The sequence below is a fragment of the Oncorhynchus clarkii genome, chromosome 3 (genome assembly GCF_045791955.1).
Source record: "Oncorhynchus clarkii lewisi isolate Uvic-CL-2024 chromosome 3, UVic_Ocla_1.0, whole genome shotgun sequence".
Taxonomy (NCBI): Eukaryota; Metazoa; Chordata; class Actinopteri; order Salmoniformes; family Salmonidae; genus Oncorhynchus; species Oncorhynchus clarkii.
Genome location: NC_092149.1, coordinates 31,325,979 through 31,398,067, shown reverse-complemented (window position 1 = coordinate 31,398,067; position 72,089 = coordinate 31,325,979). Strand labels below are relative to the sequence as shown.

The 72,089-nt window shown below is 42.5% G+C and overlaps 3 protein-coding genes across 3 annotated transcripts in view; 1 reads left to right on the top strand and 2 right to left on the bottom strand.

Annotated features, from left to right (window-relative positions):
- Positions 1-6,215, top strand: part of LOC139405912 (serine/threonine-protein kinase Nek8-like) — a 6,996-nt gene extending 781 nt beyond the window's left edge. The window contains exons 2-5 of the mRNA XM_071148357.1: positions 4,015-4,160; positions 4,324-4,462; positions 4,665-4,772; positions 4,943-6,215. Of these exons, the coding sequence (XP_071004458.1) occupies positions 4,015-4,160; positions 4,324-4,462; positions 4,665-4,772; positions 4,943-5,908 (1,359 nt within the window). The 3' untranslated portion in view covers positions 5,909-6,215. The remainder of the gene's footprint in view (positions 1-4,014; positions 4,161-4,323; positions 4,463-4,664; positions 4,773-4,942) is intronic.
- A 12,847-nt stretch (positions 6,216-19,062) lies between these two features.
- LOC139393159 (beta-1,4-galactosyltransferase 3-like) lies at positions 19,063-45,838 on the bottom strand. The gene is made up of 7 exons (XM_071141557.1): positions 45,650-45,838; positions 28,316-29,674; positions 26,735-26,970; positions 23,304-23,491; positions 22,956-23,078; positions 22,660-22,764; positions 19,063-22,443 (listed from the first exon to the last, which is right to left on the bottom strand). Exons 2-7 carry the CDS (start codon positions 28,599-28,601, stop codon positions 22,182-22,184), a joined length of 1,200 nt encoding a protein of 399 aa, XP_070997658.1. The 5' UTR covers positions 28,602-29,674; positions 45,650-45,838; the 3' UTR covers positions 19,063-22,181.
- Positions 45,839-51,225: 5,387 nt separating this feature from the next.
- On the bottom strand, positions 51,226-62,993 carry LOC139393153 (26S proteasome regulatory subunit 6B). Its single transcript, XM_071141544.1, has 10 exons — positions 62,906-62,993; positions 62,018-62,116; positions 60,692-60,878; positions 58,460-58,606; positions 55,690-55,893; positions 55,350-55,517; positions 52,557-52,633; positions 52,219-52,387; positions 51,805-51,860; positions 51,226-51,607 (listed from the first exon to the last, which is right to left on the bottom strand). The coding sequence occupies exons 1-10, from the start codon at positions 62,939-62,941 to the stop codon at positions 51,494-51,496; spliced, it is 1,257 nt and encodes a 418-aa protein (XP_070997645.1). The 5' UTR covers positions 62,942-62,993; the 3' UTR covers positions 51,226-51,493.
- Positions 62,994-72,089: the final 9,096 nt, after the last annotated feature.

Sequence of the window (72,089 nt, the reverse complement as noted above, 5' to 3'; positions counted from 1 at the left end):
TGTTTCCAAAGTTGGAGCTGATTTGGAGAAAACCTCAAACACAACTTTTAGAACAGCATTACAATATTAGAACAATTGATTTAAGAGTTTGCAATTTGGGAATGTTGTTTTGGGGGTGCTCTAAATTACCCTTTATATTTGCGTTTCTGGCATTTAGAAATAGGTTCTACACTGCCTTTAAGATTATATTAACTGCATTTGATTAACTTCCCATGTATAACAATCATGAAGTTTGCTTTTGTAAAATAGAACAAATGAGATTTTGCGTGTTATATCAATATCCAATGAAATCCCAGGATTTGATGCCATTCCAATCACTTTGTTCAAGCCATTATTATGAGCCGTCTTCCCCTCAGTAGCCTCCACTGAATGAAATAGATGTAATGTAAAGAGGATTGCAAAAGTTGTTGCTCCATTCTAGAGGTGTCAACTTAATTTACCAAATGTGGCCATTTCTGTAAAGCCAATGTCAAGAAAGCTGCATATTAATGGGAAGAAATGGCATTTTCATATTCTGCATACTTACAGTGCCTTGCGAAAGTATTCGGCCCCCTTGAACTTTGCGACCTTTTGCCACATTTCAGGCTTCAAACATAAAGATATAAAACTGTATTTTTTTGTGAAGAATCAACAACAAGTGGGACACAATCATGAAGTGGAACGACATTTATTGGATATTTCAAACTTTTTTAACCAATCAAAAACTGAAAAATTGGGCGTGCAAAATTATTCAGCCCCCTTAAGTTAATAGTTTGTAGCGCCACCTTTTGCTGCGATTACAGCTGTAAGTCGCTTGGGGTATGTCTCTATCAGTTTTGCACATCGAGAGACTGAAATTTTTTCCCATTCCTCCTTGCAAAACAGCTCGAGCTCAGTGAGGTTGGATGGAGAGCATTTGTGAACAGCAGTTTTCAGTTCTTTCCACAGATTCTCGATTGGATTCAGGTCTGGACTTTGACTTGGCCATTCTAACACCTGGATATGTTTATTTTTGAACCATTCCATTGTAGATTTTGCTTTATGTTTTGGATCATTGTCTTGTTGGAAGACAAATCTCCGTCCCAGTCTCAGGTCTTTTGCAGACTCCATCAGGTTCTTCCAGAATGGTCCTGTATTTGGCTCCATCCATCTTCCCATCAATTTTAACCATCTTCCCTGTCCCTGCTGAAGAAAAGCAGGCCCAAACCATGATGCTGCCACCACCATGTTTGACAGTGTGTTCAGGGTGATGAGCTGTGTTGCTTTTACGCCAAACATAACGTTTTGCATTGTTGCCAAAAAGTTCAATTTTGGTTTCATCTGACCAGAGCACCTTCTTCCACATGTTTGGTGTGTCTCCCAGGTGGCTTGTGGCAAACTTTAAACAACACTTTTTATGGATATCTTTAAGAAATGGCTTTCTTCTTGCCACTTTTCCATAAAGGCCAGATTTGTGCAATATACGACTGATTGTTGTCCTATGGACAGAGTCTCCCACCTTAGCTGTAGATCTCTGCAGTTCATCCAGAGTGATCATGGGCCTCTTGGCTGCATCTCTGATCAGTCTTCTCCTTGTATGAGCTGAAAGTTTAGAGGGACGGCCAGGTCTTGGTAGATTTGCAGTGGTCTGATACTCCTTCCATTTCAATATTATCGCTTGCACAGTGCTCCTTGGGATGTTTAAAGCTTGGGAAATCTTTTTGTATCCAAATCCGGCTTTAAACTTCTTCACAACAGTATCTCGGACCTGCCTGGTGTGTTCCTTGTTCTTCATGATGCTCTCTGCGCTTTTAACGGACCTCTGAGACTATCACAGTGCAGGTGCATTTATACGGAGACTTGATTACACACAGGTGGATTGTATTTATCATCATTAGTCATTTAGGTCAACATTGGATCATTCAGAGATCCTCACTGAACTTCTGGAGAGAGTTTGCTGCACTGAAAGTTAAGGGGCTGAATAATTTTGCACGCCCAATTTTTCAGTTTTTGATTTGTTAAAAAAGTTTGAAATATCCAATAAATGTCGTTCCACTTCATGATTGTGTCCCACTTGTTGTTGATTCTTCACAAAAAAATACAGTTTTATATCTTTATGTTTGAAGCCTGAAATGTGGCAAAAGGTCGCAAAGTTCAAGGGGGCCGAATACTTTCACAAGGCACTGTACATGCTCAAAGTTTAACAATTCCATCTTTGTTTGAATAGCATACGCTCTGAATATATTACTGTAATGTGTTGTCATTCCCAACATCAAATCTTTTAAAATCATTGCAGTGTTGGAAACAGAAGTAGGGGCCACATTATATATGATGGCAGGCCACAAATGGTCACTGAAAGGTACACAACATGATCAAAAGCATTTCTAAAAACATTTAGTCATTATGGGGTATTGTGTTTTGGCCCTGAAGGGACTGTGTATATATACACTACATGACCAAAAGTATGTGGACACCTGCTTGTCGAACATCTCATTCCAAAATCATAGGCATTATCATGGAGTTGGTCCCCCTTTTGCTGCTGTAACAGCCTCCTCTCTTCTGGAAAGGCTTTCCACTAGATGTTGGAACATTTCTGAGGGGACTTCCATTCAGCCACAAGAGCATTAGTTAGGCCTGGCTCGCAGTCGGCGTTCTAATTCTTCCAAAGGTGTTTCATGGGGTTGAGGTCAAGGCTCTGTGCAGGCCAGTTCCCACCCTTCTTGACAAATAATTTATGTATGGACCTCGCTTTGTGCGCTTGGGCATTGTCTTGCTGAAACAAGAACGGTTGAAACAAAGTTGGAAGCACAGAATTGTCTAGAATGTCATTGTATGCGGAAGTGTTAAGATTTCCCTTCACTGGAACTAAGGGGACTAGAACCATGAAAAACAGCCCCAGAGCTTATTATCCAATGGTGGCGAGGCTTCTGTGTGGCTGCTTGTCCCATGGAAACCCATTTCATGAAGCTTCCGACGAACATTTGTTCTTGTGCTGACGTTGCTTCCAAAGGAAGTTTGGAACTAGGTAGTGAGTATTGCAACCGAGGACAGACAATTTTTTTACGTGCTACCCACTTCAGCACTCGGCGGGCCCGTTCTGTGAGCTTGTGTGGCCTACCACTTTGTGGCGGAGCCATTGTTGCTCCTAGACGTTTCACTTCACAATATCAGCATTTACAGTTGACCGAGGCAGCTCTAGCAAGTCAGGAAAGAGAGTGCAAAGTTGTCATCAAGGCAATATATTTAGATTTTTTTTAACACTTTTTTGGTTACTACATGATTCCATATGTGTTATTTCATAGTTTTGATGTCTTCGCTATTATTCTACAATGTAGAAAATATTAAAAATAAAGAAACCCTTGAATAAGTAGGTGTGTTCAAACTTTTGACTGGTACTGTATATGACAATGAATGTCATAACACAGCATGTGACTTTTATGTTTCTGTGTAGAGTTTGACAACCTTTGACTGTGCTGGCATAAATAGGCTACATTGCTATCAGGGATTTGGGAATGCCTCAGTTAGAGATGGTTGGAATGGATTAGAATACCAGTTTAGATTTTCATCAGAATATCCGCCTTACTATGTGAGAAACTGTCAGTAGAATTCCTTTGTTCTACAGTTGCAGCTCTGTTTTCTTTAGTTTGTAGTCAACAGACACACCCTTCTCACCCACTTCATTATCGTCTTCTGTTTTGAATTCTCTCTTTGTAACTTTGAGAGAAGTAACTGTAGGGTGTACATACTGGTACTTACCGTAACAATAGTACTATAACAAATGTTATGCAGAGGTGAATGCTTTAGTCCACTGGTTCTCACTCCTGGTCCTGGGGACCCAAAGGAGTGCACATTTTAGTTTTTTCCCTATCCCTACACAGCTGAATCAAATGATTAACTCATCAAAAGGCTTTGATGATTTGAATCAGGTGTGTAGTGTTAGGGCAAAATCCAAAATGTGCACTCCTTTGGGTCCCCAGGACCAGGATTGAGAACCACTGCTTTAGTCATTTCTATTGGATCTTGACCCCACTGCCCACTCCCCACCAAACCCCCTAGATGGCGTATTCCACCAGCACTCTTGCTGCTGGCTGCTTTGGGAAGATCTACAGGGAGAAGTACAATGACACCTGGGCTGCAATCAAGAAGGTGCCACAACACTTAATCAATAGGAGAGACCTGGAGAGAGAGTGTCAAGTATACAAGTGAGTATGACAGACAATGTGCTATCATGGTATGTTGCTAAATGGTGATGTTATCAGAGATGGTGTTGATGAGGGTGCTGATGATGGTCACGTGCTTAGTTGTGCCCTCATAACCATTTATCCCCATTGTATTTCACACTCTCTCTGTGACCTGGGACTCCAGTAAGGCAATTCATCCTAACATAGTGAAGCTTCTGGGTAATCCAACACTCAAGGACTCTAAGTGGATCATCCCCATGGAGTTCATCTTTGGAGAAGAACTGGAGACAACCATCTTCAAATCACAAAAATCTCAAATCCAGGTAGGCCTATGGATCCCACTGCTCCCACCAAACATGCATACGACGGTGTTGATGAAAGTTCACATAGCAAATATCTGAAATATCTGATAAAGAAGTATCTAGCCCTACAGGATTTTCAGGGGGGCCTTCCCAACATTATTAAAACATTTCTATGTGCAAGTTAGCTCATCAGTTGATATTCAAAGCCTTTCTTCCCCCACAGTTGACTCCATCTATAAAGGCCACCATCATCACAGGCATGTGTGAAGGACTACTTTATCTACACAGCAAAGATATTGTCCATCAGGACCTCAAGCCTGACAACATCATGGTGAGAAAGGCAATAAAGTTGTTTTTGTTATTCTGATGTTCTTCTTTAATGATGCAAGACTTTAGAAGCAGTTGTTCATCTGTTGTTTATCACTATCACGTTATCACTGTAAATAAATAGACTAGAAATAAAACAATATTTCTCAACCCCTCTCAAATGATCTCTTCCAGGTAGAGCATGATTCTCACAGAGCTGTGATCATTGATATGGGACTGGCCAAATTCTTCTGCAATGGCCTAAATTCTGCTATGGATACGGGCAACGAGGCCTACTCTCCCCCTGAGGTCCTGCAGAGGCGGGGCCAGCGAGATCAGCGCTCGGACGTGTGGGCTATGGGTAAAATCATTGCCGAACTCTGTGCCAGAGTCAGGCTGCACACCCCCAGCGTCTGTCCAACTAAGATCCAGGAGACCCTCAGTCTCCAAGGCCAGCAGTACTGTAACGCTGTCTGTAGGATGGTGCAGAGAGACCCCACAATGCGAGCCACCATGGCTGGAATCATGCCGGAGATACAAAGGGCAGGGGTAGATGGCGGTGGCGGCAACACCGGGAGGCAGAAAAGAGGACATCTTCTGACACCCTTTCCTCACACTCAGGTAAAAAATGCATTGCCACGTCCTCAAGCTCCTGTACATCGTTCACCATCTCCATCGAGATTTGAGCGCAGTGCTTTACCAATGCCTGAGGTCAAGACAGTAGTGCCAGCTCCTGTGCAAGCGCCTTCTCCATCGAGATGGGAGCATACAGCATTGCCAAAGACTGATTTGAAGTTTGAGCTCAAGACAACACTGAGACCACAACCCACACAGCAGTCACTTTCCCTATCAAGATGGGAGCGGGCAGCCTTGCCAAAGACTGAGGTCAAGAATTCACCATCTCCCCTTTCAAAGGTAGACGAGGGTAATGCTCTGTTTCCATCAGGCATAACTCAATCCAGTCAAGATGTCATGAAACAGCTTCTCTACAAAGAGGCATCGAGGGGTCTCCCATGCCCACTCCCCACGACGGGCAAGGTGCGAATCCGCCGCTATGAGCAAAGGAATGGGGAAGTGGAGACTTGGGAGCAAAAGGAAGTAGAGACTGAAGGAGGGAGGATAGTCAAGTTTGAGGATGTGATGTTTAACAACAAGACGTAAGAAGGTTATTGAGAGGTTGTGAAGTAGTTGGGAGTTGATTTGACTGTGCTTCTCCAGAGCGCGGGCCACTCCCCTTCCGTCCAATAATGTAAAAGTCTGACATGTTTCTGAAAAAGGTGAAAGACTGTATTTGGGACAGGGGATAAACTAATGGAATAATTCTAATGTCCAGTGAAACTATACTATGTAACAATACATTTACACATTTTCTTACTACGGTAGACTAAATGTGTATATACTGTATGAATATATATATATATATCAACAACAATAAAAGTTGTATTGCACTGTTAAGAAGGAAACCTAAGGCTGAGTAAGGATTCATGAATGATGTTTGAAGGACTATATCACTTTACAGTATTGCTACAATAACTATCTGTGAATGTTTTTGAAATCTCATCCCTCTTGCAAATCAGTTGTATCTTTAGCTTGATATACATTTGACTGTATCATCTAAGACAAGAAGATCTTACATTTAGCTTACACTTAGGACTTAGTCATTTTTCACAAATAGATGCTGTGTTATATCCTCTTTACAACAACAAAGTGTACAAAATGGCCTCTCTTCAAGACTTTGTCAACCAGAGCTGTGTTCAGCTACAGACAGGGTATCCCACTCACAGTTCATCCACTTCATCCCGTCAGAAGGAACTTCAACACAGATGTTTGAGTAATCATTTTTTTTGTATTAATCACCTTATTAAGGCCAATCTGGACTGTGCAGACTTCATTGAGAGAGGAGAAACTAAATCAGAAATCCAGTATCACATTGTCCTTGACCTTGTTACATTTTCAGTGCACTGCGGGGAGCTCTATCTTCTGGAGCAGTCGACCTGGAAAATATATCCACATCACAATGAAGTGAAAGTCTAGTTACACATCAACTGAAGCAAACTAAAGAGCACACATACAGACATGATAATACAGTATCATGATTTGATAAGCCGCTGCATGAACTTTTAGGTACATGGTGCATATCAGTGGCGGTCGTGCCGTTTTAGATCAGGGAAGACATTTTTATTTCTATTACAGCATATTGAATGACTGTCATTCATATTCCATTCACCCAGCTCAATGTAACATCGATAGGTTTAGGCTACTACATGATACTGAAAAATTCCCTATAGCCATCATGAGGTTGCTACAACCGAGCCTACGAAAAAAGTTTACAATGTAGGTGTAAGGGTTTTCGTCCTCCTCTTCTGAGGAGGAGTAGCGAGAATGATCGGAGGACCAATGCGCAGCGTGGTAAGTGTCCATATTGTTTATTTGAAAGACAAACTGAACACTAAAATACAAAAACAATAAACGTGAACAAAACCGAAACAGTACCGTGTAGCTATAATGAGAACTGTGCTGACACCAGCAACTAACATAGACACGGAAACAATCGCCCACAAAACCCAACACAAAACAGGCTACGTAAATATGGTTCCCAATCAGTGACTAACACCTGCCTCTGATTGAGAACCATATCAAGCCAAACATAGAAATAGACAAACTAGACATACAACATAGAATGCCCACTCAGATCACGTCCTGACCAACACTAAAACAAAGAAAACACAAAAGAATGTGACAGTACCCCCACCCCCCCCAAGGTGCAGACTCCGGCCACAAAACCTGAACCTATAGGGGAGGGTCTGGGTGGGCGTCTGTCCGTGGTGGCGGCTCTGGCGCAGGACGTGGACCCCACTCCACCATAGTCTTTGTCCGCTTTAGTCTCCTCCTAGGAACGGCGACCCTCGCCGCCGACCTAGGATTGGCAACCCTACTAAAGGGCCCTACTGGACTAAACAAACTCCTCCGGACTGAGGGGCGGCTCTGGAAAAGGCGGGAGACTCTAGCGGCTCTGGACAGGCGGGAGACTCTAGCGGCTCTGGACAGGCGGGAGACTCTAGCGGCTCTGGACAGGCGGGAGACTCTAGCGGCTCTGGACAGGCGGGAGACTCTAGCGGCTCTGGACAGGCGGGAGACTCTAGCGGCTCTGGACAGGCGGGAGACTCTAGCGGCTCTGGACAGGCGGGAGACTAACGGCTCTGGACTGAGGGGCTCTGGTGCCTCTGGACTGAGGGGCTCTGGTGCCTCTGGACTGAGGGGCTCTGACGCCTCTGGACTGAGGGGCTCTGGCGCCTCTGGACTGAGGGGCTCTGGCGCCTCTGGACTGAGGGGCGGAGGCTCTGGCTCCTCTGGACTGAGGGGCGGAGGCTCTGGCTCCTCTGGACTGAGGGGCGGAGGCTCTGGCTCCTCTGGACTGAGGGGCGGAGGCTTTGGAGCCTCTGGACTGGCGGGAGACTCTAGCAGCGCTGGATAGGCGGGAGCACCTGTAGCCAAAGGACGGAGAGACAGCCTGGTGCGGGGTGCCGGCACTGGTGGTACCGGGCTAGGGACACGCACCTCAGGGTGAGTGCGAGGAGCAGGAACAGGACACACCGGGTTGTGAAGGTGTACTGGAGACCTGGTGTGTATAGCCAGCATCAAATCTTCCGGAACTCTAACACAAGTTTCAGGCTAAGTACGAGGAACTGACACAGGTGGCATCGGACAGCTAACACGCTCCTCAGGGCGAATGCCGTGCATACTACGCCAAACCAACAGCTCTTTCTCCCTTCACTCTCCTCCAATTCCATCAACAACTCCTCGAATGTCTCATCATCTCCCATCCGTTCACTCTCCTCCAATCTGTCCAATAACTCCTCTTCGCCGACAGCTCCAAGTTCCCCCCCCCCAATACATTTTTTGGGGCTGCCTCTCGGGCTTCCTTGCCAGTCGCGTTCCCTCGTATCGTTGGCTCCTCTCTCCGGCTGCCTCTGCTCTCCTCAATGCGATCCCTACCAGCCAGGATCTCGTCCCATGTGTAGCAACCATTGCCATCCTTAACATCATCCCATGTCCAGGAATCTTGACAATTCTGCTGCTGCTGCTGCCGCTACCTCTTCTGCTGCCATTGCCTCTCTGCTGCTGCTGCTGCTGCTGTTTCTGCTGCTTCTTCTGCTGCTGTTGCTGCTGCCTCTTCTGCTGCTTCTTCTGCTGCCGCTGCTGCTGGTTTCTGCTGCTGCACCTTGGGGCGGCGACACTCCCCTGGCTTTGCCCAGGGTCCTCTCCCGTCGAGGATTTCCTCCCACGTCCAGGAGTCTTGTGTCTTCGGCCGCTGTTGCTGCTGCTGTTTACTACGCCGCTTGGTCCTTGGTTGGTGGGTGATTCTGTAAGGGTTTTCGTCCTCCTCTTCTGAGGAGGAGTAGCGAGAAGGATCGGAGGACCAATGCGCAGCGTGGTAAGTGTCCATATTGTTTATTTGAAAGACATAAACTGAACACTAAAATACAAAAACAATAAACGTGAACAAAACTGTAACAGTACCGTGTAGCTATAATGAGAACTGTGCTGACACCAGCAACTAACATAGACACGGAAACAATCGCCCACAAAACCCAACACAAAACAGGCTACCTAAATATGGTTCCCAATCAGAGACAATGACTAACACCAGCCTCTGATTGAGAACCATATCAGGCCAAACATAGAAATAGACAAACTAGACATACAACATAGAATGCCCACTCAGATCACGTCCTGACCAACACTAAAACAAAGAAAACACAAAATAACTATGGTCAGAACGTGACAGTAGGTGCACACAGTTTAGCCATAGCCAGCTAGCTAACATAGCATTCCTCTCAAACACTAGTGTTAAACTAGCTAGCTGTATTCACTAGCTAAAGAGAGTGAAAGTGAGAAAAATATATACTCTCTCTCTCTCTTGCTTTTCCTTCATTCAAATAATTTTGTTAACTTTTCACCTATTGTCTCTGAGTCAACTACTCACCACATTTTATGCACTGCAGTGCTAGCTAGCTGTAGCTTATGTTTTCAGTACCATATTCATTCTCTGATCCTTTGATTGGGTGGACATGTCAGTTTATGCTGCAAGAGCTCTGATAGGTTGGAGAACGTCCTCCGGAAGTTGTCATAATTACTGTGTACATCTTTTGAAGGGGGTAAAAACCAGGAGCCTCCTAAGTTTTGTATTGAAGTCAATATACAGAGGACAACGGAAACTAGCTATCCTCCGGCTACACCATGGTGCTACCCCAGAGAGTGCTGTTGAGGCTACTAAGTACAGTACCAGTCAAAAGTTTGGACACACCTACTAATTCCAGGACTATGAAATAACACATATGGAATCATGTAGTATCCAAAAAAGTGTTAAACAAATCAAAATGTATTTTTATATTTGAGATTCTTCAAATAGTCACCCTTTGCCTTGATGACAGCTTTGCACACTCTTGGCATTCTCTCAACCAGCTTCATGAGGTAGTCACCTGGAATACATTTAAATTATGGCAAGAACAGCTCAAATAAACAAAGAGAACCAACAGTCCATCATTACTTTAAGACATAAAGGTCAGTGAATACTGAACATTTGAAAGTTTATTCAAGTGCAGTCGCAAAAACCATCAAGTGCTATGATAAAACTGGCTCTCATGAGGACTGCCACAGGAATGGAAGCCTCAGAGTTACCTCTGCTGCAGAGGATATGGGGATCTACAAAGTAGATGTCCTAACCAACTTGCCAAAACTATATTGTGTTAACAAGAAATTTGTGGAGTGGTTGAAAAACGAGTTTTAATGACTCCAACCTAAGTTTATGTAATCTTCCGACTTTAACTGTATATCTGGTTGGGTGAAATGTTGGGTTGTCTGAATTACAGTTGTACAGAACCTTTGGGAAGAATTAAACTTGGTTAAAGCTTCTCTAACATCCGTGAGTTATTTACTCTGAAAAATAAGAACCTAACACCTGCAATCCATGGCTTCTGGTTGGGATATGTACATGCTGTTACTGTGGGGATGACGTCGTCAATGCACGTATTAATCAAGCCGGTGACTGATGTGGTAAACTCCTCAATGTTATTGGTTGAATCCTGGAATATATTCCAGTCTGTGCTAGCGAAACAATCCTGTAATTTAACATCTGCTTCATCTGACCACATGAAAATGCCACTCTGAAATGTGCCGTTTTGTCACACAACACAATGTCACAGATGTCTCAAGGATTGAGGGAGTGCGCAATTGGCATGCTGACTGCAGGAATGTCCACCAGAGCTGTTGTCAGAGAATTTAGCCCTTACACAGCCTGGAGGTGTGTTGGGTCAGAGATGACAGAGAACTTTACTGATGTCAACTATACTAAACAAAAATATAAATGCAACATGCAACAATAAAATATTTTACTGAGTTAAAGTTGATATAAGAAAATCAGTCCATTTAAATAAATTCAATAGGCCCTAATCTATTGATTTCACATGACTGGGCAGGGGTGCAACCATAGGTGGGTCTGAGAGGGCATAGGCCTACCCTTGCAGACATAAATACTCCTCAGCACCCCGCCGCCCTCAGACGATCCCACAGGTCAAGAAGCCGAATGTGTGGAGGTCCTGTGTGGTTGGTCTGCGGTGCGAACGATTTATGACATTATTTTGTTGCCAACGTTTTATTTAGTCTTCTAGGGCAAAACATAATGACAGAACAGAAGATGCATGTATATAATTATAGACAAGTTGACAAACAAATAGCCTAACAAAATGTAAGAAATTATTAGCAGAAACATATCTCAATCAGGCAAAAATAATACTACGCCCCCTGTCAAAAAAATCTTTGGCTGTCTCTGACTGTAGCCTACAGCGCATTTTCTATATTAGCAGGTCAGCGTCTTGTGCGGGCCTCAGATTTTAACTTTATCATATGTAGTTGCGAATGGGTTATTAGCAATTGGTGGCAAGTGCAGGTGAACAAACAGCTGACCCACGCACCACTAATGTGTGTATATGTGAGGGCCTCTAGTCCAGCAGCAGGAGCCACCCCCACCACTCACTACTGTAGGCATTGATATGAGGTTATGTTGAAGAGTGAAAACAATGAGAGAAGCACTGGTCCCAACATACATAACATGTTGTGTACGGTCACTGTAGGGATGATGTCATCGACACACTTATTAATGAACCTGGTGACTGATGTGGTGTACTCCTCAATGTTGTCGTATGAATCCCGGAACATATTCCAGTTTGTGCTAGCGAAATAGTCCTATAGCTTAGCATCAGCTTCGGACAAATCTGGGTTTGATGGATGCCAGAAAATGTTACCTGCCCCAATGCATATTGACAAATGTACAGTTTGGTGTAGGAGGAATAATGGGCTGAGGCTGTTTTTCATGGTTCGGGCTACACCTCTTAGTTTAAGTGAAGGGAATTCTTTACGCTTCAGCATAAAATTACATTCTAGACGATTCTGTGCTTCCAACTTTATGGCAACAGTTTGGTAAAGGCACATTCCTGTTTCAGCATGACAATGCCCACGTACACAAAGCGAGTTCCATACAGAGATGGTTTGTCGAGATCAGTTTGGAAGAACTTGACTGGCCTGCACAGAGCCCTGACCTCAACCCCATTGAACACCTTGGGGATGAATTGAACGCAGACTGCCAGCCAGGCCGAATTGCCCAACATCAGTGCCCGACCTCACTAATGCTCTTGTGGTTGAATGGAAGCAAGTCCCCGCAGCAATGTTCCAACATCTAGTGGAAAGCCTTCCCAGATGAGTGGAGGATGCTAAAGCAGCAAAGGGGGGACCAGCTCCATATTAATGCCCATGATTATGGAATGAGAAACATGTTTTTAGAAATGTTAGCAAATTGATTGAAAATTAAATACAGAAATATCTCAATTACATAATGATTCACGCCCCTCTGTAGAAGCACCATTGGAGGCGATTACAGCTGTGTCATTAGGAGGAGGGCTTCACGATGTTTGCACACCTGGATTGTACAGTATTTTACCATTATTGTTATTTTTAAATCTTCAATACTATAATAAAAGCAAACTGTAGTATATACTACCGTAATGAATGTGGTATTTTTGCGGATTGTAGTATACTGTAGTATATACTGGACTATTTTTCAGACATTGTAATATTTACTGTACTGTTTTTGTTTTATTATCTTTGACATGCAGTGCCTTCGGAAAGTATTCAGACCCCTTGACTTTTTCCACATTTTGTTACGTTACAGCCTTACACTAAAGTTGATTAAATAGTTGTTTTCCCTCATCAATCTACACAGAATACCCCATAATGAGAAAGCAAAAACAGGTTTTTAGAAATGTTTGCACATTTATGAGAAAGAAAACCTGAAATATCACATTTACATAAGTATTCAGATCGTTTACTCAATACTCAGTACCTTTGGCAGCGATTACAGCCTTCTTGGGTATGACGCTACAAACTTGGCACACCTGTATTTGGGGAGTTTCTCCCATTCTGTAGATCCTCTCAAGCTCTGTCAGGTTGGATGGAGAGCATTGCTGCACAGCTATTTTCAGGTTTCTCCAGAGACGTTTGGTCGTGTTCAAATCCAGGCTCTGGCTGGGCCACTCATGGACATTCAGAGACATGTCCCGAAGCCACACCTGCGATGTCTTGGCTGTGTGCTTAGGGTCGCTGTCCTGTTGGAAGGTGAACCTTTGCCCCAGTCTGAGGTTCTGAGAGCTCTGGAGAAGGTTTTCATCAAGGATCTCTCTGTACTTTGCTCCGTTAATTTTTTCCTCTACCCTGACTATTCTCCCAGTCCCTGCTGCTGAAAAACATCCCCACAGCATGATGCTGCCACCACCATGCTTCCCCGTAGGGATAGTGCCACGTTTTCTCCAGATGTGACGCTTGGCATTGTGAGTGCAAAATTGCAAGATTATGTTATAATACCTTTATTGCATCAAATGGTTGTTTTATGCAACAGAGTAGAGGGTTCTTATAACTCTATTGTGTCTGTGTGAACTGAAAGTGGGCCTCTGGGAGATAACACAGACAGGAGATTTACGGTGCCTATGGAGATACCGCATTCCAGAGCATGAGTTAATGTTTCTGTTTTACAAGGTACCAGGGAGAGATGACTCCAGGGCTAGACCTTGGTCTCTACACAATGAGATACTGTCTGCTGTGAATTATAAGTATCTTTCATACAAAATTTTACCTTGTGACCCATTCCATACATCTGTTGTTTGTCATGAACATCCAGGAGGACGGACTTTGCTATAAAATACTGTGGCTCAAATCCACTTGTTTAGTTCTCAGTGATCACCTCCAGAGGTGATTACCGACCAGCTCCATTACTGCAGTAATTAAATAATAAAGTTAGATTGTTTTGAAGAAATCTAAAAGTCTCTCCTTGTGATTATAAAAATTCCTCCACAGCATTCAGGCCAAAGAGTTCAATCTTGGTTTCATTAGACTAGAGAATCGTGTTCTCATAGTCTGAGTGTCTTTGGGTGCCTTTTGGCAAACTCCAAGCGGGCTGTCATGTGCCTTTTACTGAGGAGTGGCTTCCGTCTGGCCACTCTACCATAAAGGTCTAATTGGTGGAGTGACTGCAAAGATTGTTGTCCTTCTGAAAGGTTGTCTCATCTCCACAGAGGAACTCTAGAGCTCTGTCAGAGTGAATATCGGGTCCTTGGTCACTGCCCTGACCAATGCCCTTCTCCCCCAATTCCTCAGTTTGGCCAGGCGGCCAGCTCTAGGAAGAGTCTTTCTTGGTGGTTCCAAACTTCTTCCATTTAAGAATGATGGATGCCACTGTGTTCTTGGGGACCATCAATGCTGCAGACGTTTTTTGGTACGCTTCCCCAGATCTGTGCCTCGACACAATCCTGTCTCTGAGCTCTATGGACAAATTCTTCAACCTCATGACTTGTTTTTTGCTCTGACATGCACTGTCAACTGTGGGACCTTACATAGACAGACGAGTGCCTTTCCAAATCATGTCCAATCAATTTAATTTACCACATGTGGACTCCAATCAAGTTGTGGAAACATCTCAAGGATGATCACTGGAAACAGGATGCACCTGAGCTCAATATCGAGTCGCATAGCAAAGGGTCTGAATTCTACCGTAAATAATGTCTGTTTTAATATTTAATACCTTTGTAAAAATGTCAAGAAAGTGTTTTTGCTTTTTCATTATGGGGTATTGTGTGTACATTGCTGAGGGAGAATTAAAAAAATATCAATTTTAGAATAATGCTGCGACGTAACAAAATGTGGAAAAAGTCAAGGCAATAAACTCAGCGAAAAAAGAAAAGTCCTCTCAGTGTCAACTGCGTTTATTTTCAGCAAACTTAACATGTGTAAATATTTGTAAGAACATACGATTCAACAACTGAGACATAAACTGAACAAGTTCCACAGACATGTGACTAACAGAAATGGAATAATGTGTCCCTGAACAAAGGGAGGGGGGGTCAAAATCAAAAGTTAGTCAGTACCTGGTGTGGCCACCAGCTGCATTAAATACTGAAGTGCATCTCCTCCTCATGGACTTCACCAGATTTGCCAGTTCTTGCTGTGAGATGATACCCGACTCGTCCACCTGCAAAGTCCCGGACATTTCTGGGGGGAATGGCCCTAGCCCTCACCCTCCGAATCAACAGGTCCCAGAAGAGCTCAATGGGATTGAGATCCGGGCTCTTCGCTGGTCATGGCAGAACACTGACATTCCTGTCTTGCAAGAAATCACGCACAGAACGAGCAGTATGGCTGGTGGCATTGTCATGCATTGTCATGCTGGAGGGTCAGGATGAGCCTGCAGGAAGGGTACCACATGAGGGAGGAGGATGTCTTCCCTGCAACGCACAGCGTTGAGATTGCCTGCAATGACAACAAGCTCAGTCCGATGATGCTGTGACACACCACCCCAGACCATGACAGACCCTCTACCTCCAAATTGATCCCGCTCCAGAGTACAGGCTTTGGTGTAACGCTCATTCCTTCGATGATAAACGTGAATCCGACCATCACCCCTTGTGAGACAAAACCGTGACTCGTCAGTGAAGAGCACTTTTTGCCAGTCCTGTCTGGTCCAGCGACGGTGGGTTTGTGCCCATAGGCGACGTTGTTGCCAGTGATGTCTGGTGAGGACCTGCCTTACAACAGGCCTACAAGCCCTCAGTCCAGCCTCTCTCAGCCTATTGCGGACAGTCTGAGCACTGATGGAGGGATTGTGCGTTCCTGGTGTAACTCGGGCAGTTGTTGTTGCCAACCTGTACCTGTCCCGCAGGTGTTATGTTCGGATGTACTGATCCTGTGCAGGTGTTGTTACACTTGGTCTGCCACTGAGAGGACGATCAGCTGTCCGTCCTGTCTCCCTGTAGCGCTGTCTTAGGCGTCTCACAGTACGGACATTGCAATGTATTGCCCTGGCCAAATCTGCAGTCCTGATGCCTCCTTGCAGCATGCCTAAGGCACGTTCATGCAGATGAGCAGGGACCCTGGGCATATTTCTTTTGATTTCTGAGTCAGTAGAAAGGCCTCTTTAGTGTGCTAAGTTTTCATAACTGTGATCTTATTTGCCTACCGTCTGTAAGCTGTTAGTGTCTTAATGACTGTTCCACAGGTGCATGTTCATTAATTGTTTACGGTTCATGGGAAACAGTGTTTAAACACTTTACAATGAAGATCTGTGAAGTTATTACGATTTTTACGAATGATCTTTGAAAGACAGTGTCCAGAAAATGGGACGTAACTTTTATTGCTGAGTTTAGTAAAATATAACTTTTTCTATAATCTAGATAGGTAGGACTGGGGTCTGAATAGATTGTTTAGCATGTCTGCTCTTTTCTATAAACGGTAGGAACACAATATATGATCTATACTTGGCATGTTGGTTTCTCACTTATGGGTGGAGCAAATTGTGATATGGGGCAGGATAATTGGCAGTATATATGCAAATGAAATACTGTAGTTAAAAAAGTGAAAGTGTAGTGTTTTTGCAGACTGTAGTGTTTTTGCAGACATTGCTGTATAATTGAATACAGTGCTTTTGTAGTAAGTACTGTAGTATTTACTATAGTATTCTACAGTACACTACAGCATTCTATAGTATGTACTTCACATGAATGAGGGATACTACAGTGTGTAGTATAGTATTTTACAGTATACTACAGTTTTATAGAATTCGATAGTAAGTATTGTGGTCTTCTATAGCAAAATGTAGTATTTTTTCATGTGGGTCTCTTGGTAAAAACTATGGTCTGCAGCGTTTCATGAGGTATTCTAACTCAGGCAAGCAAAAACTTGAGACTTCTATAACAACAGCTGGTTTACAACCTCTTATGTTAACAGAGACACTACCCATCCTCCGGTCATCTTAATCGGCTCTGCTGTCCGGTCTTGACGATGAAAAACCAGCGAGATGTATATTGTCCATGTCCTCGTTCAGCCACGACTCTGAGAAATATAGGATATTACCGTTTTTCAGGTCCCGTTGATAAACTCAAAATGAGCTCATCCAGTTTGTTATCCAGTGACTGTACATTTGCCAACAGAAAAGGGAAGGGATGTTACTGTTAGTTTCAATTTGTTTCACATGACTTATGGCCTGTTGCGCCTTTGTTTGGTCCTGCTCGTTTTACTAGATGCTCATTGATCTTGATCGATCTTGATTAATCATTGATCATTTTACTCTAGCGTCTCATTGAGGTCAAGACGATTGGTGAAAGGTCATTCATCATCTTGGAGAAGGATGAAGGAACATTATTACATATTCATGCCATACGATAATCAATTAATCTATTTCAATTTTTAGCAGTTTTTTGTTGATCGAGCCACATTGTGTGTGCGTGCTTGAGTGTGTGCATTCAATCCACTGTGCACCCATTCAGTCATTACAGATCCCTGACCAGAAGCAGACCTTTTCCCTATGAATGGATAGCTAACTAGATGGGAAACACCACCTTCCTGGAGCTATGACCATATCGTGTACATATCCATATAATCCTTTCAGATCTAAAAGAGTTGTCTAGGGGTGGGAACAGACGGTGAGAATCTCAAACCAACCCCTTGCTCCAATGGCACCCCTCTTCTACATTAGAACATATCCACCACTGCTCACTGATAGGATAAGTATTGACAAGTGGCAGAAGCTAAGGATTGGCTTGAACAGAGAGATTCTGAGCCGCCCTTTGTTTCAGTACCCATGACCATCTAGGTATTAGGTTATATTATAGGAGAAAAAAAGTGTGGCTACTGTTTTTGAAAGTGGCAGGACAGGGTATATAACCTGGATATATGCAACGCTGTTCAGTTAGAGCAGAACGAGGTGACGACTAAAGGAGGGAGGGTAGTGAAGTTTTAGGATGTGATGTTTAACAAGTAATAAGAAGGTTATGGAGTGTTTGTGAAATAGTTGATTTGACTGCTTCTCCAGAGGGTGGGCCACTCCCCTTTACATCCTTCATTGGAAAAGTCTGACATGTTTATGGAGAGGGAATATTATATTTGGGAGACGGGATTAACGAATGGAATAAGTCTAAATGTCCAGTAAAACTACATCTATAACTATAACGTATCTAACAGTGACAATTTCCCACTACAGTAAATCTATTTTTTTTAAAAACTAAATCAACAATAAATGTTTTCTTTCATTGGTAAGAAGGAAACCTTCGAGTGAGTTAAGGTTGAGTAAGGATTTAGGGATGATCTTGAAAGTATCATCACTTCTTCTAATGCTACATGTTACAGTATGGCTACAATGTTGCACATCTGGTTAGGTGCAAGTTCACAGAGGCAATTGGAGTCAAAAAAGTATCGGTTCTGGGAATCTTATTCCTCTTGTAAATCAGTTGCATCTTTAGGACTGTATCATACATTTGACTCTGTACATCAGGGCTCTCCAACCCTGTTCCTGGAGAGCTACCTTCCTGTAGATTTTCGCTCCAACCCTTTTCCCGATTCTACTAATTAGCTAGTTGATAAGCTGAAAATCAGGTTAGTTACAACTTGGGTTGGAGTGAAAACCTACAGAAGGGTAGCTCTCCAGGAACAGGGTTGGAGAGCCCTGGTGTACCTAGTAAAAAGCATTTGTTTTGTATCATTTATGACAAGAAGCTGTTCATTATACTGTAGATTGTGTTCTATCCTCTTTACAACTAGCCTGGCTGACGCAACTCACGTGACTACACAGCAAAAAGCTGTGACCAAGAGCTGTCAGCCAGACTACTTTACAATAGTGTAAAAAAATGGCCTCTTGCAAGACTGCCAACCAGAGCTGTGTTCAGCTACAGAAAGGGTATCCCACACAATTCATCCAGTCAGAAGGAACTTCACAGGTGTTTGACTAATCTTTTTGTTTATTAATCATTGTATAAGGCCACTCTGGACTGTGCAGACTTCATTGATAGAGGAATTAAAAATCAGAAATACAGTATCACATTGTCCTTGTTACATTTTCAATGCCCTGCGGTGAGCTCCATCTTCTGGCGCCGTCACCCTGGACAGCGTATCCACATCATAATGGAGTGAAAGTCAAGCTATACATCAACTGAAACAAACTGCAGAGCACAAATAGACATGATAATGCAATAGCATGATATATAATAAACCACTACATGAAGTGTTAAAGGGTACATATAGCATACGTCTTATGAATCACTACACAAGCATACACTTCAGCATGCTTCTAGAAACTCAAATGTGAATTCATGTCAGTGGTCTGGGTGTGGTTTTCTGTACATTCCACTCATCTAATACAGGGTCTGTGTGTCATGCATAATCAGGCTTCATATGGAGTAGAAAAGGTCAAGAGATTCATAGATCAGATAGTAGAACACACAAAAACCTCAGCATACCTGGAGTAAGTGGAATCCTATCTATACCCATGTGCTGGCGTTTGCATGCTGACAACTATCAGGCGTCCAATGCTTTCTCTCGAAGCCATCTTTGGTTTCAGCCAAGAGGCCTGAGTCCTCTATGTAATGTACACACAGAGGTTCAATTCCCAGTAGGGATCTAGTGTAAACAATCATATTGGTCAGGGGGTCCAGACAGCATGCAAAGAGGAAAGTCAGGGAACAAGCCATGCAGTGAGGAGTACATTGCACTGGGGAATTCTAGGGGTGACAGATTTTAGATAGCACAAAATAAAAAAAGTAATATGTTGAAAGAATGGCCAGTGGAGAAATGCTGTAAATGCTAACCCAGTATACCTATATCAATCTTTAAATCAGTGCTTCAGCAGAAACAGTACAACCAATGAGTCTACTACAACCAGTCAACTGGCACTAGTATCCACATCACTTACCAGTGCCTGATTCCGTTTATAGACCTAATTAATTATAGTGGTTTCTGGTCATCCATGGACAAAGTTCCTGGTTTTCAGCTCTCCTGGTTTTCAAACCATTCAGCCAATTTAGAGTATGGAGATGGATCCCAGGTCTCTGACTATGGAGAGCCTACTAGGACTTGAATCCCTCAGTTTTAAGCTACATTGACAATCATAGGAAACCAACATAAAAGCTCCATAAGGTAACAAACAATAAGATAAAAGACAATGACAAACCACCATTCTGATGTGAATATAGCCAGCCCACCTGAAGGCAGTGCATTGATCATGTCACCCACACCTATTCTATTTGACAAGGCAAAATGCAACCCCACGTCAATGCAATCTAGAGATTGAAGGAGATAACTGGAGAAAATACACATTCTGATTGTAGTGACAAGATGAAACCCAACCATACCAAAAAGATGTGCCAGAACTGTGAACATACTGTGAGAAAATCCTTCAATAATCAGCCTGATATTCAGGGCCTGTATTGTGCATGTGCCTCAGACTAGGTGTTCTGATATAGGATCATTGTTGCCTTTTTCATAATGAATTTGATATGAAGACGGAGGACCTGATCCTAGATCAGCACTCCTACTCAGATGCTTTATGAAGACGGGCCCAGGGAGTGACTACCACGCTAATTGCAAACAGCACTTACCCCTGTCAATATTCAGGGTAGCAGCTTCACTTCGTATAATATTAAACTGTAAAACCAGTTACATATGGGTCGTTCTGAAATTAGTGCCTTTTGTGTCCCTTTGCTATATTAAGTAGAATTTAAATATTAAAACCCTGTTCTATTAAATGAAGTGTCCTTTAATACTGACCACAAGGAACATTTAATAAATCTGATTTAATATAGACTTTTTAAACTGCCAAAATTCAGCATTTTGACATATCCCTCTAAGCATCCTGTGACTTCTGGGAAGATTTTAACCCACTTAACCTCACCATTATTTGAAAGCCCTAGTTATTTTGTAATTTCTGAAGAGTTAATGACTTAAAGTGAACTGAACTCTCGTTTTAATATGGTGAAATTCCTCTTTAAATATTTATTTCAAAAGAAAGATTGAACATCTAATAATCAAATCATAGTGTACAAGCAGGTGAGCTGGTTCTACTCTTTCTGGCCATTGTCTGGTGTTTTTTGATGGAAAACAGAGCAGGTCGAACATTACACATCTACCATGTTACCCATAAATAAACAGGCTAGAAATGTTTGAACAATTGAATTTGCATTCAATTGCCCCTCCCTGTTGCACACAACAAGCTTTCATTCCCTCGGTCACAAGGGGATTTATGGCTGACTTAACACGGTTACGGTCAACTCTGTTAATTTATTTGGCACCTACTATGGTCATTTCTTTAATTTGACCTCAAGATGGGAAACCGTGTTTTGAACATGTGCTCTTTATGGCAGAATGTTAAAATTGGGTGAAATCAAGTTCTACTCAAAAGCCACCTAATCAGCAGAAAGACCCATATGCTATTGCAATATCAGTAGCATAAAATGGTTTTTCATTTATTTATTCTATCCCCTAATCTTGCTATCACTAGAAACCGGTTCCATTCATAACTCTCGACCTGAAGTTCTACTAAAAGGACAAATAGAACAAGACAGGTTTTTCTAAGGCAACGGGGGTTTTCGGCAGCGATATAAACTCATAGAGTCAGTCTTTTTTCCTCTCCTCTACCATAAGTCCCTTTCATTGAGTCAGTCAGTGGAGTGGTGAGACATAGCTGGACAAGCTCGAGAATCACAACTAGAGTGGAGAATGCGACAGTAATTCATATAGGCAGACAAAGCCTCGGCCCACAGATTCTATCTAGGCAGTGGAGAGCATTGGTCTTCGGTTCAGTCTCTGCTATTGTTAAAGTCTCAGTTGATAATGCTGATCAGACCAGAGGAAGGAACAGAAGGAAAAGGCATGTGCGTATAATGGCCTCTAGTCCAATAGGGGGAGCCACCCACCTCTCCCCACTGTAGGCGTTGATAGGAGGTGTGAAGGCAAAGAAAGGAGCGGTTTAAGGGTCCAGGGCCCTCTCACATCCCTGCTCCCAGGCATAAGTTAGGAGGGGAGAGTCGGTGGTGGATGGGAGTGGAGTGGGTAAAGGTGGTCCAAGTCAGTGGTTCGTGGGTTGGTTCTGTTGTTGTTCCTGTTGGAGCTTGGCTGGAGGTTTGGTGGGGGCTTCGACTGGCGGCTTTGCTGGGGCTTTGGCAGGGATCTTGGGGGACGGCGCCATGGCATGCAGGCCGGCCTCGGTGCCGATGTGCACAGTGATGTTGGTGTAGAGGGGGAAGTGGTCACGTGACAGCACCTCGTACTCCACAGTGTTCATACCGTCCAGCTTCCACGTCTGACGTGTCTTGGCCAGCATGTTGAACCTAGGAGTAGGCAGGGAGAGGGGAGCTTAGTGATGGACTGTGGGTTTATTCAACAGACCTAGGTCTTATTCGATAGAGGGCAACATTCAGAGGTAGCAGATGGAAATAAAAAATTTTTACAGATACAATGTGCTGCCTATTTGAAAGAATATGAACGTGTCACCCTACTGAATGGACCCCAGCCATACACAAACACGTGTCAGTCCTGTACCATACCTCCTGGGGTTCACATCGTTTCCCTTGTCCAGCTTGTGTTTGATCATCTTGTATCGGCCCACCTTCACCGATGGACGAGAGATGAACATCCCTCCTAGGGATACTCTGAGAACGGGAGAGAGGGAAGGAAAGAGGGAGAAAGAATTTTAATTGGGTTATTATCTATTAAAAATAATAGGATTATTCAGTGTCTTTAAATTGTATCCTTTTGTTAGACAGAACAAACCACAATGGGTCCATAGCTCAATTAATTGGCTCAATGTTCCACCCCCAAAACTCCCAAGGACCCCTCTCACCTGACTCCAATGTCATCGTCCTCTCCTCCCCAGCCCCAGTAGTTGTTGGGGAAGCCGTTCATCTTCAGGTAGTGCAGTGGAGACAATGCTGACACCCCTCCGAAATACATCTTGTAAGGCAGCCTAGGAGAATGACAGGATTAAAATAAAAATGAAGGATCAGATAGGGAACAAGTGAAATCAGAAATGAGTGAAGCCACGCATAATGAAAGAACTAAATGACAACTAAAATAATACATTTTGTGTTGAATAAACTTGTGAAAATCAATGAGACTCACAGTGAAAAGAGGAACTAATAACCATAAGAGGAAAAAGAGGGGAAAAAAATTAAAATTAGAATTGACTGACTTGTATCCAAACTTGTCCATGGCGATGGCGGCGTGCTTCGGGTTGGCGTCGCACATGTAGGTGTTGCGGTCGTCCTCAGGGATGAGGTCCACATCATGGAAGAACAGGCAGTCCCAGTCCTCCTCCCGCATGGCCTCCCGGAACCCAACGTTCATCAGCTTGGCCCGGTTAAACGTGTAGTTACCAGCCTAAAGAGGGCCAAGACAGACATGTTTTAATGGCATTTAGAGACCCTTATGTCAGCAACAACCTGCAAATATTCAATATTGACATGGTCTCTATACAAATTATAACAATTATAATAGGTTATTCATTATGAACGTTTACTATTTCCCCTATGATTTTTTTTTGCAATGGTGGCAAGGGTAACAGGGTGCATTGCTGCAAGCAGTAGTGCAATGACATGCTAGCTGTTCCCATAGACTTCCAGTCATTGAGCTAATGACGATCCATTTAAAAGCGCGTCTCAGCAGAACGATAGATGGATAAAGATACACTACAGGGCAAAAAGTATGTGGACACCTGCTTGTCAAACATAATTCCAAAATCATGGGCATTAATATGGGGTTGGTCATCCCTTTGCTGCTATAACAGCCTCCACTCTTCTGGGAAGGCTTTCCACTAGATGTTGGAACATTGCTGCGGGGGCTTCAATTCAGCCACAAAAGCATTAGTGAGGTCGGGCACTGATGTTGGGCGATTAGGCCTGGTTCGCAGTCTACATTCCAATTCATCCCAAAGGTGTTTGATGGGTTTGAGGTCAGGACTCTGTGCAGGCCAGTCAAGTTATTCCACACTGATCTCAACAAACCATCTCTGTATGGACCTCGCTGTGTACAAGGGGCATTGTTATGCTGAAACAGGAAAGGGTATTCCCCAAACTGTTGCCACTAAGTTAAGATTTCCCCTCACTGGAACTAAGGGGCCTAGCCCGAAACAGGAAAAATAGCCCCCAACCATTATTCCTCCTCCACCAAACTTTACAGTTGGCACTATGCATTAGGGCAGGTAGCATTCTCCTGGCATCCGCCAAACCCAGATTCGTCCGTCGGACTGCCAGATGGTGAAGAGTGATTCATCACTCCAGAGAACGTGTTTCCACTGCTCCAGAGTCCAATGGCAACGAGCTTTACACCACCAGCCGACGCTTGGCATAGAGTATTGTGATCTTAGGCTTGTATGTAGCTGCTCGGCAATGGTAACCAATTTCATGAAGCTCCCGACGAACAGTTTTTGTGCGGACGTTGCTTCCAGAGGCAGTTTGGAACTCGGTAGTGAGTGTTGCAACTCGAGGACAGACTTTCATGCGCAGCGCACTTCAGCACTTGGTGGTCCCGTTTTGTGAGCTTGTGTGGCCTACCACTTCGCGGCTGAGACGTTGTTGCTCTTAGACGTTTCCACATCACAATAACAGCATTTACAGTTGAGCGGGCAGTACAAGCAGGGAAGAAATTTGACGGACTGACTTGTTGGAAAGGTGGCAACCTATGACGGTGCCGTGTTGAAAGTCACTGTGCTCTTCAGTACGGGCCATTCTACTGCCAATGTTTGACTATGGAGATTGCATGGCTATGTGCTCGATTTTGCACACCTGTCAGCAAAAGGTGTGGTTGAAATAGCCTAAACCATTTGAAGGGGTGTCCATATACTTTTGACCATGTAGTGCATATATCATATTCGGGCACCCGCTGATAAATGAATATAGGGTAAACATTGGTTCCATAAATGTATTAAATATAAGGAGTGTGTGACGTCATTTTTATACAGTTTAATCTCCATTAGTAGTCTCATAAAGCCGACCGTAGGCAACACAGGTCTGGTTTCATTGATGGACTGTTGGCATAGAGGAACTATGTCACTGCCTAGGTCGCTGCTTTATCTGCTTGAATAAAATACTACAGAGTAGCTAGAAAGATGGAGATCCCAGAGGTTATTTTTAATGAGTGCATTTCACAAGTGGCTAAGTTTGCATCAACTACCATTATTAAAACCACTGCAAAAGATTTTGCCTGTAAACTTTGGCTTTGAATAGCAACGTGGATCACATTAGTGGAAACCAAGACTGTTCTCAGGGCTGGTTGTAGCTACATATTTGAGTCGGGGACAATTTTTGCATTTTAGCTAACCCTAGCCCTTTTCCTAACTTTAAACTAATTCTCCTACCTGCTATGAAAAGTCACTTCCTCTAGTCAAAGCCGGCAGACCTGCCCCGAGAGCAGTGAAAGTATCCACTAATGACATACAGTGTTCGTTCTGGCATGTCTGCCTCGTGATTTGTTGGGCGAGTGTCCGGAAATATATTTTTTCCCTTATCGACATAGGTATTGAATTACTAGTTCCTCTAGTTCCTCAGAGGTCAATAGCATGAGTAGTATTTGTTCCTGTGGTTCAGTGTGTGTGTGTGTAACTATAACAACCAACCACAGCTGAAGACACACAAATGCTTGAACTGCTGCTAGCTTGCATTATCTTGTTTGAGTTGAGTGCAATCTGGCAGTGGGTACTGCACACATGCAGAGTCATGAATAAATGCTTTAGACATGATGCTGTAACATCTTTCTAATGGTAAATGCGTCTCAAAATTAACCTGGCTCTAACTTGGTAGAGGTTGGCTTGGCATTCATATGTTGCAGGTAAACAACAAGCAGGCAGTGACAACTTGACTAACAGTGTGAGGGTAAAACAAAGTGCTTGTTTAAAGTGTAAACAAAGGGATTGCTACAAGTTGTTAAGAAGATTAAACTCGGTTAAGCCTTCCGGTAAGCATCTTTCAACCATAAGGCTGTGTGTGATTCCATGGTTAGGACACCAGAGGGTGGTTTTGATCTAGGCTGAATGTATACTCGGCCTCACCACTACAGCTAGAAGGTAGTCCAAATTAATATATATTTTGGTCAATTGCAGGAAGTGTAAATAACATTTTCATACTGATAGGTTGTATTACAGATTGCACAATCAATTGATAACATTAATGTTGTCTTTAAAACAGCAATCAGCAGTTGAAACAAAGTGTTTATCACAACCGCTTTTCGGTAAAGGGCTGAGGGATGGGGCTGGAGAAATGTGTTACCACTCCAATTCATAGAGCTGGATGCAAGGACTGAACATTCATGACCGTTTTAACCATGTTTTGAGGCTAGACAGTGTTTGTTTACATTTACTTTGTTTACAAACATTGGAGAAAAACAAACTTATGTTGGGTTCTCATAGAGTGTGACAGTTGAACTAGGCTCATGAGGCATTTATAAGTTATATTCTTCAAGAATCAATGGGTACATATCATTAATTTATACATCCAAAAAGGTATGTAGCAACTGACGACTGCCCCTTTTAAAATTAACCTGTTGAAACAATGTGTGTGTGTGTGTGTGTGTGTGTGTGTGTGTGTGTGTGTGTGTGTGTGTGTGTATATATATACGAATGCATTTCACCTGGTGGATGATGTAGATGCCGTAGTTGAGCTGCTGTCGCTGTAGAAATGGGTGAAGGTAGTAGAGGAGGAACTTCAGGTGGTGCTCCCGGTTTCTGTGGGGAATGATTATGGCGGTGCGGTGCCGCGCCTCACAGTCAGGCGGCCTGTAGCGCCCCCCGAGGACCACCAATGGATTCTTCCGCGCAACTTGGGCCAGCGTCAACCCGGAAGGAAAGCTGACGTGGATCGGTCCACCTGAAAAGGGAAACGGGATGAGAAGAAGCTAGATGTCATAACAGCATTTTATTGCTAGACCTATATCGTAACACACACCAATTAATTAAAAATCAGTAGGCTGTCCATGCTAGCATGCTCGTTCTAACAGGGTTTTGGGGATTTGAGATACATGAGACGACAGTACAGAATGCAGTGTGCCCCCTTTAATCCATTCTGTTCTGTTGTCTCATAAAACGTATCTCCAATCCAAAATGCTGCAGTGTAGAGACAAATTATTACATTTTAGCTTCACTGTCCAAATAAATACATGGGGGAGTGTAGGCCTAGGCTATGTAGCCTATGTGCTTTGAAGTTTGTCACTTCAAAGTCAGTAACCACTGCAAACAAATACTTGTGGAACATACTGTCGTCTCATGTCAAACATTTGATCTCAAATCCCCAAAACCCTGTTAGAACGAGCATGCTAGCATGGACAACCTACTGATTGGGGCGGCAGGTAGCCTAGTGGTTAGAGCGTTGGACTTGTCGAATCCCCGAGCTAACAAGGTAATCTGTCGTTCTGCCCCTGAACCCACTGTTCCTAGGCCGTCATTGAAAATAAGAATTTGTTCTTAACTGACTTGCCTAGTTAAATAAAAAAGGTACAAAAAAAATATACAAATAAATAAAAGCAAAACATTATAGGAGCCTTTGCTGTAGGCAAATCTCTTGGCTTCAGTGTGTATATCCAAATTTGAAGCAAAAAAGTAGGAAGTTGGACACAAGGTAAACTGACCATTTGAACAAGTATATTGAGTCCCTCTAGTCGAAGCGTACAACAAACACTCCTGTTGGGTCAGCCGCCACCAAGTCTTGGCTCAGTTTGAATGATCTCAAAGTCAAAACACATCCTTCCTTCCCTTACTAGGGGCCATCATTGAACAATTCCTGACTGTATAGGTGAAGCCAAGGTTCCACCATATCATGTCTACTCAAAATTCTGGTAACTTTCTCAGGAATCCAGGGTGCCTTGGGTACCCATCCAACCTGGTCAGATCAGTAGCCAACTAACAAGTAAGGACGGTTTTATGTGTGGAATTATTTGGAAATTCCCTTCCACAACAAACCAACCGAGGCTTTCTGACTGCCCACATTTTGTTTTCAGGCACACTAATCAAGTATCTGAGCCACCTTCTTTTTACGAGAAAGTATTGTTCTGGCGTACATTGTAAAAAAAACATTCCCTCTTCAGTTTCTGTCTGGAGAGGGATTGAAGTAAGAGGTACGGGGAGTGCTGGGTAACTGAAGACGACGGCTGGTGAATTCAGAGAAATATAAATGGGGCTGCCAGTTCTAGAACTTCTATTTCTGTGTGTGAACTCACCTATCAGGGGAGACGTCTTGGGGCAGTAGGGCATGTTCTCGCCCCGGCCGTGGGCCTTGGCCAGGAGGGACAAGTTGGCATAGACGTCACTGCCCGTGTGATTGCGTGCGTGGGGCGAGCCGGCACCGGACGTCCCCGTCGCAGTGATCTCCAGCTTGCGGAAAATCCTGATGAAATACGACACTCGCTTGTGGTAGCCCTCACGGGACAGCAGTGCCATGACGACCAGCTGGACACCCAGGAACATGAACAGGTAGCGCCATTTTGACTGTAGCCATGTCGCCATTTTGCCGGCTCTGCGTCACAAGGAACTTGGAGAGCGGTTTGGTGATAGGTTTGGCTTTGTTAGTCCTAGCAACCTACACCAGAGGAACGCTGTGAGAGAATGCTTACTTTGTGGCTGGGTGAAATACGGGGTGGGATTGTCAACAGTCGGAATGGAGGTGTATGTTTTTACTGTAAACAAGTGTGCACTGTCAGTATTGTGCAACTGTATGATATGCAACAGGCAATGGTATGGAGGTGCATCAATGAAAAGTGCAAAATCCTTGAGATGTTGAAATGTTTCTTTTTTAATCTATTTTCAGATATTGGAGTGTGATATGAAGTTAGATCAAGTTTATAGTAAAAGCACAGTGAGAAACCAAGAAAGGCACTTTGGTTTAGCTGATCACTGGAGAGAAAAACATATCCTGAAAAAAGATAGACGTCTTTATTTCAATCTCTTGTCCCACCACAAGTTGAGATGTGTTGATCTCCAAAGTCTGCTGGTGGCCCTCTGGTTCATCAATGGCGTGTGGTGGCGATGCCAGCCCAACATCATGCTACTAGAACTCCATCAGTGTCCAAACCACCACCACAGCTCGTTTGTTTCCAGTAAAATGGCTGACTGGGTGCTGTTGTGCTGCCTTGTGTTCTCTAGCCGCTACTCTCATGGGGCCCTCTAAACAAACAGCCGCCAACAACAAAAGAGAGCACAGGCAGCTGTATAGGCCCCTATCTTTTACAGAGGATTATGGTTTCGTTTGGCTTGACAAGGCTGGCTAGAGAGGTAGGAAGAGGGAGTGGACCGAAACCAGTACAGTGAGAGGAGGAGTAGTCAGGGGCTGGCTGTGTGTGTGTGTGTGTGTGTGTGTGTGTGTGTGTGTGTGTGTGTGTGTGTGTGTGTGTGTGTGGGGGGGGGGGGGGGAGACAGGGAGACAGGGCAGACAGAGAGCAAAGAGAGAAAGAGGAAGTTCCGATGGCGACTGAGGCTATTGTCCCATTCTGACGGACACTCTGGGCAGAGAGACACTTCCAAGGGGAGGGGTCCACCAGGCCTGGCGGACAGGGGCTCGGACCAATCACGAGAATGGTGCTCTGAAAGACAACGAGAGAGAGGTAGGTGGTTAAGAAGTTGTTACAATTGACATCCTATAATAATCTATTGTTGCTGCTGGCATCTTTCCCAATTAGACTAACTGTTACCACATAAATAATGCACAGCCGGAACGGAACAAACAGCTTGTTTGTTTTCAGCTAAACAGCCCAGCTGGAAAGAGCCAGGAGGAATCAGGCATAACAGGAGCTTCAATACGGACGTCTTCGAAGAGAACAGACCGCTGGCAGCAACCGAGGAGCAGAAAGAAACACAAGCTCAGAGAAGCTGAAGCGATTCAGAGAATCAAGATAGAAAGCAGTGGAAAACGTTTTAGCTCTAGGAAAAAGTCCTACTACTACCACCACTACCCCTCAGATAGACCATAGAATGATCGTGGGTCGTTAAATGGTCCTGCTACTTGTGCTCACGTAATTCACCTTCCTTGCAATGGCTATCTGTTGGAGAATACCGGACACGTCGGCACTCACGAATCAATTAGTGCACATTAAAGACGCCAGCCTCAGACTAACTCTAATCCTAATCCCAAATTGAGAGCCCAGGGATTGGCAGAATGGAAGAGAGAGATACAGAGTGTGCATGTATAATAATGATATGTATCAAGGTTTCTGTTAGCCAGTAATAGGCGGCTTTTGGCCATAAAACAATTTAAAACGCCGATAAATGAAATTGGCAACGGACAATTGTCCCCCCCACCTGAAAAAAAAACATTGCGAAATAATGCTTTATAGCCTACTCATTGATGGAAATACATTTGACCAGTCATGCTTATTGGTCTATGGGTTAATTTGCATAATTTTGTAGAATTCAATTGGCACGTATATTCTTTATGCATCACACGCACAATACAGCCTTTTTGTGGAAAATCTGTCAGCTAGCCCTTTAAGGCCAAACCATTTCACAAAAACTATTCATGCAATCTGTTAACAATAGTTTTAGGGCCACGATTAAAAAGAGAACATTTTAATTATAATGAACACGCAGCTCTTTTTAATCAACTGGTTATTGAAGTGCGCTTCCCATTCAAATGCATAGGCAACGTAAGGCAGGCTTCATCAACGCATCACACACCACGTTGCAATGAGCTGGAGGCAGTATGCATTTTGAAAACGTATGCTAAACATGTGTATTAGAGGCCGACCGATTAATTAGGGCCGATTTCAAGTTTTCATAACAATCGGAAATCGGTAATTTTGGACGCCAATTATTATTATTTATTTTTTTACACCTTTATTTAATCTTTATTTAACTAGGCAAGTCAGTTAAGAACACATTCTTACTTTCAATGACGGCCTAGGAACGGTGGGTTAACTGCCTTGTTCAGGGGCAGAACGACAGATTTTTACCTTGTCAGCTCAGGGATTCAATCTTGCAACCTTTCGGTTAACTAGTCCAACGCTCTAACCATCTGCCTCACGAGGAGCCCGCCTGTTACGCGAATGCTGTGAGAAGCCAATGTAAGTTGCTCGCTAGCATTAAACTTAAATCAATCATAATCACTAGTTAACTACACATGGTTGATGATATTACTAGTTTATCTAGCGTGTCCTGCGTTGCATATAATCGATGCAGTGCGCATTCGTGAAAAAGGACTGTCATTGCTCCAACGTGTACCTAACCATAAACACCAATGCCTTTCTTAAAATCAATACACAGAAGTATATATTTTTAAACCTGCATATTTAGCTAAAATAAATCCAGGTTAGCAGGCAATATTAACCAGGTGAAATTGTGTCACTTCTCTTGCGTTCATTGCACGCAGAGTCAGGGTATATGCAACAGTTTGGGCAGCCTGGCTCGTTGCGAACTAATTTGCCAGAATTTCACGTAATTATGACAACATTGAAGGTTGTGCAATGTAACAAGAATATTTAGACTTAGGGATGCCACCCGTTAGATAAAATACAGAACGTTTCCGTATTTCAATGAAAGAATAAACGGCTTGTTTGAGATGATAGGTCATTAATATGGTTGAATCCAGAAACTAAGGCTCGCATTTCTGTGTGTTATTATGTTATAATTAAGTCTATGATTTGATAGAGCAGTCTGACTGAGCGATGGTAGGCACCAGCAGGCTCATAAGCATTCATTCAAACAGCACTTTCGTGCGTTTTGCCAGCTGCTCTGCTGTTTATGACTTCAAGCCTATCAACTCCCGAGATTAGGCTGGTGTAACGATGTGATGTGAAATGGCTAGCTAGTTAGCAGGGTGCGCGCTAATAGCGTTTCAAACATCACTCGCTCTGAGACTTGGAGTAGTTGTTCCCCTTGCCCTGCATGGGTAACGCTGTTTCGAGGGTGGCTGTTGTCGTTGTGTTCCTGGTTCGAGCACAGGTAGGAGCGAGGAGAGGTACGGAAGCTATACTGTTACACTGGCAATACTAAAGTGCCTATAAGAACATCCAATAGTCAAAGGTATATGAAATACAAATGGTATAGAGAGAAATAGTCCTATAATAACTACAACTTAAAACTTCTTACCTGGGAATTTTGAAGACTCATGTTAAAAGGAACCACCAGCTTTCATATGTTCTCATGTTCTGAGAGCAAGGAACTTAAACATTAGCTTTTTTACATGGCACATATTGCACTTTTACTTTCTTCTCCAACACTTTGTTTTTGCATTATTAAAAACCAAATTGAACATGTTTCATTATTTATTTGAGGCTAAATTGATTTTATTGATGCATTAGTTAAAATAAGTGTTCATTCAGTATTGTTGTAATTGTCATTATTACAAATACATTAAACAAAACATTTTTAAATGGCCGATTAAATCGGTATCAGGTTTTTGGCCTCCAATAATCGGTATCAGCGTTGAAATATCATAATCAGTTGACCTCTAATGTGTATGTGACCAATTTTTGTTTTTTGATTTAGCTACTTTATAGTGCATTCGGAAAGTATTCAGACCCCTTAACTTTGCACATTTTGTTATATTACAGCATTATTTAATGGATACATATATTTTTTTAAATCCCTCAATCTACACAAAACACCTCATAAATGACAAAGTAAAAAAAAATGTACATCACTATTCAGACCTTTTGCTATGAGACTCGAAATTGAGCTCCGGTGCAACCGGTTTCCATTGATCATCCTTGAGATGTTTCTACAACTTGATTGGACTCCATGTCCAATCAATTGAAATTTACCACAGGTGATTTGGAAAGGCACACACACACACACACACTTGTTTATATAAAAAGGTCCCACAGTTGACAGTGTATGTCAGAGCCAAAAACAAGCCACGGTCAAAAGATTTGTCCGTAGAGCTCCGAGACAGGATTGTGTCAAGGCACAGATCTGGAGATGGGTACCAAAAATGTCTGCAGCATTGAAGGTCCCCAAGAACACAGTGGCCTCCATCTTTCTTAAATGGATGAAGTTCGGAACCACCAAGACTCTTCCTAGAGCTGACCGCCCGGCCAAACTCTGCAATCGAGGGAGAAGGGCCTTGGTCAGGGAGGTGACCAAGAACCCGATGGTCACTGACAGAGCTCTAGAGTTCCTCTGCAGCACTCCACCAATCAGGCCTTTATGGTAGAGTGGCCAGACGGAAGCCACTCCTCAGTAAAAAGGCACATGACAGCAAGTTTGGAGTTTGCCAAACGTCACCTAAAGGACTCGCAGACCATGAGAAGCAAGATTCTCTGGTCAAATGAAACCAAGATTGGTCTGAATGCCAGGCATCACGTCTGGATGTAACCTGGCATCATCCCTACGGTGAAGCATGGTAGTGGCAACATCATGCTGTGTGGATGTTTTTCAGGTGCAGGAGGACTAGTCGGGATCGAGGGAAAGATGAACAGAGCAAAGTACAGAGAGATCATTGATGAAAACCTGCTCCAGAGCGCTCAGGACGGTTGACCTTCAAAACAGGACAACGACCCTAAGCACAGTCAAAACAACGCAGGTGTGGCTTCGGGACAAGTCTCTGAATGTCCTTGAGCGGCCCAGCCAGAGCCCGATCGAACGTCTCTGGAGAAACCTGAAAATAATGTAGCTGTACAGCGACGCTCCCCATCCAACCTGACAGAGCTTGAAAGGATCTGCAGAGAAGAATGGGAGAAACTCACCAAATACAGGTGTGCCAAGCTTGTACTGTCATACCCAAGAAGACTCGAGACTAATCGCTGCCAAAAGGTACTTCAACAAGGACTGAGTAAAGGGTCTGATGTAGATGTACTCAAGTTAAAAAATAAAAAACTCCAAATTTGCACAAAAATTCTAAAAACCTGTTTTTGCTTTGTCATTATGGAGCATTGTGTATAGATTGAGGGGGGAAAAAACTATTTCATACATTTTAGAATAAGGCTGTAATTTAAAAAAAAAATGGAATTCTGAATTCTTTCCGAATGCACTGTAATTGCTTGAAACCTGAAAGTTTTATAACATTAAGAGGCATGTTTTACCTTGCTTCAAAGTAGCCTAGACAAAATCTGACCATATCAGGGAGGCAATTATTTTAAACAGACATCCATATGCCATTGACACTAGTAGCCTAATTCTCTCATATGCAATTGGTCGTCAACTTTGTTTCATTGTCCGGTAGCCAAATGCACATTCACACGTTGCCTTGTGTGCATTGCTGCACTAATAATGTTAAGAACAAAAATAGGTTCATCAACATTTTAAACTAAACGTTCTTATCCGTCGCATCAGTTTCATTGCTTTTTAACGTTGTTCTATGTAGCCTAGGAAAGAAACTTATGACTATAGCCAAGGCCTCTACACTACAGTCTGAGTATTATTATTAGCCTAAATGACTATCCAATCTACTCATCACATTACAAATAGTAGGCTCTTACATAAATCTGCAAATGCGATGATGCATGGAATGCTATATTATAATGGTGCATTTTGATGGTGAAAATGTGCTTCCCCAAACTTGAAACTCATGCTCGGCCTATCCTAGTGATTGGGTTTGTTTCTCATCTTCAAAGTGCACAGTAAGGATACACGTCCTTGCATCCTCAACTTACATTTATTTATTTACATTTTCTAAATGTGATTGTCATTCTGAGCACCGTGGGTGGACGCCCTATTCAGGTTATGCACGGTACATTTCTCAAATGTCTGGTAAATTAAAGTGCCGCTGGTCAAATGTCTGGCGCCACATTTACATAACAGAAACCCTGATATGCATGTGTGAGATCTGCAAATGTGAGCACATCAGTTTCAACAGAAATCTCCCTTACCCCGCCTTTTCAGCTTCAATACTCCTTAATCTCCAGACAATGAGGAAACAAGTACATTACACACACACAGAGACAGAGACAGACAGAGACACAGAGAGAGAGACAGAGACAGAGAGAGACAGAGAGAGACAGAGAGAGACAGAGAGAGACAGAGAGAGACACACAGAGACACAGAGAGAGAGAGAGAGAGAGAGAGAGAGAAAGAAATGGAAAGACAAGAGGGTGAGAGCATGACATGAGTCAGCAAAATGTGGAGATACTGGAACAGGAAGGAGAGTTGGAAAGGGGGAGGGAGTGAGGAGAGGAAGAAGGAAAAAAAACATTTGCTTTTGATGAGTTATTTTTTTCTTTCAACTTTAAATATGAGCAGGTGGAAGGTGAAACTTCAGGCTGTCCTCTCAAATGAGTGTGGCAAGCAGCATCATATAGACAGCAACCATATAGGCATAGTGGCTAAATCCTTAGAGCAAACATGATACCCTTCATTTACTATGGTTTAAATGCACACTATACTGCCGCATGTCCAATGTCCATTGCAGTTTCACAGGTGTTAACATGAATAGTCGGCTGATCAACAGGGTGTGTATAGTATCATCCCAGCCCGGTTAAGCTCTCAGGGGCCGTATTGACTTGAAATGGGATATAGGGTTGCTGCCTGGGATATAGTGTAGCAGGACAACTTGGCAGCTGGCAACTCCCTTGACAAAGCCAGGGCCTTGCCTTCTCAGCACACATATAAAAAGAGCCAGTGACTTGATTTAGATGCCCCTGTTCCTCAGGCTATGTGATGCTATGTGAGGGAATCTGAGAATGACAAAAGGAGAGGGAGAGAGGACGCAGAGTAGGCCCAATGCAAGTGGCTAGTTTAGTTGCCTCACCAGCATTCAATCTAGGCTACATTCCCTCTCTCGAGTCCCGACATTCGAAAGTCAAAGAGGTAGAACTGGCATGACTAGCTCATGCAGGCCCGAGTCAGCCAAAACAAACATCTTCCCTCCAGTGTTCTTCCACCTCCTCACGTCGCCCCCTCCTCCTCAGACAGTACAGCAGCACACACTTTAAACTGAGTGATGGCAGCTATGGAAGATTACAGGCAAGATATGGGACAATCCTTTTCTGCCTGGAGCCATCACTATTACATGTATACTGTATGTACACATGCATACTCGCACACACTGGAATGGATGAGAGAGTAGTCATCGAGGGGGCCGAGGGTAGAGAGAGAAACGAGGTGGGGATGGATGGAAGGGGGGCAGAGAGCGAGAAGTATGCGAAATGTATATATAAATCATTATCTAAGGATCTCTGTTAGCGTGGCTGGTTATTCAGGATCCCGCGCATGACCAGTCTGTCGGCCAGGCACAGGGGACCCACTAAGAGACCCGCAGTCCCGGGGGAGGGGAGCAGTCAGCCAGCCAGCCCCCCCCCCCCCCCCCCCCCCCCCCCCCCCCTTTGCAAAAAGCAAAGACAGGCAGCGCAACAGAAGAGAAGAAAAGAGTGGCGGAAAGTAGCCAAGTACTTGAAAACATCTGGTGTGTGTCTGTCCCAAAGGAGAGGTGTAGGAGTGGGAGGAAGAGGATGGGGTAGAAACAGTTGATAGGCCTTGCGTTAGTCTGCTGCCAAAGCCTTAACCTGCCAAAGCAGAGCGGGATGCCAGACACGAAAAGAAGGGACTGGAGCGATGCCATGTTCGTCTGATTAGAGGAACGCATACTATATCCATCCATCCGTCAGCTGTGGAAAACGGTGCTTTCCAGCTTTAACCTTGTGATCTCTGTAGTCTGCAAATCTGCTCCAAAACAGCTTTGGAGCTTTGGCGGAAAAGGCCCTCAAATCCTTGCACTCTATTCAGAACCATTCAGTTCTACACACTGAAGATAGGCTCCACTTAGAGTCATGCAGACTTCTGCTACGTTTCACCTCAGGATTGTCAAAAGAACCTTACCAACATATCACCTGCCACCAGTGTTCCATTACGAAGCAAACTGCCACAAATACTATACCTGTCAAGATTGTCTGATGAAGTTACTGGTCATATCCACTGCATTATCTAGTGTCACTAGCTCATTCTTTATCTATTGCCATGAGTCACAAAACGTCTCTATGTGTCACCTCTTGCTCAACAAACCTGTTATCATCCTGTGTGAGCGTATAGGAAGAAAGAAGATACGGTATGAACGAAGCTTACAGAAACCATGTGAGGGGAAAGAGTAGACGAAACAGCTCACCCCCTCGGCTCACTACCACTCTCAGGTGTAAGGTGACAATACACAATAGGGAGACACTCCAGGCCCAAACTGCTACAGACCTATATCTATCCTACCCTGCCTTTCTAAGGTCTTCGAAAGCCAAGTTAACAAACAGATTAGACCACTTTGAATCCCACCGTACCTTCTCCGCTATGCAATCTGGTTTCAAAGCTGGTCATGGGTGCATCTCAGCCACGTTCAAAGGTCCTAAACGATATCATAACCGCCATCGACAAGAGACAATACTGTGCAGCCGTAGTCATCGACCTGGCCAAGGCTTACTACTCTGTCAATCACCACATTCTTATAGGCAGACTCAACAGCCTTGGTTTCTCAAATGACTGCCTCGCCTGGATCACCAACTACTTCTCCGATAGTGTGTCAAATCAGGGGGGCCTGCTGTCCGGGCCTCTGGCAGTCTCTATGGGGGTGCCACAGGGTTCAATTCTCGGGCCGACTCTTCTCTGTACACCTCAATGATGTCGCTCTTGCTGCTGGTGATTCTCTGATCCACCTCTACGCAGACTACACCATTCTGTATACTTCTGGCCGTTCTTTGGACACTGTAACTAACCTCCAGGCGAGCTTCAATGCCATACAACTCTCCTTCCGTGGCCTTCAACTGCTCTTAAATGCAAGTAAAACTAAATGCATGCTCTTCAATCGCACCTGCCCGTCCGTCCGTCCGTCCATCACTACTCTGAACGGTTCTGACTTAGAATATGTGGACAACTACAAGTACCTAGGTGTCTGGTTAGACTGTAAACTCTCCTTCCAGACTCACATTAAGCATCTCCAATCCAGAATCGGCTTCGTATTTCGCAACAAAGCATCCTCATGCTGCCAAACATACCTTCGTAAAACTGACCATCCTTGACTTCGGCAATGTCATTTACAAAATACCCTCCAACACTACTCAACAAATTGGATGCAGTCTATCACAGTGCCATCTGTTTTGTCACCAAAGCCCCATATACTATCCACCACTACAACCTGTATGCTCTCGTTGGCTGGCACTCGCTTCATACTTGTCGCCAAACCCACTGGCTCCAGGTCATCTACAAGTCTTTGCTAGGTAAAGCCCCGCCTTATCTCAGCTAACTTGTCACCATAGCAGCACGCACCCGTAGAACACGCTCCAGCAGGTATTTTTCACTGGTCACCCCCAAAGACAATTCCTCCCAGTTCTCTGCTGCCTATGACTGGAACGAACTGCAAAAATCACTGAAACTGGAGACTCATATCTCCCTCACTAACTTTAAGCACCAGCTGTCAGAGCAGCTCACAGAACACTGCACCTGTACATAGCCCATCTGTAAATAGCCCATGCAAATGCCTCATCACCATACTGTATTTATTTCTCGCTCCTTTGCACCCCAGTATCTCTACTTGCACATTCATCTTCTACACATCACCAGTGTTTAATGGCTATATAGTAATTACTTCATGGCCTATTTATTGCCTTACCTCCCTTATCTTACCTCATTTGCACACACTGTATATAGACTTTTCTACTGTATGTTTGTTTATTCCATGTGTAACTCTGTGTTGTTGTATGTGTGGAACTGCCTTGCTCCATCTTGGCCAGGTCGCAGTTGTAAATGAGAACTTGTTCTCAACTAGCTGGTTAAATAAAGGTGAAAAAAACAACAAGTTATCCATATTCAATTACTACACAGATCAACTGAAATCCTTGAGGACGGTTCCTGACTCCCAAGGCTGTGATATAGGCTAGCCTAGGACGTGATAATACTTAGGCTCCTTCCCAGTCTGTGGTATCAGAGGAAGAGGCTTGAGCCAGAGACCAGCTTAGTTTGCACTGCCCTGAGCATCAATATGCACCAGAAAATGTGCTGTGACAAGAGCATTACCTTTACTTGACTGCCAAGACATGGGAAAACTGTTCCTATTTGGCCAACCCTACATTCTAAAAAAGAAAAGAAAAATAGCCTACAAAGATACAGTAGATAGCTCTTCCAACTAAACAAGTCCAGGCAATTAAAACATTAGCATACAGTGTGAAAAAAAGTGTCAGCATATTAATGAGGGCTAGCGCCCTTGTCATAGCAACCCATGGCAACACACTGGCCATTCATTGTCATTGCAGGTGGTACATGTCTCTTTAGCTGCTCCCTCAGGTCTGAGTCCACTGGGACAGGCTCACTGCTTAAGAGAATTTTTTTTTTTTAATTCTCTCCAGCTTCTCCTTTACTGTCTGCTGCTGTTTGGGTAGTAACTAGTTTGAGGAGTTTCCATAGCGCAAAGTTTATTTGTGGCTCAAGCACCCACACACACCTCTGGGACAGCACTCATTGCAACCATGACGACAAGCTGTACTGCTCAGTAGCTAAGCAATGACAACCATAGGGACCAACCAAAAAAACTGAGGAGAACCACATAAACATAACAAAAAAGGGCACTAAGAGTCACACAGACATGAACGGCGAATGTATTGCCTTTCCACCGCTACTATCATTCCAGAGTACTGGACAGAAAACATATAGATGGCAGCCTGGGACAGGTTCAACATCATTGTTAGATTGTGTTGGGGGAAAATGTAATGTCTTGCCCTGATTGGACAGAAAGGGAGCAGGGTCAGCAATGGATCTGACAAATAGGAAGGCTAACACTAATGAAACAGCCACAAGTATCAACAGGGATTGGCATAACAAGTTGCCTTGTCACCTAGGGCAAGTGAACTGAGCAGTCGTGCAAGTTGAGCCTACTCTGTGGTTGTTCCATTGGGCAGGTGACAGTTTACAATGAAAACAACCACACAACATAAAAATGTGTGGTTCATTCACTACGTTCATATAAAAGACAGAATATTGCATTTCTGCATGTAAGTGATCATATCTGACAGGCAACCAAAAGCCTACTCCTTACTTGGCTAATGGGCAAGTGCACTTCAGACCATAAAAGGGATACTTCAGGATTTTGTCAACCAAGCCCTTTATCTACTTCCCCAGAGTCCAATGAACTTGTGGATACCATTTCTATGTCTCTGAGCGCAGTTGGAAAGAAATCGCTAACTAGCGTTAGCACAATTGCTAACTAGCGTTAGTGCAATGACTGGAAGTCTATGGTAACTGCTAGCATACTAGTAGATACCATAGACTTTGTCAGTGTGCTAACACTAACAAAACGACCTCCAACTTCCTTCATACTGGATGCAGAGACATAAAATGGTATCCATGAGTTCATCTGACTCTAGGGAAGTAGTAAAAGGGCTTTGTTACAAAAATCCTGATGTCCCTTTAAAATGTACAATACATGTTAAATTGTAGCAAATGAATGGTTACACAGAACTGGTTGGCTGATTGTGTAAACAGTAGTTCGCTAACTGTTGTAAAATCCTGTTTTTGCATATTCAGCATCAAACTGTAGGAGAAGAACAAGCAATCAATGCAGTCTCTTCCACAAATGGAGAGCAACCATCCCCCCCTGTGTTCCAATGGCACGTTGTGTTAGCTAATCCAAGTTTATCATTTTAAAAGGCTAATTGATCATTAGAAAACCCTTTTGCAATTATGTTAGCACCGCTGAAAACTGTTGTGCTCATTAAAGAAGCAAATAAACTGGCCTTCTTTAGACTAGTTGAGTATCTGGAGCATCAGCATTTGTGGGTTCGATTACAGGCTCAAAATGGCCAGAAACAAATACCTTTCTTCTGAAACTCGTCAGTCTATTCTTGTTCTGAGAAATGAAGGCTATTCCATGCGAGAAATTGCCAAGAAACTGAAGATCTCGTACAACGCTCTGTACTACTCCCTTCACAGAACAGCGCAAACTGGCTCTAACCAGAATAGAAAGAGGAGGGGGAGGCCCGGTGCACAACTGAGCAAGAGGACAGTACATTAGTGTCTAGTTTGAGAAACAGACGCCTTACAAGTCCTCAACTGGCAGCTTCATTAAATAGTACATGCAAAACACCAGTCTCAACAGCAACAGTGAAGAGGCGACTCCGGGATGCTGGCTTAGTGTGTTCTTTTGCCCATCTTAATCTTTTCTTTTTATTGGCCAGTGACATATGGCTTTTTCTTTGCAACTCTGGATAAGCTAACACAATGTGCCATTGGAACACAGGAGGTATGGTTGTTGATAATGGGCCTCTGTACGCCTATGTAGATATTCCATAAAATAAAAAAAAATCTGCCGTTTCCAGCTACAATAGTCATTTACAACATTAACAATGTCTACACTGTATTTCTGATAAATTTTATGTTATTTGAATGAACAAAGAAAATGTGCTTTTCTTTCAAAAACAAGGACATTTCTAAGTGACCCCAAACTTTTGAACAGTAATGCATGTCTGTACAGACCAGAGCTGAGTTCAGTATGTTTTTACATTCTGGAACGTTCAATTGATCGCAAACAGTGCTGTACTGAACGACCAGTTGAAAAACAGGGAGGGGTTGGGTTGAGGTTTTCGGGAACGCTGTCAGCATGGCCACTGCCCTTTAAATACATCACTCATTGCTTCAAGCCACACCCACCAAATGGGAGGAAACGTACCTCAATGTCTGTTCAAGAACGTTTTGGGGATTAGTGTCATTCAGTACAAACAGTTACGCAACGTTGCAAACGTTCACGCGAACTAAACGCACCAGAACAGGATTTCAAACTCGGCCTTGGGGTCCCCCCTGGATTCACGTTTCGGGGTTTTCCCTAGCACTACACAGCGGATTCAAATTAATCAAAAGAGTGATTAGTTGGTTATTTGAATCAGCTGTGTAGTAGTGCTTGGGCAAATACGAACAAGTTTGGAAACTCTGTGATAGGATCTTGCTGTTCAGCAGACATCTGCATTGATAAAGTCAGGCTCTTATCCCATGAACACCGCGGAGTCCTATAATACAGTCCCCTCTGCAAGTCTAACGTTAGAGCCAGTATTCACTCAGTCAACCTGACAGCTCTTGTGACGGGGTCGTTGTGGCCATTTCTCACTCTGGAAACTATTTAAAACAGAGAGGAGAATAGGGAGTAAGGTTTGCCCAGCTCAAATGACACTGCCCAAAGCAAACAGATTACAGAGCAGGTTTTATTATTATTATTTTTTAACTAGGCAAGTCAGTTAAGAACAAATTCTTATTTACAAAGACAACCCACTGTTCCCCGGTAGGCTAACTGCCTTGTTCAGGGGCAGAATGACTGATTTTTACCTTGTCAGCTAGGGATTCGATCAAGCAACCTTTCGGTTACTGGACCATTGCTCTAACCACTAGGGTACCTGCTGCCCCTTTTGTCCACCTTCAAAAGATGGCAAACAGCCATGGCTGGGCAAATATAGAAAACAAAAGACAGACCACTTTCTGAGCTTGATTGCACAAACTGTTTTTAAATTACATTCACTCCCTCCTAATCCTGTTTACAGAGAGGCTGCTAGGTGGATTTAAAATGATCCTGGTTCAGGAACTGTACACAGGATACTCCTAAACCTTGAGTATACAAGTCTTCCATCATAGCTGGGTGATTTTGTAAATACAGGCACTTCTGGATGTTAAATGTTTTTTAAATTTAAACCTCTTGAAACTGCTTCTTATCTCTGAATATGTTCTTCACTCTGTCTGGAAACAAGATCTAAGAGTCTGAGACCATACCACTTAAAGAAATTAAACATTTTTATTGGTTTCCCCATATACCCGAGGGGAAATGTCATTGCCACCACTTCATAAAATGTGCTATTTTAGTTGAAAAGGAAATTACATAAAATTGTGCCTAAGGTAGTTTTGATTACATGTATTTATCATTGTCATGTCTAAAGGTCCATATAGGCCTTGAAGATACTCAGAAACATGTATTTACCACATTAAAATTGTAATATTTTACATTATTTTAGGAATTATCTTAAGAACAAGCATACAAGGTTCACATACGGCAAAAATAATCAATATCAACTGTAATTAATACACATTTGCTTCAAATATGTACGGTGAAAGTAATGACTTAGCATTGTGGTAATGACACTGTGGTGGAAATGGCATTTCATATAAAACTGATGAGAAATACCATTAAACATTTTAATGTCACAGTAGTATGTTTATGTTTAATTTTGTTGAAGATACAGAACAGACCATTAGTTCCGATTCATCCCAAAAATGTTTGATGGGGTTGAGGTCAGGGCTCTGTGCAGGCCAGTCAAGTTCTTCCACACCAATCTCAACAAACCATTTATGTATGGACCCCTCGCTTTGTGCGCGGGGGCATTGGCCCTTTACTGTTTCAGCATGACTTCTCCAAACTTTTGCCACAAAGTTGGAAGGGCAAAATCGTCTAGAATGTCGTTGTATGCTGAAGGGTTAAGATTTCCCTTCATCGGAACTAAGGGGCTTAGCCCGAACCATGAAAAATAGCCTAAGACCATTATTCGTCCTCCACCAAACTTAAGGTTGGCACTATGCATGGGGCAGGTATCGTTTTCCTGGCATCTACCAAATCCAGAGTCATCCGTTGGACTGTCAGATAGTGAAGCATGATTCATCACTCTACAGAATGCGTTTCCACTGCTCCAGAGTCCAATGGCAGAGAGCTTTACACCACTCCAGCCGACGCTTGGCATTGTGCATGGTGATCTTATGCTTGGTCGGGGCTGCTCTGAAATGGAAACCCATTTCATGAAGCTCCCGACGAGAGTTCTTTTGCTGACGTTGCTACCGGAGGCAGTGCGGAATTCGGTAGCAAGTGTTGCAACTGAGGACAGGCGATTTTTACGCGCGTCAGAACCCGGCAGTCCCATTCTGTGAGCTTGTGTGGCCTACCACTTGTGGTTGAGCCGTTGTTGCTCCTAGACGTTTCCACTTCACAATAACAGCACTTACAGTTGACCAGTGCTACTATAGCAGGGCTTATATTTTATGAACGGACTTGTTGGAAATGGTGGCATCCTATGACTGTGCCACATTGAAAGTCGCTGCTCTCTTCAGTAGGGGACATTCTACTATCAATGTTTGTCTGTGGAGATTGCATGGCTGTGTGCTGAATTTTATTCACCTTTCAGCAACGGGTGTGGCTGAAATAGCAGAATCCACTATTTTGAATGGGTGTCCACATACACTATATATATATATATACACAAAAGTATGTCCTTGTCCTCTCCTTGGTTGATTTAGGGGGCATCTCATAGAAAATAATTGAAGTCAGTAATAACCATAGTAAGTCACATAAATAGACATCACAATCACTCCATCATCCTAACATAATACAAAATGTAATAGCAAATAAGTGTTCAATTTCAACTTAATCATATATGCAATTAGTCTTTTCAGGTCTTAAGGTTAGTAAAAGTGTATGAACTAATACATTTCGTCATTACGATCACAGTTCATTATGTGGTGGTAATCAAGTGTGGTGGGAATGACATGCTAACTCCAGTTGAACAGCTAGCATACAATGTATCCTAAATAAATAATCAAAACTTTTTTTTTTTATGTAATAATTTGTTTTAATTATAGCCTACTTGGTAATGACATTCAATACAAATATTATATTTTCTAGAATTTCCCGGCATCAAAATGTGAATTTCCCTCCATATGCTCAGCTGTCACTATTCATATACATGGTAACAAAGTACACACTTGAAAAAACATTAGAATATACATTTGCTTGTCGTGGTGGTAACGACAAAATACTTAAAGACCATATTGTCTGTATAATTTTTTTTTAAAGTAACAAATGGCTTATGCACTTCTAATATGCAGGTAGCCTAGTGTTGGGCCAGTAACCGAAAGGTTGCTAGATCAAATCCCCGAGCTGACGACGTAAACAAACAAAAAAATAGTCGATCTGTCCCTGAACATGGCTGTTAACCCAAAAGTTGACGGTTATTTTAGTCTTAATAAAGGTTGTGAGAGAATTTAAAAAAAATCTAAATTCACATTCTCTCTCTAAAATCTAACGTATTTGCTAAATCTGTCATTGTAAATAAGAATGAGTTCTTAACTGACGTGTCTGGTTAAATAAAGACGAAATAAAACAAAATCACCCAGCTATTCCTTCGGAATAAGATTTTTTTGCTTGGTCACAGACATGAACAGATGCAACAATACCATGTAACCTGCCCACACACACACACACTCTATGGTGTTCAGTAAATTAATCCGTTTTGTGTTTTTACATTATTAGATCATTCAAGTTTTACTTTAGATTTTGTACGAGAGTCATGATGATGTAACCAAAGACTCCACCATTTCTGGCGTAGCTAATTTACCTGGGCTCGAGCCTTGCCTCAACAACTCTTGTTAAAGCGGCCACAATAAATAAATATGTAACATTTTAGATAGCCAACATTAGCTACGGACTAACTAGCAAATGTGACGGAGAAACAAGCTATAAAAGCCGGCAAACTAACGTCACTGACTCCACTTCCTTCTGCTTTGCTAGCTTGCTAACGACTAGCTAACTTATTTCATACACGGTCATGATTTGTTAAACGTAACGTTGCTGGCTATCCAGTTAGCATTATTAGCTAGTTAGCTAGATAAAAATAAATAAACTGTGGCCAGCTTACCAACTAAACGCACGAGACGGTGTTTACCATTCCACCCCTCTTGTTCGTGGATAGCTTAATGGTTCCTTTCCTAATTTATTCCATGCAACAGAATTACTAAACATCACTTTCACAATTCGAGTTGCTCCAGGGTTGCGTTTCGAAGTTGAAATGCGGCTTCTTCAGCCACACTTCACATGTAGAACCAGTACAGGAAGTGATGTACACAGCTGTTTGGTTTTGCTTGTAGTAATGAATGGTAACGTCGGCAGAGACTTTAAGAGTTAGTTTAGCGCACCTCCTCGAACCTTTTCGTGCTGTATGCATGTCCTGATTTTCACCACGACTTGCTGTTTTGGTTTCACAATAATTAAATGAATGCACCGACAATACAATTGAATGGGGTGACGTTGGGTAGTACACAGTGACATAACGACCCTTTTGTGTTAAGGGTTACTGAATATAGAACGAGGAAAACACGATATGCTTGACTCGATGAGACATGGTAAATATCAATTACAGAAATTGTGTAATACAAATTACATTTGTTTATTTAGACCTACTACTGTATCTTTCGTACACGTTCTGAGTTGTGCTTTTATGTAGAAATGGTACTTTCAAATAAAATATAGATTTTATACCAAATGGCAGATGGGAGAAAATAAAGTATTCTATTGTAATAGATGTGTTCTAGATTCTAGAATGGTGCATCACTCATCTCTTAGTTGAAAATCAAGTGTAAACCAATGTGGTCATAGCCAAAGTACTGACTTTTTGGCGTATTTCAACACAAAACATCTTATTTAAAAGGTAAGGACTCCACTCAATAGTTCAGTATTCTACGTTATGGGACTGGGTAGTTGTTAAATGTAGGTTAAATTACTGGTCCACTGGCAGGAGTTAAATAAAGGCAATGAAGTGGTTACCAAAATGAATAGCCTTTTCATGATCACTAACATATCTAAACTAAATATATTTCTACAATCTGACAAATAACTACATGCCACCTTAAGGTGATGGATTGATCCTCTGAAACTGTAGTTATGAACAAATAGTTATGGCCGTTAGTGATCACACACACATTTGAATTTGGTTGTCCAAACCTTTCTTCAGAATGTCCAAGCTTCCACCTCTTCCTCAGTTCCACTCCTGGAAGCCCCAGTCCACCTTGGATGCTGTAGTGTCAGCAATGTGGTGCAGTCTCTGCCCTGGTCAAAGAATGCTACCCAGTGGCGGATTTAGGTATGGGCGACATGGGCTGCCGCCCTGGGCGCTCATCTTGCCAGGGGATGCACGGGGCGCCCGCACAATTTTTTTTGGAATGGTGACATTTGCACATCAAGTCAATGATTTCATGTCACTGTGGGTCAATTAACCTTGTCGGAGAGAGCGCCCTGATTCTAGTTTGTGAGCTAGGCAGGCTACTGCCTGGGAAGGTCTTCCACACATAAGTACAAGATGGGGAGGGGGCGGGGGTAGGTTGACCTCAGGTCTACCAACTGGAAGCCCGGGGTAGGGGGAGCGGGGGAATCTATCAAACAGCACACCTCTTAACTTTGTACAGTACTAATGCAATTAGGGGGAGCACCCTCTGGCACTAGCCAGGGTGAGGAGCCATCTACCTCCTCTGCCACACAGGCCTATTCAGAAATGATCTCAGAGCCTGAGGATGAGGAGCCATCTACCTCCTCAGCCACACAGGTGTCTTCACAAATGTTGTCTGAGCCTGAGGATGAAGACCCATTTGCTTCCACGTCTCCCCACCAGGATTCTTCAGGTATGTTTGTGAACATGCGCATGTGTGTGTGGGTACATGCACATGTGTTTATGTGTGCATCCCTGCATAACATAAACAAAACACATCATTTCCCTTTTGCAAAGTTTTACGTTTCCATATTGTAGGTAACAATGATTTTATTATTACTGGGTAAGTATGTGGGATGTTCCACCACTATAAATTCTGTGAATAATGTGTGTAAACTAATGCCCATGTGCTCTCCATTAGAAATGCCTATAGCAGCATTCCCACCAAACCCTGCGGCTGAGGATGAACCACTGTCTACAGACCCTGCTGACTGGCCTTCAGTTCTGACTGACAGAATTCAGACACAACTAGTTTGCAGAGGACCAAGTGAGGTACCACCTCACTTTGTTTTCCCAAGGAATGAGAATGATGGAAGAAGTTGCCACCACCAGTATTTCAGGAAGACCTTGGTGAGTGGTGAAAAAAATCCCTAGAAGTTGGTTGGTGTATTCTGAAAGAAACAACAGCCGCTTCTGCTGCAAACTCATCAAAGCAGGGACCGAGAGACTGAAAAACAGCTTCTATCTCAAGGCCATCAGACTGTTAAACAGCCAGCACTAACATTGAGTGGCTGCTGCCAACATACTGACTCAACTCCAGCTCACTTTAATAATGGAAATTGATGTAAAAAATGTATCACTAGCCACTTTAAACAATGTCACTTAATATAATGTTACATACTCTACATTACTCATCTCATATGTATATACTGTACTCTATATCATCTACTGCATCTTGCCATCTTTATGTAATACATGTATCACTCGCCACTTTAAACTATGCCACTTTTACGTTTACATACCCTACATTACTCATCTCATATGTATATACTGTAGTCGATACCATCTACTGCATCTTGCCTATGCCGTTCTGTACCATCACTCATTCATATATCTTTATGTACATATTCTATATCCCTTTACACTTGTGTGCATAAGGTAGTAGTTGTGGAATGGTTAGGCTAGATTACTCGTTGGTTATTACTGCATTGTCGGAACTAGAAGCACAAGCATTTCGCTACACTTGCATTAACATCTGCTAACCATGTGTATGTGACAAATAAAATTTGATTTGATACTCTTTTCTAAGAATATAATTACTTTAGCAAACTCAGGACTGACAACATACAAGTTCTTTGCTGACTTCACACGACAGCAGTCCAGAACACCAAAACTGCATGAAAACATGGAAAGAACCGGCGAGGCTAAAAAAAAAGGGTAAACAAATTCTAAGCATGAGATGGCACTTATGGAGGCTGAGAGGATAAGATAGAGAGGTGTTGACACATCTGACTGCTATTGTGCAGTCTCTGGCAATTAGAAATCTGTCACTAAACACTGTACTCTCCATCAAATGGAAATTTCCTCAAAGAGGTTGAGGTGATGGCACAATTTGATCCAGTCATGAAAGAGCACCTTAACCGTGTCCAAAAAGGGACCTTGGCCACCAAATACAGAATGAACTCATTGATTTGTTGAGCAGCAAGGTCATTTTAATAATGGTGAGTGACATCAAGTTGGCAAAATTCTTCTCTATCATTCTAGAATGCACCTCAGACGTCAGCCACACTGAACAGTTGTCAGTTGTGATTATAATTGTCACTGAAGAAGGAGCCCCACATAAAGCAACATTTTACGGGGTTTTGAGAGGCAGACAAGTCCACGGGTCAATATTTGACATCCCTGATTCTCAAAAGACGAGCTAAAAATTCAGAGGACACTCATGATAATGGGGCCAACATGAGAGGCAAAAACAAAGGTGTCCAAGCCAGACTCCTGGAAATGAATCCAAGAGCTCTATTTGTGCCATGTGGGCCTCACACATTGAACCTGGTTGTGGCTGATGCCACAGGTTACTTTGGCATCTTACACAAACTGTACAGCTTGTTCTCAGCCTCAACACAGCAATGTTGAAAAAACATGTGGACATCACTTTGAAGATGTGGACTGAGACAAAAAAGATATTACCCCTTTTTCATGGTATCCAATTTATAGTTACAGTCCTGTCCCATCGCTACAACTCCCGTACGGACTCAGGAGAGGCGAAGGTCGAGAGCTGTGCGTCCTCCGAAACACAACCCAGCCAAGCCGCACTGCTTCTTGACAACGCCTGCTTAACCCGGAAGCACCAATGTGTTGGAGGAAACACCGTACACCTTGCGTCCGTGTCATCGTGCATTGCGACCGGTCCGCCACAGGAGTCGTTAGTGCGCGATGGGACAGGAACATCCCTGCCGGGCAAACCCTCCCCTAACCCGGACGACGCCGGGCCAATTGTGCGCCGCCCCATGGGTCTCCGAGTCGCTGCCGGCTGCGACAGAGCATGGACTCGAACCAGGTTCTCTAGTGGCACAGCTAGCACTGCCATAGACCACTGAACCACTCGGGAGGCCGTGGGAGTGTAAAGTTCAGTGTGTCGAGCCACTGAGGTAGGCAGCAGCGGTGAGAGTCACTGATTGAGTTGAGGGATCAAACCAAAGACCCTGTGATAAAGATTGAGGCCCAGTCCTTGCCAGAGGTGGGATCATACCGCTTCAGCATCTGTACAGTGGTGTGACATCTTGAGCCAGATTATGTAGTCTCCCAGTATGCATGGTGCAGTCAGTCTTCTCAGAAAGAGAGGTCTCAGCAACTACAGGGCAACAGGCTTTATGACTGCACAAACATCAGCCAAGGATATTTGCAAGGCTATGAATGTAGAGGCCGTTCTACAACAAAAAAGTCTGAGCACTTCTCATACAAATCATTTGATGAGCCTTTGAGTGATGATCTGAAGAAGCTGGAGGTGACATTTTTCAATGTCGTTGTTGATGCTGCAACCTCAGCCCTTCAGGAAAGATTTTCCACATTGGAAAATGTGGGAGATAAGTTGAGTGCTGTCAACCTTCCAAAGTCTCTCAAATGAGGAGCTGACAGAACAACGAGGCCCTTAGTATGACACTGCACTATAAAGAACACTCAAACTTGGATGGCAGAGAGCTTGCACAGGAACTGAAGAATTTGACATCTTAGACAATGACCCTGCTTGAGCTGCTGATATTTATATACGAAAGAGATCTCTTAGAAATGTACCCAAATTTGTGGACTGCTCTCAGAATTTTTGTCTTATTCTTTCAGTGACCGTAGCTGAAGTAGAGGAGCTTTTCAAAGCTGAAGCTCATCAAATCCTTTGGCGCTGAAGGGGAGGGGGGGGGGGGGGGTTCGCCCAGTGAGCCATACCAGCTAGAACCGCAACTGATGCTACCAAACCATGACCTGGGACCAATCTTCGCCAAGATGTCACAGGACCTGGAGTCTGTAACCATTGACCTCTACACCAACTACCTTGACCCAGTCACTGACCACCTGCCCATGTTTCCCATTAGGACACAAGTGGGTACTATTCCAATTGATATACTATATGAGGGGCCTTTTACTTTCTAAACCACAATCTTGCCCTTAATAGTTAATGTCTATCTCCAGAGAGCTTGACCAACAGAAAGTCTTTCTCCCCTTGTGGTGTTAGGCTGAACTTCAACCTGAGGCTGAACTGCTTTGAATCATGGGCAGACACAGAGAGGGAAAGAAGCCGCCATGTCCCCTCTAACGGAGGACCCCGCATCAGTGGTGCCTAGACTATTCTTGGCGCTCTGTTCCTAGTCAGAGGCTATGACCAACAGTCACTTTATCTATCAAATGTATGGCTACCACTGCAGATGACCCTTGGCATGTTAGTGTGTTTGTCTTGTTACATCACTAGACTTTAAACCAGTATATTTCAGTCCACATGAACAATAAAGACCAACTATGCATACTTTTCTTACATTTTTATGGAAAACTTCTTTAATATTTTTTAGAGTACTGTTTAATCAGTGAGTACATTACAGGTACAAACTCTCGGCCATTATACAAGCTACAGTCAAGTAAAACATAAAGACACAGTCCATTCACTATGTGTGTGTTAGTCAGTCTGAAACCACAAATGGACACAGTAGTAGACAAACACACATAAAATCACACAAAATTGTGTGAATGCCTTTTTATTTATTTTTTTAGAGAGGGGAGGGGGGGGGGGGTTACTTTCTACTTGTAGAACTCATGCTCCTGCTCATCCTTCTTGATAACTGTCTTGTAGGCCTTCTCAAAGTCCTTGGCCAGGACAATGTACCTATTTTCACGGACAGCCAGCATGCCAGCCTGAATGAGAGGAATGAAAGAATTATAACACATTTAAAAGAGTGTTTCCAGTTCTCACACCGACAACAGGTGATATTTAGTTCTCTTTGGAACTAGAGTTAGCAAACGCAATAACTTGTGACTCTTTGACAGAGTCTTTTGGAGTAGTTTGACCCCCCATGGAAGAATTCCTCCCAACAGCACGGGGTCCCACTCACCTCCTGGCAGATAGAGTTGATGTCTGCTCCGGAGATCTTGTCTGGTCTGGCCACATCTACACACTGGTTAAGGACAACCGCAAACACAAATGACACTGAACAATGTAGAGTTCTTTCGGTTACTTAGCAACCAAAGAAAGGTATGGGGAAGTGCATTACTTTACAAAGGCGGGAATCAGTTAGAGTACTAAAGTCATGGTTCATATGACCTTTCATGAGACTATTGTTCCAGATCAGAAGGGTAATCAAGGAGGTAAATATTTAATGAAAACTTACAAGCACACTCAATGAACTGGACACAGAATTTGTTCTGAGCAGGAAAAGATTGCATGATGTTGCTAGTACAATACACACCTGCACCCATTAACACACACGTTATGAGAGACTGCTGTAAGTTGGGCATAATAAGGATACAGTCCTCCAGGTCCACCTCCTCAGAGAGGTTCATCTTGCTGGTGATGGTGGAGAAGACCAGGCGTTTCTGTCGGCGGTCAGGTAGGGGGAACTCAATCTTTCTGTCCAGACGTCCCGGACGCAGGAGGGCGGGGTCCAGGGTGTCGGCCCTGTTGGTGGCCATGATCACCTGACAAGAGAACAAAAAGGTGGGTCAGACATATATTTTTTTAAACATATTCTCAATGTGACACACAAAGTTACAGGTTAGCTGCATTAATGGGACTACAACATACAATAAGCCCTGGAGACAATATGTCACAGAGGCAAAGACCATAGCGCTCTCACACTTTGCTCACCTTGACGTTGACGGTCTGGTCAAAGCCGTCCATTTGGTTGAGAAGCTCCAGCAGAATCCTCTGCACCTCCCTGTCAGCTGTTTGGGAAGGAGAGAATACAATGAGGGATTACCAATGTCAGGGTTCAACCACACCAATAACTGCTTGGTCTTATTTTCAATCCTAATAATCAATCCCATTCAAAATTATAAAGTCCACAACCAAGTTTGTCTCTATTGTGGATGTGTGTGAATCTGTTCACCTGGATGCTTTAAACAATGACATTTACTGAAATCTTTACAGGTAGTTCTGTTTTGTGGGCAACTTCCGATTCCCAACTCTAACCTGATGTTAACTGCAACTACCCTGTCCTTAACCTTATCCAACTCTATGGTGGTGGTAGTCAAAACAAATCACTTGGCCACACAAAAAATGTGAATGTTATTTATTTCCCCAATGCTCTAGATAAGCTGACAGACCATGGGTCTTTTGTCTCCATCTGGGCCAAGGAGAAACCATAGCCTAGCCAACACTCACAGCAACTAGGGGGCCTTCACAGAAACATGTTCCAACTGCTTAGTTGAGGCTGATTTGAACATTGTTTGATTGAAAAACTACAATGTAAACAGCTAAAATGTGAGATCCAGAGTTCGTACAGACAGTAGCAAGTCAAATTCAAGGACTTTCAAGTACTTTTTCCAAGCACTAATATTTATTGTTAAGGACCAATAATTTGTAATAGATCATATTACGCAATTGTTCGTAGTCGCCACCGGATGGCAATATATCACCACAAACTAAAAAAAACTACTTGGCTACCTTACAAGCTCTACTCAAAAACATTGTTTCACTACATACATAAGTCAGTACTGATGATTTTGTAATATGAGTAGTGATGAGCAGTGTTGGGAGATGTCTACTGGTGACATTCGCAATTTCATTAAACTTCCAGCTTAATGAAAAATTATTATAATTTTTGTTTTTTACCCCCTTTTCCTCCCCAAGTTCGTGGTTTCCAATTGGTAGTATTTACAGTCTTGTCTCATCACTGAAATTCCCGTACGGACTCGGGAGAGACGAAGGTCGAGAGCCATGCGTCCTCCGAAACACAACCCAACTTGCTTCTTGACACAACGCACATCCAACCCGGAAGCCAGCCAATGTGTCGGAGAAAACACCTGGTCAGCGTGCACCCGTGACGGGCCGGGCGCAGTGCTCTGTTGCAGCCGGCCGCGACTGGGAGGTCCTTGGGGCGACGCACAATTGGCCCAGCGTCATCCAGGTTAGGAAGGGATATCCTTGTCTCATTGCGCACTAGCGACTCCTGCGGATGGCCAATTGTGCGTCGCTCCATGGACCTCCCAGTCGCGGCCGGCTGCAACAGAGCCTGGGCTCGAACCCAGATTCTCCCCGGTGGCACAGCTAAACTGCGATGCATTGCCTTAGACCACTGCGCCACCCGGGAGGCCCATAATGAATGTTTTTAATTGAGCCATTCTACTAGTTAATAGCTACGAAAAAGCGTCCTGCTTCTGACTGGCAGCTTTAGTGTCGCAGGGCGGGTGGGCTGTGTCAGAAAAACGGCACGTAAACGGCCACTAGAATGGCAGGAGCACGGATGCCACTTGATAAAGCGGAATATCGCGTGGTCCCTGTGAATGAGGTGATTGGCAAAAAAAGCTCTAGAGGTTGTAGCAGAGAAAAAGTCACACAACGTAGAACTGGCACCAGCACAAGATGCAGCGTTGTGACTTTCCACCTTCATGTGGCTCTTCAGGGTCGATTTACCCGTGCTCGCAATGTCAAAGTCTGACGCATTTTTTGCGACTTACATGGTGTCGGTTGGTTGGGTCCAGTAATGTAGTGGTATAAAAATGTGAACAAAAATATAAAACGCAATATAAAAGTGCTGGTCCCATTAGCTGAAATAAAAGATCCCAGAAATGTTCCATATGCACAAAAGGCAGGATTTGAATCAACATTTTCCCTGCATTTTAGCCATCGAAGTGATGGCTGTAGTTCAGTACCTGCCTGGATAATTGGCAGTGTGTATGGAATGAGGAAGCTCCCCTGGCAACCAAGCGTGAAACACATGAGGAAATAAAACTCTGTAGTCTGCCTGGAAATTATTGTCAAGACACAAATATTTTTCATAAACACATTTGATCATTATCTGTTCTCCTCTCCTATCAATATATATTTTTTAACCCCCCTTTTCTCCCAAATTTTGATCCCCAACGGGCTCGGGAGACGAAGGTCGAGTCATGCGTCCTCAGAAACATAACCCGCTAAACTGCGCTTCTTAACACCTGCCCGCTTAACCCAGCTGCACCAATGTGTCAGACGATATACCGTTCAACTGACTCCCGAGGTCAGCCTGCAGTAACCCAGCCGGCCACAAGGAGTCACTAGAGCGCGATGAGACAAGTAAAGCCCCCCCTGTCAAACCCTCCCCTAATCCAGACAACGCTGGGACAATTGTGTGCAGCCCTATTGGGACTCCCGATCACGGGCGGTTGTGCGCTACTCAGGAGGCCCTCTCCTCTCATTTTCATTTAAGTACCAACTTGAGAAAACGTCAGATTTTCAAGGTATTCCAGTACTTGAATGTCAGTACTTTAAGCATATTGAGAACCCTGAAGAACACAGGTAAAAACATTTGATATCAGAAATGCCAATCTGTAAATCTTCTCTATTTTACTTGTCTTATTGGATTTGGTTGCTATGTGCAATGCTAGTGATTAGCCAATGACCAGTCCATTCCATAGCCTATTCTGTGCAGCTGATTCTAAAAACCTACACAATGGCTCATACCTCCAGTCTGTGCGTCAAAACGCTTGGTAGCGATGGCATCGATCTCATCAATGAAGATGATGGCGGGGGCGTTTTCCTTGGCCAGCCGGAAGACGTCACGCACCATGCGGGGGCCCTCACCCAGGTACTTCTGCACAAACTCAGAGCCTACCACACGGATGAACGCCGCTGAGAGAGAGAAAGCGACAGAGAAAGAGACCAAGATATCAAATCAAATGCATTGGTCAATAACCAAATACTGATATGGTAACATGACAATTATTTGCTACAAAAAAATGACAACATAGCCTAATCATGTTAGCACCAGCGCATCCTATGGTGAACATGGTGAATGGCCTACCTGTAGTGTGGTGAGCCACAGCCTTGGCCAGCATGGTCTTCCCACAGCCAGGAGGCCCATACATCAGAACCCCCCTGGGCGGGTCAATGCCAATCTGTTTGTAGAGTTCAAAGTGTGTGAGTGGAAGCTCCACTGCTTCCCTCACTTCCTGCTTCTGGATATCCATCCCTCCGATGTCAGCATACATCACATCCGGCTTTTGGTCTGCAAGGAGAGATACAGGAAAATAACGCATATAACATAAGAGGAGAGGAGCTGCACTACAAGTGATAAGGTATCAATGAATGGAATATGCATGCAATGTATGTAAGCACGCATGAATGCATGTTTTTTCCACTCACAACTGTGCAATATATATGGGTTAAAGACGTGTAAATTTGGTGTCCGAAAGCCATTCATTTAACATAAAAATATATTGATCAATATAATATTAAATCACTCTTACCCTTCTTTTCATCCAGAAATATTTGTGTTGCAAACTATTACAATAAGGGAGTTATTGAGCTCTAAAGTGTCCTTCAGTGTAACTATCCAGGTTAAAATTTGAAAAATGTGTTTTTAAAATGTAGAAATTCATACTAAAAAAATATAAATGAACACCCATGGCATAACTCTGTTAGTGTTTGCAACAATATATAGAATAATGGGCGACAATACTGTATCTAAAAAATATTTTAAACCGAGAATAACTTTTGTCCGGACATTTGCACTTCATCAATGTCATAAACTAGAACAAAAGCAAAAAGCCATTTTAAAACATATAACATGATGGTAATTGTGTGGCATCACAAAGACACTCTATCAATGTGATGAGGTGAGTAAATCGCTGAATTATTTTATGATTTCACCTTTTCACCCTCTAGTAACCTTTAACAAAAACGCATGCCCTTCAGTACAACACAGAAAACGTACTTTTAATGTTATTTTATAAAAAGCTATATTAAATATAAAAAGTAAGGATAATCTTTATAGGTTAAGGTCATTAATTTATATAGGTTGCCAAAGAACTGCCTGTTAAATATGTTTGTATGAAATCTGTCCTTCAGTATCACGCTTTTGTCCTTCAGCACAACAAGAGTTTCATGTTATATCACTTGTTATGCTGAATGACAGTAGCTTTGTTATCCCATGTTTTCACTAGTTAACAACATTTAATTATGCAATTCATATTTACTTGTATGAATACTGAATATAATTTTAAACAATTGTATGGCATTAAGGCATTTCAAGGCATAGATGCCATTATCTAATAAGGAGAGGGCTGCACGGCACAGACAAAAGATTAGCGCAGATCCAGAAAGACTAGCCAGAAAAAAAGCAAGGTATTGTTTCCATGCTATCGTCAGCAACAGAATAGGATATAAAGCTGGGTGGATAACACTTAACATTAAGTTGCACTATTACACTGTAGTTAATGTTTAATTGCAATGTTAATAAGGTATAACTGATGGATTATATTAGTAATATAATATTACACACATAATTATGGATAAAAAATGAATTATGAATTATATTAGTTAATGGCTGCTTCACATTTGGGGAACTTTATGATAAATCGAGACTGTACAAGTTTGAATGAAGTAGTTTGATGGCCATTTTATGTAGCTATGTCTGGAGTCATCTCGAAATTGCATTTATGTACCTGCATTGAAGAGAAATGTACCAGTTATAGTGTAACAATGTATAATGAAAACATTAATGTAATAATCATGTAATAATGCAAATTAACACAATGTAAAGTTTTGCCACAGGCTCAAATTATAGTAAAGTGATTATTATTAACATTAGCAATGAAATAATAAAACATGTTTGAGAGAGAAAGGGAGGGGGAGTTGATTTAACTTTTAAACTTTGATTAAGTGTCATCATTGTATAGCCTACCATTAATAGACTACTAATAACATTTAATGGATGTTAATCTTATTCTGTGCCAGTGTCATAACTATTACATTTTCCAGCTATCAGAGAAGGATGTCAAGCCTGATCATCCACTGATCCATACAATTACAAAATCTGATGCTCAAAAAAAGAGGGGAAAAATTAAGCAAAACTGTTTTTTGCACAATGTTTATGGAATGTTTTCTAATTAATGCTTTGTTTGAAATATTCAATGCTGATTTAACCCTAAATTAAACCAATTAAACTGTACCTTATGTGCCAATTAAACTATGCTGCATAGTAAAGCCCATGTTCTTTATGTGTGTGGCGTATGGGTCATTTCTCTCTCTCTAGTATGGAAGCGATCTAAGTTCAACTAGCCTGGACATTTTAAACATCTTATCCTGTCTTTTTATGCAGTTTTATAACTTAAATTATTGCTGAAGGAATCACATTTAATCAATATTTGTGGGCCGTAGCGATGTGTTCAGGGTAACAAAATATTGTCATACAGTCTAACACCAGTATTTAATATTAAAATACAATAACTTTGTTTTGTTGACTCAGCTATAGTTATATTTCTGCCAGGCGAAGCAGAAATGTTGTGATTATGAAAAAAAGTTTTTTTTTTTTTTAAACACTTAGTGTTATTCTGAAAGACATTTTACTAGGGTACAGTCATATGAATCACAATAAAAAATAAATGATTAGCTTTATTCTTGAATATAACTTCTATAGGGGCATAGGTAACTCGTCAATGAATGTACAAAAGCCTTTTAGGGAATTGTAATTGATGTTTTATTTTTTTGCTACTTTGAAAACCTTATACATCTTTGACTCATATTACAAAAGGGATAGGCATACCAGGGGGTAGAATAGTGTGTATGTGTACCTGATGTGAGCATCATGATGCTGCTGTCAGCCTCTGGGGGGAGCACGTCCACCAGGGCATTGCTGTGCTTGTGCAGGGCCACCGACGCATTGGGCTTCAGCAGCTCTCTGTCGATGGTGCTTAGGATACGCACATAGTAGTTTGAGCCTGAGTCAAGGAGAAAGGGGGGTGGACAGAGAGGGAGAAGGGGGTGGACAGAGAGGGAGAAGGGGGTGGACAGAGAGGGAGAAGGGGGTGGACAGAGACGGAGAAGGGGGTGGGCAGAGACGGAGAAGGGGGTGGGCAGAGACGGAGAAGGGGGTGGACAGAGACGGAGAAGGGGGTGGACAGAGACGGAGAAGGGGGTGGACAGAGACGGAGAAGGGGGTGGACAGAGACGGAGAAGGGGGTGGACAGAGACGGAGAAGGGGGTGGACAACGAGAGAAGCAGAGAAAGACGGTGGCACAGGGAAAGAGAGGGGGAAATGTCATTAGTGAATATTAGAGGCAAATGTTCAGCAGGCATTGGTGTTACTGTGTAAAATATAGGTGCTTATGGTGTGTGGCTATTAGAGAATGACCGATATGGATTTTTTAGGGGTCAAAGTTGTCCGATATTTTAGGCAGATATACAACATAACATTTCCCAAAGACAGCCATGTATGCAATAACGCATCAATATTAAACCGAACAATACATTTGACTTAGTTATTACCAAACTAAATAACAATGGTCACTTTATTTGAATGGTAAATATCTTGATAAACTGGGTAAATTAAGATGTCATAGGCATACTCACAATACAGATGAATCCATATTCAATAGGAGTGTGTGCATGCATTGAGTTATTGAGCTTGTTTTTGCTGATCAATGGAGTCTATGGCGCTACAGATGACAATCTGTTAGTCCTTCATTTTGGACTAACAGTATATTAGCCAACTAATCAACAACATTTACACAGGAGCATCACTCCAGTATGTCACACCTGTATGGAATGACATCATATAGGCACTGCTGTTCGTTTGAGAATATAAAATATCTATTTAACACAAATGAGTCCAACGTAACGTTATGATTTGTGAACAAGGATGTTTACGAAACTAGTATTTTATGTTATTTTCCGGTACCGGGAGAAAATGTTCTCTCAACAACTCAGCTGCAAGGACAAAATTTGAAACATCTCAATTGGCTATTCCAGCTATCTGTCAAGAAATGGGCAGGTTAGAACTTGATTCTACTTCTACATTTGGATAGAGCAAGGCTGCAACTTCGCTCCCTTTCACATCTCTCCATCGCTCATATCACTTGCTGTTTACTGCTACTACAATAAATACAATGAACAAAATATAAAACGCAACATGTAAAGTGTTGGTTCCATGTTTCATGAGATGAAATAAAAGATCCCAGAAATGTTCCATATGCACAAAGTTATTTCTCTCAAATGTATGCACAAATTTGTTTATATCCCTGTTAGTGAGCATTTACCTTTTGCCAAGATAAATCCATCTACTTGACAGGTGTGGCATAACAAGAAGCGGATTAAACAGCATGATCATTACACAGGTTCACCTTGTGCTGGGGACAATAAAAGGCCACTAAAATGTGCAGTTTTGTCACAACACAATGTCACAGATGTCTCAAGTTGAGGGAACGGGCAATTGGCATGCTGACTGCAGGAATGTCCACAAGAGCTGTTTCCAGATAATTTAATGTTAATTTCTCAACCATAAGCCACATTGAATGTCATTTTTGAGAATTTGGCAGTATGTCTAACCGGCGTCACAACCGCAGACCCCGTGTAACCATGCCAGCCTAGGACCTCCTTCACCTGCGGGATTGTCTGAGACCAGCCAACCGAATAGCTGATGAAACTGTGGGCTTACACAACCAAAGAATTTCTGCACAAACTGTCAACTAACCGTATAAGGGAAGTGCATCTGCAATTTTGTTCACTGTCAATTCATCCGTTTCTCAATACTGCACCTTTCTGTTGGAGAATGAGCTAGCTTGCTGCTGATTTTCCCAGCTAGACATTCATCAGCATTGTGCAGTGCTCGTGGCTCAGGTTGTGAGTGGCGGCTGGCATAGCAGCAGAATTGCTAGGCAGAGGGACAATCAGCAAAGCCGATAGAAAAGGGCCAATAATCGGACCGATATCGACTCGGATTCAAGTCTCCAGTCTCTGGATCCAACAACCAGAGGCTTACCTACACAATCTATGTGAGGACAGACAAAAGTGTAAAAATACTGTACCTGTGGTGGAGCCCACGATGGCTGTGTTTTGGTCCACAGCCTCCAGGAACTGGCCGATGACGAGGGGGATACTCTGTATCCTCTTCACCTCCTCCTGGGCGTGGAGGAACTCCTTCTTCAGGTTCTTCTGTTCATCTTTGATGTATTCCTCCTGCACCTCAAGAAACTCCAGCTCCTGCTGCAGCTTCTACAATAGTAAAGGGGAGATTGGGAATGGTGTCATGGAGAATGAATGTTTATTGATGAATCATAGTGATCATATTACTCTAGTGCTAGCCTCCCTACAATGGCTTACTGTTGTGGCTAGGGCTGATTTCAAGGTTTTACTGCTAACCTACAAAGCATTACATGGGCTTGCTCCTACCCATTTTCCAGATTTGGCCAATTTTTTTTATTCTTTAAACTCTGTCAAATCATTGCTAGACAACAGTTTAAGTCTTGCCATATATTTAAGTCAAAACTAACTGCCACTAAGGAACATTCACCGTCTTCTCGGTAAGCAACTCCAGTGTAGATTTGGCCTTGTGTTTTAGGTTATTGTCCTGCTGAAAGTTTAATTCATCTCCCAGTGTCTGGTGGAAAATATATTGTACCAGGAAGGACGCCTGTAACTTTTCGTAGTCGCTCGGTGTATTGATGCACCATCAAAAGTGTAATTAATAACTTCACCATGCTCAAAGGGGTATTCAATGTCCGCTTTTTAAAAAAAGTCAGTTTTCAATGTTTGTTTAAAAAAAAAAAAATTAAAAAAATCTGCCAATATGAGCCCTTCTGTGCAAGTCATTGTAAATTCTCCCTGGTCTTTGTGGTTGAATCTGTGTTTGAAATTCACTGTTCAACTGAGGGACCTTACAGATAATTGTGTGTGGCGTACAGAGAGGAGGTAGTCATTCAGAATTAATGTTAAACACTATTATTGCACAGAGAGTGAGTCCATGCAACTTATTAAGCACATTTTTACTTCAGAGCTTATTTAGGCTTGCCATACAAAGGGGTTGAATACTTGACTCAATACATTTCGGCATTTCATTTTTAATTAATTTGTTTAAAAAAATAGAAAAATATCATTCCACTTTGACATTCTGAGGTATTGGGTGTAGGCCAGAGACCAAAAAAAATCCATTAAAATTCAGGGTGTAACAACAAAATGTGGAAATAGTCCAGGGGTGTGAATACTTTCTCTAGGCGCCGTAATAGTTAACATCTTTACAGTGATTAAGAAATCACAGAAAGGGCCTGTATGATTCAAATTGCTTTTCCTGGTGCTGAAAGAAATAGATCTCAACAGTCAAGCACAGACAAACAGAAGCTGTTCACAGTACAGACCTTGTATCTGCTGTAAAGGTCTTCAAGATCTTCTGGTTCTGGGGCCAGGAAAGAAAGCCCCGTCTGGGGTCGTGAGTTCAGCATGGCAGGCACTTCGTCCTGTGTAGACACAAGACAACACAAACATTTACACAAATTCTACGTTGAGAGCATACCCCAAAATCTGTGAAAACTCTATAGCTAATGTTAACTACTAACGTTAGCTAACTGTTTGTTGTGTTGCTAACTAGCTAGCTAGCTAGCTAGCTAGCTAGCTAGCTTGTTAATTTACTTGCCTAATGCTGGGTGAATGATGACCGACAGAAAATGTGAGAGACGCGGATTGGAAGACATTTCAATCCACGATTGTTTCAGTGCTGTTCCGTAACAGATAATAAGTACGTTACTGCGGTTGGTGTCTTGGCTAATAATTAATAAGTCATTCAACATTAGGCTCAGTCATATGCAATTTAATTTATCGCGCTAGCTACTTAGCTAGCTCGCTAACGTTACATTCGGTTGTTTTCTGACTTGTTACCTAACTTCGCTATCTAACCTTACCTGCCGGCCGTTTACTTATTTTGTTAACGTTGTAGCTTGAAGCGCACCAATACTACCCCCACAATATAAATAGCTACGTAGCCACACCAAAATACAAACGTTTAGCTAACTAGCTAAAGTTGCCTAGCTTGCCAGTTGCGATAGCATGTTAGCTTACATGACAGAGCATTTACAGTGCCGTGAATGAATTGGCACGTTTAGTTGGATGACGTACGATTTAAATATATTCAAAGAAGACTTTAGACTAAAGATAGTACGTTTTAAGTTGTCTATACTTTTTAAAGCTTTGTATAATCAAAAACAACGGTGAAACGGCGTGAAAATGTACACGGTCAAAATGAATCATACCTGAATTTTTTCAACAGTTACTCCAATGTCCTCCATGTTGAATTCCTTATCATGTGACGTCTACGTAAGGATCCAAGCGACATTTGTGTGATTCATGGGTAATGAAGTTTCTGTGGACAAGTGTTATCAACAAACGTAAATGAATTGAGAGATTGCTCCACAAATAAAATGTTGTGTTCTTCTGAGTAATTTGTTTTCTAAACCTTGCCTCCATCTGATATAGTAAGCAAGCACCCTCAGATCACTATGAATAATATGAATACTGATGATAGATATGATGGATAGCAGGTGAATGACTGCTCATGATCTCTTTAGCAGAACAATAGCTTTATGTACAGAACAGTTTGGCAAAAGATGTTGACAGTGACGTGCAATAGGTGAGGTGAGGTTTGTGGATTTCCGGCCAGTTAGTTTGTGGCTATAATAGGCTGACTCTACTGCTGCATCTTTCACACCTAGTCTGTTGCATCTTTCACACCTAGTCTGTTGCATCTTTCCTCTGTTTTTTTTTTTTTGTTTTTTTGTCTTGTATTTCAAGTCTGTCCACAGATGAAAAAAACATGCTTTATACCAAATCTATCACGATAACGTTCAGTTGTTTGAGGGATCACTGTCCCCCATAGGCTAAGTTTCCCCTAAAGTAAATTGAATTAAAATTGCCAAAATTGTATAGCCTAATTAGCCTACTCCTGTCTATACAGAAACAAATAAAATAATTTAAAATAGGCTACTACACCAGAAAGCATGATTTGGCCACAGAGGATCATTAGCGTCTTTGAAATAAATAAGCTGTGGATTGTTTTTTAATCGCATTGCCGACAGTCGGAAAGGCCCTCAATTAGTATTTGAGTTATCAAAATGTATTGAGCAAACAGTATACTCTAAACAGCGGTACTCAACTCTTACCCTACAAGGTGTGAATCCTGCTTGTTTTCTGTTATACCTGATAATTAATTGCACTCATCTGGTGTCCCAGGTCTAAATCAGTCCCTGATTAGAGGGGAACAATGAAAACAATGCAGTGGAACTGTCTTCGAGGTCCAGAGTTGAGTTTGAGGGCTCTAAAATGAAAAGGTTCCTGGAGGCGCCTTTAGGGGTTCCTCAGGTTGCAACACCAGTGGAAACTTTTTAAAGAACCTGATAGGAATCTAGGGCTTTAAGGTTTGTTGTAGAAATTCAACACAGGGACACTCTGAGTCAATTTTAAATAATTATTTTTTATCAGCAATCTGGAGAGGTTCCAACAAACTTAATGCACCAAGTAGTACACGTCTGGTAGGAGCTCTGTCGGGGCAGTCCCGTGAGCTCTCTTATATACTTGTGTAACGGATGTGAAATGGCTAGCTAGTTAGCGGTGGTGCGCGCTAATAGTGTTTCAATCGGTGACGTCACTTGCTCTGAGACCTTGAAGTAGTGGTTCCCTTTGCTCTGCAAGGGCCGTAGCTTTTGTGGAGCGATGGGTAACGATGCTTCATGGGTGTCAGTTGTTGATGTGTGCAGAGGGTCCCTGGTTCGAGCCCGGGTATGGGCGAGGGGACGGACTAAAGTTATACTGTTACATTGATGCTGTTGACCCGGGTTACTGGTTGCTGCGGAAAAGGAGGAGGTCAATAGGGGGGTTAGTGTAATGGATGTGAAATGGCTAGCTAGTTAGCGGTGGTGCGTGCCAATAGCGTTTCAATCGGTGATGTCACTTGCTCTGAGACCTTGAAGTAGTGGTTCCCCTTGCTCTGCAAGGGCCGTGGCTTTTGTGGAGCGAAGGGTAACAATGCTTCGTGGGTGACTGTTGTCTGTGTGCAGAGGGTCCCTGGTTCACGACTGGTTCGGAGCGAGGGGACGGACTAAAGTTGTTACACTTGCTTAAACAGACAGGTTATATTTGTATGATTTACATTATTCATGATTAATTCATCATTATCGTTCGGTTCATGCATGTGACTGACCAATACCTCACAAGGCTTCTTCTCTCGAAGCTGAGACTTTTGGTTCTCAAAACAATATTCTGAGCCTACTGCAAAATTGCATTATACTGATAGTGAAGATTCCTCGCAGGCAAGCTCAGTCATTCACTTAAATGAACCGAGTCAAATTGGTCGAAAAGCACAAGCATAAAATGTTCCTTCACAGGTTACTGTACAATGTATTCTATTATGAATTAGTAATATTAACAATAATAATACAAATAAGATTGGGTGGCGAACTTGTAAAGTCACAAATGTATTGTATTGACATTTAAAGTCACAGAAATCCAAACATGCAATCAATAAATAAAGTACAATGTCAACTGTTGACAAATATTCATATTTGATGTGTATCGACAACAATATTTAAAATTACAATAATAATTAATGTCATCAACTATATCAAAAGACCACATCTTACTGATAAAGATGATATGTTTAGATACAGTCAGGGCTGGAGAGTAACAGATGTCACGAACCGGCTCAAAGCCCGTAACAAAAGGGAGACAACGTGGAGATAAGGAGTAACAAAACATATATTTATTACATAAAGTAAACTAAGTACAATATACAATGGTGTGTGTAATCAGTAATCAGTAGTGTAAGTGAGTGTTTTGCATGCATGAATGTGATAATGCAGAGTGTTGTAAGGTGCCAAAGCAAACAACCAAAAGGCCACCAAGAAACACAACAAAATCTAGAAAGGTGTCTGCATGGAGAGAGTCTCTTCCATGAATGTGGAAGAGGTCCATTTATCCTGGGACACACCTGGCCCAGGTGTTTCCCATGAATTTGACGACCCTCCCAACTCCGCCCACCGGCATCCTAATAAGGAAAACAAGCGCAAAAAGAGAATACGGCAGACAGAGTGGGAGGGTCCTCACACAGATTACAAAAAAATGGTAACTGTAATCCGTTTAGTTACCAACAAAAATATTGTAATCAGATTACAGATACTTTTGAAATACTAGATGATTACTTTGAGGATTACTTTTAAATTCAGAAAGGATGTTTGCAAAATAATTAGTTTACACTCTGTTGTCATGACTGTCAGGGGGAGATCCAAATAGGTCAAATCAGCTTTGCAATAAATAACTTCAACCAGACCCCCTCTCACCCGCAGAGGGGGAAGAATGGAACTGGTGGGTGGGTGACAGCTCATGCACTATTAAATAAAGGACAGAACATCCAGCTATCTTCCTCTCCAAATTCACCCAAGGAATGTGCCAGACCTTTTCCTGCCGAAACGAACATATTCTAAAGTGAATACTGGAACAATATTTCTAACATAGAACATGGGGAATGGTCAGAGGCGATCTGGAGAACACTGGTGACGTTTCGGGTGTTATTTTGTGATGTCATTTAAAATGGAACACTATAACTTGGAAAGTATACCAACTGTGAAGTGTCCATTCAATGCATTGAGCATGAAATATGAAAAATGATGAAAAAAGTGTTTTTATTAAGAGAGGGACATGATTTTAGGAGCCAAAAGAGATAATAGTTTCACATAACTTTGTACAAGTGACAAGCTACGCCCCTGAGTGAGGTAAGGGAGCGTGTCAGCCTGACGGAACCACCCATTTGAATTAACTGCATAAAATGATGGGTTACGAATGAACTTATCAGACCAGAAAGACGTCGAGCTGCAGCTCACATCCAAAGTGGTTTGAACTCTGAATTTCAACACGAGGAAGAGACGATAAAGTCACCTTCCGGACAATCACTGGTACAGCTGATTAGCTGCCCTAAGTAAAGTATCTTCAAAAGTGAATTTAAGTAGGAACATTCTACTACTCTTCTCAAATCACCATTGTAAACTACTCTCATCACCCCACCGGGAACCATAGACATTGCTGGCTAGCCTATCTTCAAGGAAGCATCTTCCAGAGCGAATGAAAGTAAAATAAACTCTTTAGTTCTGTTCAGGACTACACGACAAGTCACTGTATACCGGACGTCAGCAGTGGAGAACAACAGTAGAAGACGGGTGGGAACTCCTTTTGGAAAATCAGAGCCTTACAAGCGTGCCACAAAATGGCCCATCTCCCTTTCCTAGGCGGCCTGGTTCCCACAGAAATACACGAAGAAGCAAGGCATTTACGGTTTGTGTGCAAAGTATATGATTACTGTGAGAGTAGTTTAGAAAATGTACCAAAGTATTATGTCTCGGTCCCTCTCTCTCTCTCTCTCTCTCTCTCTCGCCCTCTCCTTTGTAGCAAGCAGCCATTTTGTGTCAGTCCGCTAGGGACCTGTTTCTAACGTAGTAAGTGTGCATGTTTATCCTGTGTTACCATTTAGTTAGCTAGTAAATAAATAATTAAACCAATTTGTGTAGTACTGAATCATAAGTAAGGCTCGGGTTTTGCAGATGCAAGGAGGTTACGACTGTTCAGAATGATGATATACTACGAGTTAATGATTTATACATTGATTGTTTATAGATGTGATAGGTTAAGACCTTTAGAGTTTAATTCGGGAGATGGTAACTCTTTAAAAAACTGCTCTCGTGGTGCCCCAAATCCTAATGAGTTCATTATTACAGTGCCTTGCGAAAGTATTCGGCCCCCTTGAACTTTGCGACCTTTTGCCACATTTCAGGCTTCAAACATAAAGATATAAACTGTATTTTTTTGTGAAGAATCAACAACAAGTGGGACACAATCATGAAGTGGAACGACATTTATTGGATATTTCAAACTTATTTAACAAATCAAAAACTGAAAAATTGGGCGTGCAAAATTATTCAGCCCCTTTACTTTCAGTGCAGCAAACTCTCTCCAGAAGTTCAGTGAGGATCTCTGAATGATCCAATGTTGACCTAAATGACTAATGATGATAAATACAATCCACCTGTGTGTAATCAAGTCTCCGTATAAATGCACCTGCACTGTGATAGTCTCAGAGGTCCGTTAAAAGCGCAGAGAGCATCATGAAGAACAAGGAACACACCAGGCAGGTCCGAGATACTGTTGTGAAGAAGTTTAAAGCCGGATTTGGATACAAAAAGATTTCCCAAGCTTTAAACATCCCAAGGAGCACTGTGCAAGCGATAATATTGAAATGGAAGGAGTATCAGACCACTGCAAATCTACCAAGACCTGGCCGTCCCTCTAAACTTTCAGCTCATACAAGGAGAAGACTGATCAGAGATGCAGCCAAGAGGCCCATGATCACTCTGGATGAACTGCAGAGATCTACAGCTGAGGTGGGAGACTCTGTCCATAGGACAACAATCAGTCGTATATTGCACAAATCTGGCCTTTATGGAAGAGTGGCAAGAAGAAAGCCATTTCTTAAAGATATCCATAAAAAGTGTCGTTTAAAGTTTGCCACAAGCCACCTGGGAGACACACCAAACATGTGGAAGAAGGTGCTCTGGTCAGATGAAACCAAAATTGAACTTTTTGGCAACAATGCAAAATATTATGTTTGGCGTAAAAGCAACACAGCTCATCACACTGAACACACCATCCCCACTGTCAAACATGGTGGTGGCAGCATCATGGTTTGGGCCTGCTTTTCTTCAGCAGGGACAGGGAAGATGGTTAAAATTGATGGGAAGATGGATGGAGCCAAATACAGGACCATTCTGGAAGAAAACCTGATGGAGTCTGCAAAAGACCTGAGACTGGGACGGAGATTTGTCTTCCAACAAGACAATGATCCAAAACATAAAGCAAAATCTACAATGGAATGGTTCAAAAATAAACATATCCAGGTGTTAGAATGGCCAAGTCAAAGTCCAGACCTGAATCCAATCGAGAATCTGTGGAAAGAACTGAAAACTGCTGTTCACAAATGCTCTCCATCCAACCTCACTGAGCTCGAGCTGTTTTGCAAGGAGGAATGGGAAAAAATGTAAGATGTAATCCAGGACATATATAATAGTCGGTGTCAGAGGAAAGCCCATAAAATTGTCAGTCTCCAGTCACCCAAGTCAAAGACTGTTTTCTCTGCTACCACATGGCAAGCAGTACCGGAGCGCTAAGTCTTGGACCAAAAAGCTCCTTAACAGCTTCTACCCCCAAGCCAGAAGACTTTTGAACAATTAGCCACTGGACTATTACATTGACCCCCTCCCTCATTTGTTTTGTACACTGCTGCTACTCGCTATTTATTATCTACGCATAGTCACTTCACAAAATGATTACTGAAAAGACAAAATGATTACTGAAATGATCTCTAACCTGTACCCCCGCACACTGACTCAGTACCAGTACCCCTGTATATAACCTCGGTATTGTGTTACTTTTTATCATTTTTTACTTTAGGTTATTTGGTAAACATTTTCTTAACTCTTCTTGAACTGCACTGTTGGTTAAGGGCTTGTAAGTAAGCATTTCATGGTAAGGTCTACACTTGTATTCGGTGCATGTGACAAATAAAGTTTGATTTGATTTGATCATGCACCCATTGATCTGACTGTTGGAATAGGAGAAGAATTAGAAAAATGTAAATGTTGGCAAATGAACACCAGCCTCTTACAGGACAAGGTGTTATGTGAATTCCCTAAAACACACATTACGATATTCTTTGAAACAAAAAACAACAGTGCGAAACAGGTACATGTCTGGGAAAAGCATACTGTACATACATACGTGAAGTAAGCTGATTACCCAATCATAAAGAAAGAAACAATATATTTTGAGACTTCTATCAGACGGTCCTTTAGATATGCAGAGAGCAGAGGCATTCTTTCCAAATTTGAACCTTCGTAACCTAACAGAGGAAGACAGGAACTGGCTCGACCACCCCATTACCTTTGAGGAATTGACCAAAACTGTAAGACAAGCACCCAGTGGTAAAACTCCGGGGTTGGATGGGATACCCAGTGATTTCTATAAAAGGTTTGCAAAGCAGCTTAGCCCAGAAATATTTAAAACATTTAACACATCGATTGACACAGGTGAGCTCCCACCTTCTATGAGTGATGCAGTAATCACCCTAATCCTCAAAAAGGGAAAGGATCCCTATGAGTGTGGGAGCTACCGTCCAATTTCTTTGATACATTTTGATGGAAAATTGTTTACAAAACTTCTGGCTAATCATATCATAAAGAAAATCATAAATCCAGACCAGGTGCGATTTGTGAAAGGCAGAACATCATCTGACAGCCTTAGACGGCCACAGCATGTCATCTGGAAGGTAAAAGATTTTGATACTTCAGTGACAGCCTTATCCCTAGATGCAGAGAAAGCCTTTGATAGGGTGGGATGGGACTACCTGCATTATACTATAAATACATTTGGATTTGGACAGGGCTTTCAGAATATTACTAAACTTACTTACAATGACCCCAAATCCATAGTCACTAACGGACTACGCTAATCTCAATTTTCAGTAGAAACAAAGTGGCGGTCTCTCGCCTCTCTTAATTATTATAGCAATATAACCATTAGCCGAAGCTATTAGGCTGCATAAGTCAATCAAAGGGGTTAATAATATGGGAGGTTGGGAGAATAAACTACTGCTTTATGCAGACAACATATTACTAATACTGTCAGACCCCGAACTCTCCACATTGCCTTCACTGGACTTAGTAAATGTATTTTCAGAGACATCAGGCTATAAAGTAAACTGGACCAAATCTGAAGAAATGACTTCCTCAGCTAGAGGTTTCAATGGGTCCCTAAAAACTTGAGGTACCTGGGGATCGCTTTAAATCCTGGTCTGGAGAACATGATTTCTGAAAATCTTGACCCACTACTGAACAAAAATTAAACTTCAGTTTAAGAGCTGGGATAAACTACGCATCTTGTTATTGGGTAGGATACAGGTTAGAAAGATGGTCATAGCTCCTAAATTGAAATAATGTCATTCGCATGTTACCACTGTCCATACCTGTCCATACCTTTAAATCCATAGACAAAATTATTACTGAGTTTGTTTGGGCCGGTAAAAAGGCCTGGATGAAACTAGCGAGATTTCAGGCAACGACTGAGAAGTGAAGATTAAAGCTCCCTAACATGTAATTATATCAAGAAGACTTTGCAGCTGCCCAAATAAGCTAATTTGGGTGGACATGTAGAAAGAACTTAATGCCCCATTTCGGAGCATCAGGTTATTTGAGTCAACAAAATGCAGAATCCAATAATGTACCATACAAAAAATATATGGAGCCAGATTCATAAGCGAGATAAATCTTCACCTTTCCTGACAAGCTCTGCTTCGTTTTGGAACAACCCTAAATTGAAAATAGGGGTACACATGGTTTTCTGGAAAGATTGATATAGAAAGGGGATAAAGAACATTGTTTGTCTATATCAAGAAAACGTGTTTACCTCTTTTGAAGAACTAAGGTCCAAGTATAATGGACAGAAACAAGACTTTTGGAGAGATGCCCAGCTTATGTTAAAGGTAGGACAGAGTAACAACAAATTCTCTGTACATTGCGATATGTGTTAAGATAGAAATTCTTTGCAAATTACCACATACCGCAGGGCTTGCCTTATACTGTAGGTGGATTTAATGGAATTTGTAAAACCCTAAAGGCCGTATGGGGAAAAAGACCCGGAGGTAACTTTTGGAGAGGAGGAATGGAATATAACAGTAAAACAGATGCTCCTCCCTATGAGAGATGCCTGGTTCAAACTGATTCAATTTAAAGTGTTCATTAGGATTTATTGGACTCCTCTGAGGTTGAACAGAATAGGTTTGATAGAATCCAGTCTACACTGGAGATGTCAGTCAAGTACATGTGACATAGACCATATGTTCTGTGACTGTCAAAGCTTGCATACCTTTTGGCAGAAGGTGATGGAAAAGATTGGGGATATTCTGGGTACCACAACACCTGCAAATCCTGCTTGCTATTACTGAATATCAGTAACGATATTGATAGACTTAGAATCTCATGTTTAAACTGGCTAAAAGTTGCTCTAACGACAGCCAAAAGATTCACATTGAGACACTGGAGGGAGATGGACCCTCCCTCATATAAGGAATGGTACATAGTCTTGGCAGAAAAAGCTTCATATGAAAGATTGATTTATAAAATGAATGGTAAACTCAATAACTTTTCTGATATCTGAGGACATTTTCTCTCAGAGATAGAAAGAGAAAACAATCTGTAATGGCCTGATAGACTACAGACATACATAGACGACTGGTACGAGTGGGCCTTTTGTTTTGTTTGTTTAGTTGTTATTGGGGGGGGGGGGGTTGTTGATGAAAAATTATAAGGTTGAGATTGTTTCCCTTTCTATCTTCTCTATTGTATG

What these genes read in the sequence shown, in the direction of transcription:
- LOC139393159 (XM_071141557.1), bottom strand. Translation starts at nt 28,601, where the DNA reads ATGGCGACATGGCTACAGTCAAAATGGCGCTACCTGTTCATGTTCCTG. An exon ending in ATGGACAAGTTTGGATACAA is followed by an intron (nt 23,079 to 23,303) that starts GTCAGTCAATTC and finishes TCATTCTCCTAG; the next exon opens with GCTGCCTTACAAGATGTATT. An exon ending in AACGATGTGAACCCCAGGAG is followed by an intron (nt 22,444 to 22,659) that starts GTATGGTACAGG and finishes GCCTACTCCTAG; the next exon opens with GTTCAACATGCTGGCCAAGA.
- LOC139393153 (XM_071141544.1), bottom strand. Translation starts at nt 62,941, where the DNA reads ATGGAGGACATTGGAGTAACTGTTGAAAAAATTCAG. An exon ending in TGTGGCTCACCACACTACAG is followed by an intron (nt 55,518 to 55,689) that starts GTAGGCCATTCA and finishes TCTCTCTCTCAG; the next exon opens with CGGCGTTCATCCGTGTGGTA. An exon ending in TCAACTCTATCTGCCAGGAG is followed by an intron (nt 51,608 to 51,804) that starts GTGAGTGGGACC and finishes CCTCTCATTCAG; the next exon opens with GCTGGCATGCTGGCTGTCCG.